We start from the raw sequence: 72,089 nt of genomic DNA on the forward strand, positions 1-72,089 counted from the left end.
TGCGTGACTGACTGTATAAGTGAGTGATTATACATGTCTCAGAGAATGTAAGGGTGAGTGACTAATTAGTGTGACTGTCTGTATCAGTCTGTTAGTTGGTGTGTAAGTGGCTGTGTGGGTTGGTGACCAGGTACATGAGTGGCTGTATGGGTTATTGAGTGGCTGTATGGGTTATTGAATGGTTGTCTGAGTACCTGTATGGGTGTATGAGTATCTGTGTGGGTAGGTAAGGGTATGAGTGACTCTCTGCATGGATGTGTGAGTGGGTGAATCAGTGGTTGTATGGGTTAATGAGTGTGTCTATGAGGGGCTTTATCGGTGAGTGAGTATGTGTATGACTGTGTCAGTGAGTAAATGGATGTTTGAGTGGTACATGGGTGAGTAACTACATATGTGAAAGGCAGTATAGGTGAGTGTTGGTGTATATAAGTAACTGTATGTATGAGTGAGTGATTGTTAGAGTGGCTGTATGGGTGAGTGTGTGCTTGTGCTCCCTCCCCTTAGCCCTCAGAGAAAATAATAACCGGCTGGCTTTTAGGAAAGCTTTGAAAACCCACCTGTTTGCAAAAACGTGCTAGTCTCACCCTGCGGCCCGCCACAGTGATCAATTAAAGCGCTGCGAGGCCTCCGGATAGTCTATGCGCTATATAAATATAATTTTTCATTTCATTTCATTTCATTTCTTGTGTCAGTGACTGTATAGGTGAGTAAGTATTTGTTAGTATCTATATGAATAAGTAGGTTGGTGTATGTGTAACTGTATAGGTGAGTAAGTGGATGTGTGATTGATTCTGTGGGTTAGTGAGTAGGTGTGTGATTAGCTGTGTGGTAGATATATCAGGAGCATTATCAGTGAGTGAGTTGGTGTACGAGTGGCTGTATGGGTGACTGAGGGGTTGCGTGTGTAGACCTATGAATCAGTGAGTGGGTATGTAAGTACTGGCATGGGTGTGCCAATGGTTTCGAGAATGGTAGTGTGGAAGTTGGAGTGAGTGTATGAAAGGTTACATTGGGGTGTGAGTGGGTACATCAGAGAATCTGTGGATGATGTCATCACTGATGTCATTTGAGATGTCATCAGGGATGGCATCAGTAATGTCACTGACCATGTCATGAGTGATGTAATATGTAAGTTCATAAGCAGTGCATTGCAGGGGCACAAGTTATAGTTAGCTCAGCTAACTATAACTGCTGAATTTATCTGGTTTTATACGATTGAAATGTCAGCGTAACTATAACGTCCCTGAAACCTTTGTTTTTTTCAGTGAATTTCTAAGGTGTTTTTTAATTATATTTTATAACTAGAACGTCTCTGTAACCTTTGTTTTTTTGTGTGAATTTCTAAGGGTTTTTAAATGCTATTTCTTAACTATAACAACCCTGTAACCTTTGATTTTTTCAGTTTCTAAGTTTAAAAAAAATTCTATTTCTTAATTGTAACGTCCATTTTTTTAAGTGAACCTCTAATATTTTCAAATTTTCTTTCTATAATTGGGTATTATGTATTATATTTATATTATATACCACTCATCTTTTGATTTTCATATGTGTTTATCAGAAAGTACATTAATGACTGGTTTTATTTTTAACAGTTTTGTGAGTCGGCACAACATTGTCGCATTTACTGTGGAGTATCTGTGACCAGAACATGTATTTCACATACTGAAAAATACACTTAAAGATATTTTTAAAATAAAGTTTAAGTATAAATATTTCATAAAATATTGTTTTAACTTTTCTTTCTGTGATCAATTTGGAAATAAGCCACCTTTACAAAAAAAATTATATTTGCTACTACCGAAGTCATCGTGGTGACATCAGTAGACACGAAGATCGCATGGTTTACAAAGGGTAAAATAGATAAATAGACACATTCTACAGTATATTTAGCAGTAGCAGTCTATTAGTGTACTTTTCAAACCCATATTTTTGTAGTGAGTTTCCATCATTTTCTGTTTCCACATAGAGAGCGGAAGTCGCGATGATGACAGTCATCAAGAATAGCGTGTGTTTTTCAACAACTCTGAAATATAAACATAGAGGTATTGTGAACAAGTTTAGTATAGCTGTTCACTTTTATAGTAGTGAAAGCTCTGCTTTTCGTTCCATTTTTTAAGAATACTTTAAACTTGTATTTTGAATTACTGCTTCACCACGGTAACCGCCAACATGCCAGTCACCACGAATGTCACATGACTGGGAAAGGATGCAATATCATTGGATAATAAACTTTTCAGCTAAATCAATAGGATGTACACACCCCCTCCTTCTTGAATCTTCTTATATTGAACTTTATTCTGAGCAGGTGAACCTATCTTGGTGTGGAAAGTTATGGCCTTTTTTGCTTTAAAATGGCAACACAAGAAGGAGATGGGGGTCAGCAGAAACAATAGGACCAGGATGTGGAGGAGGTGGAGACAGAAGATTTAGGAAGAGGAGCCTCTACAAAAGAGAGCCAGTGTGGCATGGGAGTTTTTCTAATGCCCATACGGGGTAAGCGTAAACTGCTGCCAAACTTGGACAATGCACAATCAGCGACAAGATCCTCTCTCGATGGATGAACAAGAAATATTCATGTGGGACAATGTCCATGTTATATCATCTAAAAACCTATCATAAAAAACTTCTCCAACTGGCGATCAAGCAGAGGGAAGCTGGAGGACCATCTATTTCAGTGGCAGCAGCAACAATTCCTGGCCAGAAAGTCCCTTCAGAGGTTCAGACTACTGTAACAGATATGGCTCCAGAGTTTTCAAGAATGGCCACTTACTATATGTAGTGTTATTATAAGTGATGTGAGCAGTGTCTTACAGCTTTTTGCAATGCTGGAAAACAGCATACATGCTAATTTATTTCCCCTTTTATATGTTTTACACATTTTTCTGTGCAAATGTTTTTAAATACTCCTGTCCCAGTTGCTATTTTTGTTATAATAAAAAAGAAGAAAAAAAATTACAACTTTACAAAAGCACATTGCAACCACCTTTTAAAGGTAAAAAAAATGAAGTATGTATATATTTTGGAATTAGTGCACAACTGGTGCATGGATGTTAGAAAGAGTGCAGCAGTGGTGCCTGAGTGAATATAAGAGTGCATAAGTAGTGCCTGAGTGATTGGATGAGTAAAAAGGTAGTGATTGGGTGATTTCATTTGTGCTTGGGCAGTGTCTGGGTGAATGGATGAGTGCATAGGTAGTATGTGAGTGAATGAAGGAGTGCATGGGTAGTGCCTTATTGAATAGATGAGTGCAATAGTAGTGCCTGAGTAAATGGATGACTGCATGGATAATGTCTGGGTGAATGAATGAGTGCATGGGCAGTGCCTGTGTGATTGGATGAGTGCATGGGTAGTGCCTGGGTGAATAGATGAGTGCATGGGTAGTGCCTGGGTGAATGGGGGGTATATAGGTACTGCCTGAGTGATTGATTGAGTGCAAGGGTAGTGCCTGGGTGATTAGATGAGTGCATGGGTAGTGCCTGAGTGAATAGATGAAAGCATGCATAGCGCCTGAGTAAATAAAAGTGTGCAGGGGTAGAAGCTGAGTGATTGGATATGTGCATGGTTAGTGTCAGGGTGATAGCATGGTGTGAGTAGTGGCTGAGTGAATGGATTAGTGCAAGAGTAGTGCCTCAGTGATTGGATGATTGCATGGGTAGTGCCTGATTGAATAGAGGAGTACATTTGTAGTGCCTCCATGAATGGATGAGTGAACCGGTAGTGCCTGAGTAAATGGATGAATGCATGGATAACGGATGTGTGAATGAATACATGCATGGGTAGTGCCTGGGTGAATAGATGAGTGCATGGGTAGTGCCTGGGTGAATGGATGAGAAGAAGGGTAGTCCCTTGGTGATTGGATGTGTGCATGAGTAGTGCCTGGGTGAATGGAAGAGTGCATGTGTAAAGCCTGAGGACATGGATGAAAGTATGGATAGTGCCTGAGTGAATGGAGGAGTGCATGGCTAAAGCCTGAGTGATTGGATGAGCGCATGCATAGTGCCTGAATGAATGATGCATGCATGGGTAGTGCCTGTGTGAATTGATGTGTGCCTAAGTAGTGCTTGAGTGAATGGATGAAAGTGTGTCTAGTGCCTGAGTGAATGGAGGAGTGCATGGGTAGCACCTGAGTGATTGGATATGTGCATGGTTAATGTTTGGGTGATATCATGGTGCATGAGTAGTGACTGAGTGAATGGATGAGTGCAAGAATGGTGTTTCAGTGATTAGATGAGTACATGGGTAGTACCTGAGTGAAGGGAAGAGTGCATGGGTAGGGCCTTAGTGAATGGATGAGTTTAACGGTAGTGCCTGAGTGAATGGATCAGTGCATGGATAATGGCTAGATGAATGAATGAGTGCATGGGTATTGATTGGGTGATTAGATGAGTGCATGGGTAATGCCTAGGTAATTTAATGAATGCATAGATAGTGCCTAAGTGAATGGAGGAGTGTATGGGTAGTACCTGAGTGATTGGATGAATGCATGGCTAGTGCCTGGGTGAGTGGATGAGTACATGGGTAGTGCCCAAGTGAATGGATACATGCATGTGTAGTTCCTGAGTGAATGGATGTGTGCATGGGTAGTGCCTGGGTGAATGGATGAAAGCATGGATAGTGCCTGAGTGAATGGAGGAGTGCATAGGTAGTGCCTGAGTGATTGGATATGTGCATGGTTAGTGTATGGGTGTTGCATAGTGCATGGGTAGTGACTGAGTGAATGGATGAGTGCAAGAGTAGTGCCTCTGTGATTGCATGAGTGCATGGGTAGTGCCTGAGTGAGTTGATATGTGCATGGTTACAGCCTGGGTGAATGGATGAGTGCAAGGGTAGTGTGTGAATGAATAGATGAGTGCAAATGCAGTTCCTGGGTCATTAGATGAGTGTATGGGTAGTGCATGAGTGAATGGGTGAACACATGCATAGTGCATGAGTGAATGGGTGAGTGCAAAGGTAGTACCTGGATGGTTGGATGTATGCATGGCTGTTGGACCCGGCCTCGTGGCGTGGTCCTTACCCCCGTGGATTGTGCCCGTTCCCCGCCCCGGCCTTCACGGGCCACCCTTCCGAACTGCACCGAGACCCCTCATCCCGAGCCGCACGAGGTCGCATACCCCTCGTGGCTCCGTCATCTTGTTGGCATCCACGTGACTCTGTGCACCAGCCTGGGCGACCCCGCTCAACCCGGCCTCGGCCCCAGCGAAGCCCCGACATCGAGGCACCAAGAACTGGCCAGGGGGTGCCGCAGGAACCATTCACCGCCCCCGGCGGAGGACGGTATCGATGAGACCCCCAACTGTCCTCCCATCCCTAGGTGTGATCGCCCTGCAACTCTCTTTGGCCTGGCGCCTCTCCTGCTGGGCGTCTGGCCACCTCCACCCGGCCTCTCCGCCCCCCCCGGGCGCCAGGGTCCGGACATCAAAGGGCTCCAGACCTATATCTGGGGCGACCCCGCCACAGATCGGCAGTTGTATCCCGGAGTCGAGAGCCCTGCTGATTGAATCGCGGTTGACCCTACGGAGAAGAACTCTTGTCGGAACTATCACGAGCCCTGCAGACTGCATCACGGCTCCTTCTTGTGAACACTTTGAAGCTCCCCCGGAACATCGGGGCCCTGCTGACGCTGTCGCGGCCCAACCTCGCTGAAGCCTCCCTCGGAGCCCTGCTGACGACGTCGCGGCTCGAGCTGAGCAGAAACCATCTTGAGAGCCCTGCTGATCTGATCGCGGCTCTCCACGAACTGTACGCCAGAGCCCTGCTGACGCCGTCGCGGCTCGACCCCTCCGAGATCCGGAGGTCCTCCAGCTTGAGGATAAGAACTGGGCCCCAGGTACCCCCGTACCGAGCTCCTGCCAAAGACTGTCCCGCTACCCCTACCCTTCCAAAGAGACACTGAGACTTTTGTGGATCCCTCGATCCCTTCGTGTAAATATTGATCTCGTAACCTTTTAATACTGATAAAGAATTGCTCGTCTTGAGACAACCTCCTTGAGTCCTGTGTGGTGGTGTTACTGTGCTAGTACGTGATAGGAGAAGGACCTCTCAGGGGGCTTCTCGGCAGCGCTCGGCTACTTCGTGCAGTGTGAGGGCCCCCCCCTTGGTGGTCTCGCCGACTCCTCGGGGTCCGCCTTCCAACATTTGGTGGCCAGCGACGGGATCCGAGCCGAACGCAGTACGTACCAGCCAGTACCCACTAGCTACCCATCCAGTCAAACAGTAATCATGAGCAGCCAGGAAAATAACGCGACCATGGAGTTCCAGCCCGAACGGTTGGAGGAATATACGCACAAAGAATTAAAACAGTTCTGCAAGGACAAAGGCATTGCAACCACCGGCCTAGGTACCAAAGAGGAGATGCAGAAAGCTCTGAGGACCTGGCTGGAGGCCGAGGCAGGCCACGCCCAAGAAGAAGGTCCCTTGCCCCTGACTGAGACCACATCAACCGCACTGACTCCGGCAACCGGAGGAAGAAAGAGCCTAGAAACCGGCCTCTCCGAAGAAGAAATACGAGAGCGGGAGAAGGTCCGAAACCACAAACTAGAGCTCGCACGACTGCGGCTGGACGGCGAACTCCAGCTGGCGGAAAAGAAACTGGCCCTAGAGCAGCTACGGCTTCAAGAGGAGATAGAAGAGAAGAGACGGCACCGAGAGTTGGAGGAAAAGAAACTGACCCTTGAGCATGAGCGCAGTCTCAAAGAGCTCAAAATCAAGGCCAAGAACGGGGGGACCGACACCCCCGGTACTAGAGACACCCTACCGCCTGCCGAGGCCAAGGTACATATCCCGAAAGAGGTCGTCAAGGAGTACTATAAGAATGACGACATCCAACAATGGTTCAAGGCCTACGAGGTGGCCATGACCTCTCATCGGGTGCCCCGAAAGGACTGGGGCGTCGGCCTGTGGGGGCGGTTCCTGAGTGAGGGTCGAGACACACTGCTCCAGCTGCCGGAGGAGGTGATGACCTCCTACGATCACATGAAGGAGGCCCTGCTCACCCGCTACGGGCTAACCGCGGAAATGTACCGCCAGCGGTTCAGAGACTGCAAAAATATCCCGGGTACCACCTGGGTGGAATATGTGGACTTCTTCAGCCGGGCCCTAGAAGGGTGGATCAAGGGTAGCAAGGTCACCACCTACGGGCAGCTGGTCGACCTCATCGTGTGGGAACATCTCTCCAACAATTGCTTTGTGGAACTGAGACAACACCTCCTCGACAGCAAGATGACCGACCCACGAAAACTCGCCGTCGAGGCCGATCGATGGGTCAACTCCCGGGTCCCCCGGAACTCAATGGGGGAGTACCAGAGGAACCCCACCGGACCCCCCCTCCAACGCGGTGGAGGGGGAGGGCCGAACAGGAACCGGGACCCCCCCGCCGGGGCCCCCAGGAGCCCCCCTCGAGGGCCACCGTAGCAACAACTCTCCCCGAGCCTAGCCCGAAAGGGGGCGACCCCGGCCAGACCCGGACCACGTCCACCAGTAACATGTTACGGCTGCCAACAAACCGGACACTATGCCAGCGACCCGGTTTGCCCCCTGAAACGAAGAAGCGGGGCCGGCGGGCCCCCGCCCCGACAGCTGGCGGCCGCCACCCTGGGAGAGGGAGAAGAGGAAGAAGAGACCCTCGACCGAGGGACCACCGAATGGGAGCCGGCAGCCATGTCCCTGGTCTGCCTGGGTAGCCGAGAAATGGTGCCCTGCACCCCCATACCAAGCAACACCCAGAAGTACAGGCAGCAGGTCACCGTCAATGGACAACGGGCCGAAGCCCTTCGTGACACCGGCGCCAGTGTCACCGCTGTCCGCTGCCACCTGGTGACCCCCGAACAGATCCTCCCCAATGTGCTGTGCCCCGTTTGGACGGCCGACAACAGCGAAAGCCTGTGCCAGATGGCCCTGGTCCCCTTCGAGTGGGGAGGGGTGACTGGCCTGCTAAAGGTGACGGTCCGCGACGACGCCCCCGTAGACTGCCTCCTGGGGAAAGACTTGGAGAGTTCCCCCTGGGCTCAAGTAGAGCGACGAGAGCACCTCCGCATGCTGGGACTATCCGACTGGGCCTGCGCCATCACCCGGTCCATGACCGCCCGGGCCCCCCACTCATCCTCGGCCTCCGGTGCCGCCCCGCCCGAGGGGCTCGCACCACCCCCCGCCAGCGGCGAGGGGGAGGCGGACACCGACCCTGGACCTAGTGAATCCTCCCCCGAGGAGATTGCTTCCCCGTGCGCCCTACCAGAACTGACACAATGGCGGCACGAAGGAGGCCCTACACGGGAGCAGTTCCAAGAAGAGCAGCAGTCCTACCCCACTCTCGAAGGGGTCCGACAACAAGCGTCCGCACAAACCAACGGGGACCAGACCGGCACCCACTGGGTCTACTGGGCCGAGGGCCTGTTATACAGTGAGCAAAAAGTGGCAGAACTCGGGGCCAGCCGAGTGTTGGTGGTCCCCCTCCGCTTCCGGGAGTTCCTGCTCAACCTGGCACATGACGTGCCCCTCGCCGGACACTTGGGGCAAGACGAAACTTACAGCCGTCTGGTGACCCACTTCTACTGGCCCCAGATGCGGAGAGACGTGGACAACCACTGCCGGTCCTGCCAGACCTGCCAAGCCAGCGGGAAGACGGGGGGTCGGGTCAAGGCCCCCCTCCAGCCCTTTCCAGCCGTCAGCACCCCGTTCGAACGGGTCGGAATCGATATCTTGGGGCCCCTGGACCCCCAGACCGCCCTGGGCCACCGCTTCATCCTGGTCCTCGTAGACCACGCCACCAGGTACCCGGAGGCGGTCCCGCTAAGAACTATAACGGCCCCCGTGGTAGGCCGGGCCTTGATGGGGATCTTCTCCCGAGTGGGGTTTCCCCGCGAAGTGGTGAGCGACAGGGGCACAAACTTTATTTCCAAATACATGCGGTCCCTGTGGCAGCAGTGCGGGGTCACGTACAAATTCACAACCCCCTCTCACCCTCAGGGGAACGGACTGGTTGAGCGGTTCAACAGAACATTAAAGGGAATGATTCAGGGCCGGTAAGAGCCCCTCAGGCGGAGATGGGATGTCCTGCTGCCGTGCCTCCTGTTTGCCTATCGGGAGGTCCCGCAGAAGTCCCTGGGGTTCAGCCCGTTTGAACTATTGTACGGACATCCGGTCCGCGGACCGCTCAGCCTGGTAAAGGAGGGCTGGGAGACGAAGCTCCATGGCGCTCCTCCTGACGTCTACAGATACCTCCTGACCCTCCGAAACCAGACCCACAAGTTCCGAGCCATGGCCGAAGCCAACCTCGAGGCCAGCCAGGAGGACATGAAGCAGTGGTACGATCGGAACTCCTCTACCATCGAATTCGAGCCAGGCCAGAGAGTCTGGGTCATGGCCCCGGTTGAACCCGGCGCCCTCCAGGACAAGTGGACCGGGCCCTTCAAGGTAGTGGAGAAGAAAAGCCCCCCGTGCGACACAGAGCCTACAGGGTACCCGACCGAGTGAGGGCATGCATCCAGGCCGAAGTAGCAAAGATGCTGGCCCTGGGGGTCATCGAGCCCTCCGACGGCCCGTGGGCCAGTCCTGTCGTCCTGGTACCAAAAGCCGCAGCCCCCGGCCACCCCCCGGAGTTACGATTCTGCGTAGACTGCCGAGCCCTGAATGCGGTGACCAAGACGGACGCCCATCCTATACCCTGGGCCGACGAACTCATCGACCGCTTAGGGGCCGCCCGCTACCTGAGCACGCTGGACCTCACCGCCGGGTACTGGCAGATCCAGCTCACCCCCGGCGCCCAAGAAAGATCCGCCTTTTCTACCCCGGATGGGCATTACCACTTTCGGGTGATGCCCTTCGGAATGAAGAACGCCCCGGCCACTTTCCAAAGACTCGTAAACAAGGTTTTGGCCGGGCTCGAGGCCTTCAGCGCGGCCTACCTAGATGACATTGCCGTGTACAGCAACCACTGGGCGGAGCACCTCCTGCACATCAAAGCCGTCCTGGCCGCCCTCCAGCGGGCCGGGCTCACGATCAAGGCCAGCAAATGCCAGATCGGCCACGGATCCGTGACCTACCTGGGCCATCAAGTGGGAAGCGGGCAGGTGGCCCCTCTCCAGCCAAAAATCGATGCCATCCAGGCCTGGGAACCCCCCACTACCCCGACAGCTGTCCGGGCCTTCCTGGGTCTCACCGGATACTACCGGCGGTTCATCCGGGACTATGGGAGCATTGTTGGCCCCCTCACAGAGCTCACGTCCAAGAAGCAGCCCAAGAAGGTGCACTGGACACCCCGCTGCCAAGCAGCCTTCGAAACCCTAAAGACAGCGATGTGTACTGCCCCTGTGCTGCAGGCCCCTGACTACAATAAGGAGTTCGTGGTGCAGACGGACGCCTCCGAGTATGGGATCGGGGCCGTCCTGTCCCAGGCCGATGAAAAGGGGCTCGACCGGCCAGTGGCCTTCATCAGCCGACGGCTACTGCCCCGGGAGCAACGATGGAGCACCATCGAGCATGAAGCCTTCGCTGTAGTGTGGGCCCTTAAGAAGCTCCGGCCCTATCTCTTCGGTACCCACTTCCGGGTCCAGACCGACCACCGGCCCCTGCGGTCGTTAATGCCAATGCGGGGCGAGAACCCCAAGCTGCTGCGGTGGTCCATCTCGCTGCAAGGGATGAACTTTGATGTTGAACACCGGCCCGGCAATGACCACGCCAACGCCGACGGCCTGTCCCGCTTCTTCCGCCTTGACGAGGAGAATCCCCAAGGAGATGGGTGACTCTCCATGCCTTCGGCTGGGGGGGACGCCTGTTGGACCCGGCCTCGTGGCGTGGTCCTTACCCCCGTGGATTGTGCCCGTTCCCCGCCACGGCCTTCACGGGCCACCCTTTCGAACTGCACCGAGACCCCTCATCCCGAGCCGCACGAGGTCGCATACCCCTCGTGGCTCCGCCATCTTGTTGGCATCCACGTGACTCTGTGCACCAGCCTGGGCGACCCCGCTCAACCCGGCCTCGGCCCCAGCGAAGCCCCGACATTGAGGCACCAAGAACTGGCCAGGGGGTGCCGCAGGAACCATTCACCGCCCCCGGCGGAGGACGGTATCGATGAGACCCCCAACTGTCCTCCCATTCCTAGGTGTGATCGCCCTGCAACTCTCTTTGGCCTGGCGCCTCTCCTGCTGGGCGTCTGGCCACCTCCACCCGGCCTCTCCGCCCACCCCCGGGCGCCAGGGTCCGTACATCAAAGGGCTCCAGACCTATATCTGGGGCGACCCCGCCACAGATCGGCAGTTGTATCCCGGAGTCGAGAGCCCTGCTGATTGAATCGCGGCTGACCCTACGGAGAAGAACTCTTGTCGGAACTATCACGAGCCCTGCAGACTGCGACGCGGCTCCTTCTTGTGAACACTTTGAAGCTCCCCCGGAACATCGGGGCCCTGCTGACGCTGTCACGGCCCAACCTCGCTGAAGCCTCCCTCGGAGCCCTGCTGACGACGTCGCGGCTCGAGCTGAGCAGAAACCATCTTGAGAGCCCTGCTGATCTGATCGCGGCTCTCCACGAACTGTACGCCACAGCCCTGCTGACGCCGTCGCGGCTCGACCCCTCCGAGATCCGGAGGTCCTCCAGCTTGAGGATAAGAACTGGGCCCCAGGTACCCCCGTACCGAGCTCCTGCCAAAGACTGTCCCGCTACCCCTACCCTTCCAAAGAGACACTGAGACTTTTGTGGATCCCTCGATCCCTTCGTGTAAATATTGATCTTGTAACCTTTTAATACTGATAAAGAATTGCTCGTCTTGAGACAACCTCCTTGAGTCCTGTGTGGTGGTGTTACTGTGCTAGTATGTGATAGGAGAAGGACCTCTCAGGAGGCTTCTCGGCAGCGCTCGGCTACTTCGTGCAGTGTGAGGGCCCCCCTTGGTGGTCTCGCCGACTCCTCGGGGTCCGCCTTCCAACAATGGCTAGCTAGTGCCTGGGTATGGATGAGTACATGGATAAAGACTGAGTGACTGAATGAGTGAATGGGTAGTGCCTGGGTCATTAGATGAGTCTCTGGGTAGTTCCTGAGTAGATGAATGAGTACACGCGTACTGTCCAAGTGAATGGAGGAGTGCAAGCGTAGTGCCTGGGTGATTGGATGTGTGCATGGGTATTGCCTGATTGATTGTATGTTTGAGCGTGTAGCAGACAGGTGACTGGATGAGTGCAAGAGTAGCACCTGGGTAATTGGATGAGTACAAGGGTGGTGCCTGGGTCATTGGATGAGTGCAGGGGTAGTGCCTGAGTGAATGTATGAGTGCATGTGTAATGCTGGAGTGAATGGATGAGTGGAAGGATAGTGTTTGGGTGATTGGATATGTGCATGGGTAGTGCCTGAGTAAATGGATGAGCACTTGCATAGTGCCTGAGTGAATTGATTAGTGCAAGGGTAGTGTCTTTGTGAATGGAGGAGTGCATGGGTAGAGCCTCAAGTGAATGGATGAGTGCACAGGAAATGCCTGAGTGAATGAATGACTGCATTGATAATGGCTTGGTGAATGAATGAGTGCATGGATAGTGACTGGGTGAATGGTTTAGTGCATGGGTAGTGCCTGTATGAATGCAGGAGTGCATGGGTAGAGCCTCAAGTGAATGGATGAGTGCAAGGGAAATGCCTGAGTGTATGGATGAGTGCATGGATAATGGCTGGGTGAATGGATGAGTGCATGGATAGTGCTTAGATGATTGGATGAGTACATGGGTAGTGCCAGGGTGAATGGATGAGTGCATGGGTAGTGGCTGGGTAAATGGGTGAGTGTTAAGGTAGTGCCTGAGTGATTGGATATGTGCATGGTTAGTGACTATGTGAATGGATGAGTGTGTGGGTAGGATGAATGCAAACGTACTACTTGGATCAATGAATGAGTGTATGGGTAGTGCCTGAGTGAATGGATGAGTGCAAGGGTAGTGTCTGGGTGATTGGATGTGGGGAAGGGTAGTGCCTGGGTGAATGGATGAGTGCAGGGATAATGCCTGAGTGAATGGATGAGTGCATGGTTAAAGCCTGATTCAGTGGATGAGTGCAAGGGTAATGTCTGGGAGATAGTGTGAGTGCATGGATAGTGCCTGGTGGTTGGATGAGTGCATGATTAGTGCTCGGGTAAGTAGATGAGAGCCTCAGTGAATAATTGTGTGTGAGGGTAGTATCTAGGTGATTGGATGAGTGCATAGATAGTGCCTAGGTGATTGGGAGACTGCATATGTTGCACCTGAGTGAATGGATGGGTGCAAGTGTAGCGCCTGGGTAATTGGATGAGTGCAAGGGTAGTGTGTAGGTCATTGGATGAGTGCAAGGGTAGTGACTTAGTGATTGTGAGAGTGCATGGATAGTGCCTGGTGATTGGTTGACTGCATGGGTAATGCCTGTGTGATTGTGTAAGTGCGCAGATAGTACCTGGGTGATTGGATGAGTGCATGGGTACTGCCTGTTTGAATGGGGGAGTACATAGGTACTGCCTGAGTGATTGAATGAGTGCAAGGGTAGTGCCTGGGAGATTAGATGAATGCATGGGTTGTGCCTGAGTGAATGGATGAAAGCATGCATAGTGCCTGAGTAAATCAAAGTGTACAGGGGTAGTGTCTGGGTGAATGGATGAGTGCATGGGTAGTGACTGAGTGAATGGATGAAAGCATGGATAGTGCCTGAGTAAATGGAGGAGTGCATGGGTAGTACCTGAGTAATTGGATATGTGCATGGTTAGTGTCAGGGTGATAGCATAGTGTTAGTAGTGGCTGAGTGAATGGATGAGTGCAAGAGTAGTGACTCAGTGATTGGATGATTGCATAGGTAGTACCTGCGTGAATGGAGGAGTACATGGGTACTGCCTCCATGAATGGATGAGTGAACCGGTAGTGGCTGAGTAAATGGATGAATACATGAATAATGGATGGGTGAATGAATAAGTGCATGGGTAGTGCCTGGGTGAATAGATGAGTGCGTGGGTAGTGCCTGGGTGAATGGATGAGAAGAAGGGTAGTCCCTAGGTGATTGGATGTGTGCATGAGTAGTGCCTGGGTGAATGGAAGAGTGCATGTATAAAGCCTGAGAAAATGGATGAAAGTATGGATAGTGCGTGAGTGAATGGAGGAGTGCATGGGTAAAGCCTGAGTGATTGGATGAGTGCAAGGGTAATGCCTGGGTGATTGTATGAGTGCATGGGTAGTGCCTGAGTGAATGGATGAGTGCATGCATAGTGCCTGAATGAATGGATGTGTGCATGGGTAGTGCCTGAGTGAATGGATGAGTGCTTGAGTAGTGCTTGAGTGAATGGATGAAAGTGTGTCTAGTGCCTGATTGGAAGAAAGAATGAGTAGTGTCTGGGTGTTTGAATGAGTGCATGGGTACTGCCTGGGTGATTGGATGAGTGCATGATAAGTGCTCGGGTAAGTAGATGAGTGCCTCAGTGAATAAATGTGTGTGAGGGTAGTGTCTAGGTGATTGGATGAGTGCATAGATACTGCCTAGGTGATTGGGAGACTGCATATGTTGCACCTGAGTGAATGGATGGGTGCAAGTGTAGCGCCTGGGTAATTGGATGAGTGCAAGGGTAGTGAGTGGGTCATTGGATGAGTGCAAGGGTAGTGCGTTGGTGATTGTGAGAATGCATGGATAGTGCCTGGGTGATTGGCTGAATGCATGGGTACTGCCTGTGTGATTGGATAAGTGCACAGATAGTGCCTGGGTGATTGGATGAGTGCATGGGTACTGCCTGGGTGATTGGATGTGTCCATGATTAGTGACTGGGTGAGTGGATGAGTAGATGGGTAATGCCTCAGCGCATTGAAGAGTGCATACATAGTGTCTGGGTGATTGCATAGTGCATGGATAGCCCCATGGTGATTGGATGTGTGCCTGAGTAGTGGTCAGGAGATTAGATGAATTCAAGTTCAGTACCTGAGTGATTGGATGACTGCTTAGGTAGTGGCTGGATGATTGCACAAGTGCAACCGGTGTGTCTGGGAGATGGGATGTGTACATGAGTAGAAGCACAATAAATCTATCACTAGATTAGTGATTTGACAGGTGTAATATATCTCGACCTCCAACCACTGTGAAAAAATACAAACAGACAAAAATGTATTAGAATTTCATTTTGAAGATTAGATAACCAAACAACATGCAATATTTTTTAACCAAAACTTTAATTCAAAATAGACAAATGTTTTACTGTTTCTTCCTGTTTTCAACATTCATACTTGTTCACTTTCAACAGTACTTTGTATAAAGTTCAGTCATTAAACAGTGGGAAAAAACAATCAAAGGATTGTAAAAAATAAATTATGCACAGTAGATCATTTCAACTATGTCATACTGTTCACTGCACTCTCTACAAGATTGTTAATACTGGCTAACTGATAGGTTACTACCTTAATGAAAGCAACTATATGATAAAACTGTTTCTGATATTTTTATGTCTGGTACAAAATGTCCAACAACATGAAGCAGTCTTCATTTTTGCATATCCTTTTGTAAATATCATCCCTGTTAAGCCAAATGGTGTCTAAAATCTGCTTAGTCCATGTATGAAAAACATAACACATAGTATGATGTAGAAGTTACTACAGCAGACACGAACTGGGACTTTTTTTGTGGTGAAGAGACTTTTCACATGCAACTTAACGCTACTGGTATTATAGTACCTTCATACTTTTTATTTGTAGTAACACAATGTATTCTTCAAATGTTTTATAAATTCCTTTCCCACAGTCAAAAAGAGTCCTTCATTTCTAACAACAGGCTGTCAACAATACCCCCAGTAGGCGGAAGCATGTCTCAGAAACACATAATCCATATATATGTCAACACAATACCACATTTTCTTTTCCTAGATTCTCCTTAGAACTTCGGTTCTAGAAATAGCAGATATGAGTTTGGTAACTTTCTGGGTAGTATTGATTTGAATGTCACGTATGAATCATTGCACTCAGTCCATCCTGTTTGACTTCTTAAACATATTGGTACATATTTACAAGCCCCTATCACCACCACAAGGTCACTTTTAGTGACTTTGTGATGGCGATAGCAGCTTTGCCTTATTTACAAGTCAACGTTAAGCCACTTAATGTGACTTAACGCTGCCTTGTAAATAAAGCCCCCTTTCATGCTACACTAAGCGTGAAAGGGGCAGGTAATGGGTGTTGTGGTGGGCCTTCCACCGCAACAGCCATTGATTTTGACGCAGCCCCCGATTTACAAGAGCACACATGGGCCTTGGGCAGCACACATAGAAACAGCAAAATGTCAATGATTGTTTGTGTGTACAAAGGTCCCCCTTCCTTCTCATAAACAGCCATTTGTAAAAATGCTGTTTAGCCACTTCTATGTGTGCTGCATTAAGTAGCTCACATAGAAGTTACAAAACGGCATTTAAATATTGTTTATGTGCAGAAAGGGGGACCTTACTGCACATAAACAATCTTCCCCTCAACACTCTATGGTGCATGGGTGCCTGTGTTGGCGCTAGACAGCTTAATGTAGCACTAGCGCAGTGGGAAATGCAGGGCTGCACTTTATTCTAGTAATTAAGATGCAGCCTTGTGTGTCTAAAGTTACGAAGCAAGTCTTTAGCCTTCTTGTCTTAATGACACACTTCATCACTTTCTTGTAAATATGAGCCATTGTGTAGTGTCCAGAGGTTAGATTAACTCCTTCATGAAATATGATTTCTACAGTTGTGAAAGTTCTTTTTGTGACGGAAATTTGTGCAGCTTTAAAGTTTGTAATTTTAGGTCCTGATGGAGTACCATTCAGTCTGCATAGTTGTAGCATAGCTCTGATATATGTTCCATACCTTTGTAGAAACAACATTGACCTAAGTTCTGATCTGCAGTTTGGACAGGTCATATCTTGATGGGTGTTTTTAGTCAACTCTTCAAACAACACAGCTTTACAATCTGGTATTGTCAGGTACTGGAATTGTATTGAATTGATTTTAGTGCTAGACGTAAATTCTCAATCTTCACAGTTATGGGTCCATTTATAAGTTAAACCAAGTAATTAATTGATGTTCACACCTTCTTCACCTAATAGTCCTAGCATTACCATTTGAAATTCTTGAGCATACAGCTGAAGATTTTGAGAGAACACTACTGATCCAGTACAGTCATCAGTAAGTTTTCGTATTCCAATAGAAGAATGTATAATACTTCTGTCACTTCTTAATTCTTCAAACAAACTACATAGTTGTGAAGAAATTCTTTTATCTACATTTCATTAATATAATTTGTAAAATGATATAGTCCTTTTAACACTACATTTGTATAACATTTCACTCCAGAATTATTGTCAAAGTGATAGCCTTGTATTTCCTCATTGTGCTCGAGTTTTCTTTTCCTTTCCTCCTTCTTGATTTTCTTCTTGTTCATCTTTCCGTTTACCTCTAATAGACTGTTTTGATATTTTCCACTTTCGACACAGTATTGCTTCTTGAGCCAAGGGATACTGGCCTGAATGAGGAGCACATTGAGCTCTTAACCAAATATACTCCGTCACACAGCTCATATCAGCACTTACTTTCTTCTCATCAAAATCAATCAATAAAAAAACAGACAATGTTCTAATTAACAACAAAGCAACTTCTGACATTCCTTCGTTGAATACAGTACAACCAATATTAACAAGACCTGTATATAAACTTAAAACTTGCGATTTGTGAATAGTTACTGCATATGCTAAAGACACTAGGAACTGTTTTTCATGGACACACAAGTCTTTCACAAGTAGGAAAAGTACAACGCATCTACCAATCTGCTTCACTTCAGCAATATCATCACATTTTATGTAGTCTACATTATGTTTTTGGGGATAATTAACACATTTCATAACTTTACCCATTTCACCATTCACTATCCCTTCTTCAACATTTAAATTCCGATGTAAGATTACACGACAATTTTTACAAACAAGTAACTGTTTTCTAATCCTGCAGTTTTCAACACAAACTTTTCTAAACTATCCAATTTTGATTGCAGTTTTTCTGTGAGTAGCACTGTAACTCCTTAATGTTCAATTTTATCATTTGCTCTAATTTTGGCGATCTCTTCTTTTTCCAGTTGCAATAATTGTTCATTGAATTTACTACACTCCTCAAGAGTTGGCATCAAACAAACAGTAGACTTGTCTTCAGTAGCTGACACATTACTTGGAAACAAATTTCTATAGAGACGGGTTTCAAATACTGTCTTTCCCTCTTTTATCAAGACTCACACTCTTATATCCTTTAGTATATCTGCATATATTGGATTAACTCTTTTTATTAAATGTTTACCAAATGTTTACTTCTTCTTCTTTAAGCTTTATTGCGGTTTGATTGACCATAAAAGCACATAAAAAACAATTCTATAAATGTGTTAAATAATCAATACAACTCATGCGTGTATCACAATTGTATAACTAGGTTGGTAAACATATCCTTTAAAACTATAAAATTTAAATAGTATCTAGAGCCCTAAAATTGATAAAAACAATGGTTATTATGCTGATAAAATGCTATCTGTTCTCTCCTGATCCATTAGACTTAGTGCAGATGTGTAGCAATATTGATTGTCAAATTCCTTCGAATTGTCCACATTGAAAACAAATATTTGGCCACTGCAGACACAATCACTGCATTGGTGTCAGTTTTTAAGATCCTAAAAAAAAACTAATATTGCTTTACACCCAGGTTTTTACACAACTGAATTATCCATTTCCTCCTGATGTTAACATATGCTGGACAGAAAAGGATAACATGTACGGGAGTTTCTTCCTCAGTTCGGCAACCTGGGCAAGGACGTGCCGGGCCCCCTGTCCACCTATCAATGTTGGAATAAAGAGGCAAAGTGCCATATCTGAATTGCAGGTAGAGCTTCTTTGCCAGAGTGGGTTGTATTGCGTCAATCACTGGCTCAAAACTATAAAAAGATTTAACATCCAGGAAGATGTCAGTTAGACTTAAGATTTTTACTGAGCGGAAGAGATTCCCTAAATTAAAATCTTTTACAACACATGTCATGTTTTATTTTTAAAATGGCTGGGCAAGAGACCTCAGGGTTTGACCAGAGATCCTCGAGCCCGATTGATGTGAGTGATCGTATTACAAATGATAGCCAAGGGATCCTACCAGATCCTGGTAAAGCCATGACCACTTTAAGTTCCTCATTATAATTCACCAGCTCAGGAGTGCTCCACAGCCGCCTCCAATAAAGTAGGGGCCGAACAGCAATAGCGTCTGCGATTGGGCGAATGTTCAAGTCCAATCTGAGCGGGCCCAAGGGAGTACTTCTTGGCAAATCCAGTAGTTGCCTTAAGAATTTTTTTTCTGCTATGGATAAGTCACTTGCTGGTATATGTCCCCAGAGTTCCGCCCCATAAAGGGATAATGCCCTGGCTTGAACTCTAAAAATTTCAAGGGGGGCGCTTATTATTTTGTGGGTACAATTCTTCTGCACTTTTAAGATACCCCCAGCTGTTTGAGTTACTCTTAGATTGGCCGTGGCCAATTGAGGACCCCACCCCATTTTATCGTTCAAGGTTAGACACAGGTAATCAAAAATTGGGACCCTTTCGAGGGGTCTGCCTTCCATCATAGGATGGGGGCAGTTGGTAGTACTAGCATTAAAAACCATGTACTTGGTCTTATTGATGTTGACCACCAGGTTCCTTTTATTACAATATTTGACAAATTGATTCAACACCCGCTGCATACCCATTGGAGACTTTGAAAGCAACAGAGTATCGTCCGCAAACATTAATGCGGGAAATCTTTGGGCAGCCAGTTTGGGGGAGTCAATGTCGTTTATGGGAAGAAGATCTTCTATAAGCCCGTTGAGGAAGAGGGAAAACAGGGACGGGGCAAGCACACAACCCTGTCTAACGCCTTTCTCTATCGGAAATGGTCCAGTTAACTGGCCTTGCTTGCCAAAACGAACTCTGGCAAAAGGGCCTTCGTGTAAGATCTTAAATTGGTGACATAGATATGGCGGAACCCCCATTGATAATAAAATGGTCCATAACTGGTTCCGATCCACCATGTCAAATGTGGACTTTAAGTCCACAAATGTAAGATATAGCCTACCCCCATCCAAGACCACATGCTTCCAGTGAAGGACCTGCAGCCGGAATAATTGGTCAATTGTTGCTGTTTTAGCCCTAAATCCCGCCTGGAGTGGAGTCAAAATATTATTGTCATTAGTCCAGGCCTGTAGACGTTGTAAAAGGAGCCTGGCATACATTTTTTGGGTCACATCGATAAGGCTAATAGGCCTATAATTAGAGGGTTGGAGCGGAGAACCCTTCTTGTAAATGGGAATTATCTCCACCCCCAGCCAAGTACTTGGAAGTGGTAAGCCCTGCAATATCGCATTAAATAGTACTAAAAGGTATGGGGCCCAAACTGTCGGTTCTTCTCTATATAGATCACCTGGGATCCTATCCAGTCCCGGTGCTTTATTCGGCTGAATACTTGAAATGGCCGATTGAACTTCAACCATCGTGAAAGGTTGTATTGACCACGTGGGGTTCAGGGCCAATAGGCTCGGTGGGGGCTCACTTATAGATATAGAGGGGAGAGAGTAAAGGTCTTTAAAATAAGAAGACCATGCTTCTTCAGAGATGTTTGGGTCAATTGTAGTCCTGCCCTCTGGTTTTCCAGTATGGACAAGATTCCAAAATGACCTTGGGTCCTTTGCCGCAAGTGTCGGATGTGATAGCAGACCAACGATCTGCTTCCCATTCTAATTTTGCGTTACTTAGCATCTTCTTGTATACCTGCCTGGCTTCTGTAACACAAAGTTTGTTACCTTGCCTTAGGGCCAGCAATAGTGCCTCTTTCGCGCCCCTACAGCACCTATTAAACCATGGATTGCCATCATCACGAAGTTTAGGCTTGGTGAGACCTGTCTTATAAAAGGTGTCCTTCAATGTTAAAACCATTTCCCTATGGATGCCTGTAAGGTCACCCATATCATTATCCAAGGGATTAATAATGCTGGAGTTTACCCTTTCAAGCAGGGGGATTACATCTCGATACAATTTCGCCATATTTTCAGTGGACAATTTCACAGCTGCCCATCGGATTCTTCTCCCACCTTGCACTATTCTCAAGTCACTACTTGGGGTAATCATCATTGCACTATCCCCACTGGTCAGTTGAAAGTCCATCTCAATTATCAGGGGATTATGATCACTTTCAATGCGCAGAGGGACAATAAAGTCTATAATTTGAGGCCACAGGACCAAGCTGGCCATAAAATAGTCTATTACAGATGCATGCCCCATGCCACTATAAGTTAGCTGAGCTGGAGTGTCACTCTGGAATCGGTCATTACAAGCTCTGATGGAAAACGTGTAAGTGAGGGAAGTCAACTGGAGGGCAAGAGCTGTCCAATTTCCCACAGGGTAGGCGTTGGGGTGCGGACCTGACCAGGTTTTGTCTTCTTCAGTTGTGATCGGAGGGACCCCTTGTAATGGTTTGAAATGAATGTTGAAGTCTCCTCCGATCAGCAAGGCAACGTCACCCCCAAGCGAATGCAATAGGGTGGTCAGTTTATCTAAGGTGTTAGACATTCCCCCCAATCGCACTGGCCGTGAGTATATATTAATGATTGCCAATTTTGGTGTTTCCTTGTTTGGCATCAGGATACACATCAGATAAGGACTATTTGTTTCTAGCCTTTTCAGCGTGAATCCAAGATGGACGCCCACCCATATGCACAGCCCCCCTGATGGTCTACCTCTCGGGCCTTTTACTGCAGGTTCCGCAAAGGTTACGTAACCCAATCTGTGAGTGGGGTCTACCGCCCACGTTTCCTGGAATAGGCAGGTCCCGTGTAAATCCACGAATGTGCACCAATCCGGGATGTCTAGGTTTGATGCGAGACCCGTATATCCAGGATAAAATTTTAAGGGTCCCCTTCGTCAATGTCTGCCTATTACCCAAAGTTCCCTCCTGACCAAGCCTGGCAAGACCACGCACTCCACGACCAGCTAAGTGCTGGTCCGAGTGTGGGCGGGCAATCTGATGTTGCGGCAAGGGTATAAGGTTATCAATCGCAGGAGGAAGTGGGCCATCCCCTGCCTCCCCTGTAGTTGCATAAGGTTTTCCCTCAGGGGACATTCTTGCTTCAATGGAGGGTGGAAGGTCGATTACGATGTTCGCCACCCCCAAATAAACCATCCTGGTAAACTTCAAACCTTCCTCCTTTTTATTAGCATCCATTGGATGGACCGTTAGGGGGCTGGGAGGCATGTGAAGTCAATCCACTTGATCCAGCAAATTATATCCATTGTTTACTGGAAAGCCCAGCTCCTCACCCCTAGCCTGTCCACCCCTACTTCTGTCTACATAGTGCCAGGAATCCTCTTGCTGAGGCCATAGATCATAAGGCCTATGATTAATGACACGGTGTACATAGGCCGTTTGGTAAAAGTGGTCTAGCCTCAGTGTTTTGATAGTTGTATCAGGGCTTGTATGGTGCCTACTACATACATGGTCAACTGCCATATGATCATCAAAGTTAATAATTACACAGTCCCCGTCCACATTTTTGGGTTTCCAAACCACCCACCTCACCCTTCTTACAAACAAAATTTTTCTGTGGATGGTTCTAGGCAAGGGTCTATGGGTGTTCAACCAATGCATCGTCTTATTCTTAAGTTCCTCGTACGATTCGTGTCTGTCATTCGTCAGCTTTGGGACCCCTATAAGGACGACCACGTATGGAGCACAATCCGGGGGTAAGTTGATGCATGGTAGATCTGAAGAGGAGTCGTTTCCCCATTGTCGGTTTGTGGGCTCTTGTCCTGGGGTTTTAATTTTTACAGGATTAGCCGATAGCAGGGGCTGTGCCTTTTTCACAGCTGTGGGACCAATTTTAGGGCCAGTTTTGCCGAAGCTTGGGTTAGACCCCTGGTTAGTGGTCGCAATGGGTCGACCATTAGGAGTAGTAGGTATAGGCTTGTGCTGGGTCTGCGGGACATTCGCTGTGATGGCCAGGGCTTTAGCTTGAGCTTGGATGACCAATGGATCCTTTGATAGACCCATGTTTTTCACAAGTAATTCCTCCATATTCCCCAGCCTTTTTTCTATAGATTTCAATCTTTGCTCCATGGGCTGGATAGCAGTAGATAAAACCTTACTTAGTTTTCCCACCAGTAGGTCTAAGTCAAGGGGGCATATAGGTGTAAACTCGGTGCCAACCCACACAAAGCTATCTAAGGAAACCACAGGAGCACTGTGCTCATGTTGTTCTACAATTGAGAGATCCAGTTGGCTGTTATGTTTAGACTGTTTGGGTTTTCTACCCCGAAGTGGGCCACCGGCCCTCTTCCTTTTAGGAATAGCACCCTCTTTGCATCTTATCATGTCCGGCGGGTTTTTACTCAGTTCTGAGTGGGCAGATGTCATGTTTGTAGTCTGGCCACATAATATTTGAGTTGGCCCATCCGCCAGGTCTAGTATGTTGGTTTTGGTGGGGTTTAAATTGGTGGAAATCCCTTCAGTAACTATATTTTGCTGGGAGGAACCTGGTGAGCATGCTTGTGCGGCAGGGCCCAAGGAAGATCTCTTTAAGAAGACCGGATCCTGGGACAGAGGGCGTTCCGTTATTGCAATTTCACGTTCCAATACTGATGATGCTCTCAGGATAAATTGATCTAGGGTCCCAGCTACATGCCCTGTTGGTGTCGGTTTCATACCCCTTCTGGCTGCCATGATGTGGAGAAGTGTGGCTCACTGGTTAGAGTATTACAACAAACAAATGATGGACGGAAAGCTGACAATGCAGACATTCTCCCCCAGTCAAGAGATCTGGGTTAAATCCATCGTTCTTTTGCCCACTACACCACCCCAGTTTAGACATGGCCATATGCAAATCAGTCTTGACTCTGTGCCCCATGGGAACAGTCCAGCCCGAACCGCCAAGCCATGTCTTCCCTGGACCGGAATCAAGCATCCTAGGACCGGTTTCTGGCTATCAGCCGTCATCAGCCAGGATAGCTTGACTCCAGTGGCGTAGTGAGCACGGGTCCCACGTCTGGGAATACCCATCCCACTTAGGGCGAAAAGCGTTACAACTAACAAATGATGGACGGAAAGCTGACAATGCAGACATTCTCCCCCAGTCAAGAGATCTGGGTTAAATCCATCGTTCTTTTGCCCACTACACCACCCCAGTTTAGACATGGCCATATGCAAATCAGTCTTGACTCTGTGCCCCATGGGAACAGTCCAGCCCGAACCGCCAAGCCATGTCTTCCCTGGACCGGAATCAAGCATCCTAGGACCGGTTTCTGGCTATCAGCCGTCATCAGCCAGGATAGCTTGACTCCAGTGGCGTAGTGAGCACGGGTCCCACGTCTGGGAATACCCATCCCACTTAGGGCGAAAAGCGTTACAACAAACAAATGATGGACGGAAAGCTGACAATGCAGACATTCTCCCCCAGTCAAGAGATCTGGGTTAAATCCATCGTTCTTTTGCCCACTACACCACCCCAGTTTAGACATGGCCATATGCAAATCAGTCTTGACTCTGTGCCCCATGGGAACAGTCCAGCCCGAACCGCCAAGCCATGTCTTCCCTGGACCGGAATCAAGCATCCTAGGACCGGTTTCTGGCTATCAGCCGTCATCAGCCAGGATAGCTTGACTCCAGTGGCGTAGTGAGCACGGGTCCCACGTCTGGGAATACCCATCCCACTTAGGGCGAAAAGCGTTACAACAAACAAATGATGGACGGAAAGCTGACAATGCAGACATTCTCCCCCAGTCAAGAGATCTGGGTTAAATCCATCGTTCTTTTGCCCACTACACCACCCCAGTTTAGACATGGCCATATGCAAATCAGTCTTGACTCTGTGCCCCATGGGAACAGTCCAGCCCGAACCGCCAAGCCATGTCTTCCCTGGACCGGAATCAAGCATCCTAGGACCGGTTTCTGGCTATCAGCCGTCATCAGCCAGGATAGCTTGACTCCAGTGGCGTAGTGAGCACGGGTCCCACGTCTGGGAATACCCATCCCACTTAGGGCGAAAAGCGTTACAACAAACAAATGATGGACGGAAAGCTGACAATGCAGATATTCTCCCCCAGTCAAGAGATCTGGGTTAAATCCATCGTTCTTTTGCCCACTACACCACCCCAGTTTAGACATGGCCATATGCAAATCAGTCTTGACTCTGTGCCCCATGGGAACAGTCCAGCCCGAACCGCCAAGCCATGTCTTCCCTGGACAGGAATCAAGCATCCTAGGACCGGTTTCTGGCTATCAGCCGTCATCAGCCAGGATAGCTTGACTCCAGTGGCGTAGTGAGCACGGGTCCCACGTCTGGGAATACCCATCCCACTTAGGGCAAAAAGCGTTACAACAAACAAATGATGGACGGAAAGCTGACAATGCAGACATTCTCCCCCAGTCAAGAGATCTGGGTTAAATCCATCGTTCTTTTGCCCACTACACCACCCCAGTTTAGACATAGCCATATGCAAATCAGTCTTGACTCTGTGCCTCATGGGAACAGTCCAGCCCGAACTGCCAAGCCATGTCTTCCCTGGACCGGAATCAAGCATCCTAGGACCGGTTTCTGGCTATCAGCCGTCATCAGCCAGGATAGCTTGACTCCAGTGGCGTAGTGAGCACGGGTCCCACGTCTGGGAATACCCATCCCACTTGACTGGGGGAGAATGTATGCATTGTCAGCATTCCGTCCATCATTTGTTTGTTTTATCACTGGTTAGAGTAGGCAGACCTGGAAGCAGAGGTCAGCCTGGGACCAGGGTTCAATTCCTGGCTCGGCTGGGTCCATAAATTGTCCATGGACTCGATAATTCTCGCTCCAGTGCATACTCGATTCATGGGTTCACACTCTGCGACTCTGGGCAATAGCTTGCTTAATCTCCACAATGGCCCCTCGCGACGGGATGCCTGGCTTTCACCTTGTGGATGCCCTGCTGGGTTATCTCACAGGGGAATACCAGGACGGGTTCCCTAAGCAAGCGCTTAGAGACCGGTTGGTGATTTGCGATATATAAATATCTGTACATTTACATTTACATAGTCAGAAATAAAAGTTAGGAACAGGTTATAGATGGTACTCACAGTTCCCACTAGAGGTCAGAGGGCTGGCCCGGTCCGGTCTCCTTCGGTCTGTGACGGGGTTGGACGGGCCCGCCCTTGGCCCGGGCTTCGCCCGCGTGTGTCCCGCGTGCGTCCCGTGCGCGTCCCGTGCTGCGGGGCACCAGTAGCGGCTTTATGCTCCCCCGGCGCTGCCTGCTGTCATCAAAGTCAAGCACATGGGGTGAGCGCAGGGCCGCTGGGAGGTGTAGTTCGCGTTAGCCGTTCCCCTCATGGCAGGATGCAAAGCGCGGAAGGATGGCTGTTGCGTCTCTTGCTGGCCGTTTCCCTCACGGTAATGGACAGGTGAGTATGTTAGCGAGGTTCTCAAAAGTCAAATGTTTACATTTCCAATAATTTCCTAGTGAATTCCATGTTTCAGTATATAGTAGTTTCATGAATACAAGGCCCCCTCCAGTTCTGAAGATATGTGGAATATATTGAGCCCGAACAAGCACACAGCACTTTCCTGCCTGCCTGCACGCCGCACCTTGCAGCCACGACGCAGCCCAGGGGGACTACACCTCCCAGCCGTCCTTGTGCCAGGAGGCGCCCACGTGATCCTTTGGCTCCAGCATGTGCTTAAAACTGGCCAAAAGCCCGAACAAGCACACAACACCATCCTGCCTCAAATAGGAGGGGGGTGGGCGCACACTGCCTCACACTTCAGCACTCAGTTTGCCCCGATGCATCATAGTAAATGCAGTGCATGATAACACTTTCTTAGGTGTCAGGCTTTAGTTTTTCACCCTTGTTGGTGCAGCCAGTGCTGTGTATCTCTAGACACGTGTTTCAGGATAATTGTCCTTCTTCAGTAGAGAGCAACACTTTTATTGGGGGTGCTGGAGATGCTGCCCAAAGTCTTCTCAGGTCTCAGTACCACTCGCTGGGCGCAGGTGCATCAACCAGAGCTCGTCAGCTCGTTAGTTCAAGGAACCCTTTTCAAATTGGAGGGGGGTGGGCGCACACTGCCTCACACTCCAGCACTCAGTTTGTCCCGATGCATCATAATAAATGCAGTAACACCTTCTTCGGTGTCAGCCTTTAGTTTTTCACCCTTGTTGGTGCAGCCAGTGCTGTGTATCTCTAGACATGTGTTTCAGGATAATTGTCCTTCTTCAGTAGAGAGCAACACTTTTTGGGGGGCTGCCTGCCTGCCTGCAAGCCGCACCTTGCAGCCGTGCGGCAGCCCAGGGGGACTACACCTTACAGCGGTCCTCGCTCCAGGAGGCGCCCACGTGATGTTTTAGCACCAGGAAGTGCTTAAAACTGGCAAAGGGCTCCCGTAGCGGCAGACGGAGGCGAGGGCCACATCCCTTGGCCTTCCAGTAGGATGACCTTTCCTGGTTTAAAGTACCAAACTAGATTCTGGTACTGTACCCCTTTTCTTCATGTTTAATCTCCTGCTCTGAAGCTGCATGGTTATCTTCAGCTCCAATCTGGTACCAAGACTCCAACGTTTTCCTTTTCCCCGGTGGGAGTGATGGTCGAGATAGAGCCTTCGAGTTCTGTTTTCTTTATCCAACCAAGCTACTAGGGGAATTCGAGGAAGATGGGCAAGAGGAAAATCCATGTTAAGGTTCAGGGCATGGACAACTCTAAAGGGAAGAAGAAGTCTCTTGGCGCTATTTGCCATGAGACTATGGACCGTATAGAGACAATACTAACTGAGTGCCAAGAAATAGCAGGGGCGGACCCATTCAGCTCCCCTACTCAGGTGGTTAGCACATCTAAGCCAGACATAACCATAGAAAATGATTCTGTTGCCCCTCTACACACATCACCCAACTCAGTACAAGGAATAAAATCTGGCAAGTTAATTTCACACATGTTCAAACAATGTACAAAAAGGTCAAGTAGGGGTCTCAAAAATCGATTTTCCAACCTGGATCCTGACCCGATCAAATCTGTGCAATGTGTCGAGTCAAGTGGGCCCCCTAGTTTAGCTCAAGTTACCCAAATAGAATGTCGAAATAGATTTGATGTCCTTGTCCACGAGGAGGCTGGGTGCCCGGGAGCTGGTCCAAAGATTCCTGAAGTGTCCTGGAGTGCCCATGCACCTGACATGCTTGAACTAAAGTTGCTGATTGGGTCACTGAGAGATGAGGTGGCTGCCCTCAGAAGGGAGGTCGCTACTCTAACTGAGGGGGCAGCATGTAGGAAGGAGGTGTACCATGGCTATTTTCAGAATCCCCTTCAGTAGTATAATTCACAGCAGAGGATAAGGGCACAGGGCCCTACCCTCAGGGTATAGTAGAGCCACCGAATAAAGATACCCCTCATAGCATCTCATACCAACGCCCAGACAACCCCAGGAATCACCATCTAAATCTTAAAAAACCATTGGCAACTAGAAACACACAGTTAGGATCTTTCCATGTTAGGGCCCGTCCCAGAGCCATAGATAGAGGTGAGGTGACCCTAGATGAAGGCCATACTTCTAGCTTACGGTGCAGGGAGACACAGGAAATGGGGTCAGTCAGGGATGGTAGCTATACGAGGCAGCATGTCCAGGACACCCAAGATGTGGTTTACCTCACTGAAGTGCCCAAACTGTCTCGGGTGGGGTCTGAAGATCATGATTCACTGAAAAATAAAGTCATCTTTTGGCTGAGATCCACCCGTCACTGCTACTCGATAATTAGAGATGATATCAAATATGTATGAAGACTCACGTTACCTGGGGCTGATAGGGACAATATTGAAGTCAGGTTCTTTGATAAGAACATGGTCACTGGATTATTGGTGATGGATTCACGTACTTTTTCCCCAGCCAATACCTCCATTTCCATTAGGTATAGATGCCCTTCAAGGTTGGAGCTAGTGCCCCATAGACATACTGGGGAAGGACCATGCATCTGCCCTTGTGGAACAGGGATCAACCAAAGGGGACTACAACCCGGTGAAAGAAATCTAGGTAAACCAAGGGCCTCAGTTTGATTTGCATCCATCTGAACTTTTGGCACCTAGAACTCCAGCATATTACACTAATTATGATACCGGGCCCCTGACTGTAAACGGAATTACCAGTACAGTCCCCACTAGTGGCATATCAGCAGAAGGTAGGGCCCTTGTTTCTCCCTCTAAAGTTGAGCCCCTGATCACCTACAAAATATGTGGTTCAATCCCTAAACTCGTAATAGTAGGTGGGGTATCTACCTCCTATGACCTAAGGGTTTTAGTTTGGAATGTGGCTGGGATCCTAAAGCTGCAGTCAGATCCAGATTGGTGTAGCTTTATGGACACCTTTGATGTAACCCTGTTTCAGGAAACCTGGAGTCTGACCACCCCTTTTAGAAGCGGGATCTCTGCCTATGCCATCGAAGCTAACGGGAAAGAGCAGGGTAGTCCTTCGGGGGCCCTAGCAGCTTGGTTAAAAAACGCTCTTGGGTCCAACGTTAGGCTCGTTTATGTTGACTCACAAGTTATCTTGGCCCTTGAGCTGACTGTGTTCAGTGGCTGGAAGGTCAGAATTTGTAATGTCTACAATAGAGTGGACCATGCCGCGGAGGAAACAAATCCGATTTATATATTAGACCATGCTCTGAGCAAGTACTCCGATAGTGTCCCTGTATTGGTGGCAGGTGATTTTAACTGTACCTTCGAACCCCTCGCTTCTGCCCCTCCAGACCTAACTGAGGGGCAGAGAGGTAGACAGATAGACAGGTGTTTCCCCTCACCCTACAGCATGATCTAAGAGCAACTCATGGTAGAACCAGGTCGACACAAATGGGGAACACACTTTTAATAGACCCGGTCACACCAGTAGAATCGATTATTGTTTTATTACCCCTAAACTTTGGCACTTAGTGAAAGATATGGTAGTGGTGAAAAGATCAGAGAGTGACCACAATGCCCTTGCTCTTGTCCTTACAAATCTTGGCCCCCCACAGACAGTTGTAACGGGGTACCCTGACTAGGGAGTGCTCTTGGTCACGAATAACCAAAGAGCTGTTAAGTAGGGCTGGATGGAGGACCATCCGGCAGCATTAGAAGCGGTGACGATAAAAGCAAGGCAATTGAATAAGGAGCTGGTCAAACTGCCTCCCAAGGATTCAGTAGAAAGCTTGGGGCCCCACCACAAGCTGTTCTTTAGCGAGATGAGGGACACACTTAGTCAGCCTCCAACGGTGCGAGGGAAGTTGGGACAACACAAAGACCCGTTGCAAGACACCAAGAGTCCCTGGTACAACCAGAAGTGCAGGAAGGCTAAGGGGGCACTTATTGTTGCATTAAAATGCAGGGCACAGGCAGAGATTGTATCCTGTAGAGCTGAGTACAAAATGGCCATCGGCAGAGCTAAAAAGGTGTGGTAGGGTTCTCGTTGGGATTCCTTACATACTGCACTGATAGATAAAGACCTCAAGGCCTTCTGGAGACAGGCAGCATATTGGCTAAATGGGACAAGGCAAACCCTGAAATATCCCGTCCAGCTTGAAGAGTGGGTTGCCCATTTTGGTTCTCTCTATGGTAATGGTATAAATGAAGGTAGTGAGACTAGTGAGATGAGGGAAGAATCTCTGGGAGGGAAGGGGAAACTTTGGTTATCATGATAGAGGAAACTCAACTAGCAATCTCATCTTGTGTGCCAGCGCGAGCCCCTGGTCCAGACAGAATACCTAATGACCTGTACAGAGAGGGTAAAATGCTCTGGGGCTCGTATATAAACCTGGTATCAAACTTGATTCTGTCTGGTGCCCCTATTCCACCATCATGGCAGATTGCTGAAATAGTGCCCAGTTTCAAAAAAGGGGACAGATCCAAGCCAATGAGTTATAGGCCGATAAGCCTTATAGATTCCCTCCCAAAATATTTCTGTAAAAAGGTTTAAGGAAGGGTACAGGACTGGATGATGGAGTCCCAAATCCTGAGTAACTTCCAGGCAGGGTTTCGCTCGAAAGTCAGTACCCTGGATCAGGCCTTTTCCGTCTTATCTGCAATTTACTGGAAGGAAGTAGTTGTTAAGGGGGGCAAACTATATGTGGCCTTTGTCGATTTGCATACTGCATTCAATTTAGTCCCCCAGGCCAGGGTTTGGAGGATTATAAAAGAGATGGGCCTCCCTGCCAATCTTTTAAACATTTTAATTAGACTCCATTCATCCAACACAGCACAAGTCAGGTGGGGCGCGAACAACCAAGTAACAGAAACCTTCCCTGTCCAACGTGGAGTGGGGCAGGGCTGTGTGTTGGCGCTGTCCCTTTTTACTCTTTTTATCAATCGAGTTGTTGATTACGTAGACATGGACAGCTGTGATGCCCCTGAAGTTCGTGCAAGAAGAGTGCCTGCTTTGTTGTTCGTAGACGACACACTTCTAATATCTAAATCGCCGCAGGGCCTACAACAACCACTGAATGATTTTATAAGGTTTTTTGGTGACAGGGGCCTGATTTATAATGAGAGAAAAACCAAGTTCATGATTTTTAATAAAGGAAAAAATTAACCAACAACTAGATCTGTGTGGGCTGGTAGCGCAAATTTGGAGTAAGTAGAAATTTTTGATTACTTGGGCATTCGCCTGACTCCATCGATTGACTGGGGGACACATATGGAAAAAGCAAACTTACAACTATTCTACCAATGTGCCCACTTCGGCAAAACACATAGGAAGACGGTATCCTATCAAATTGCCCCAGCCCTCAAAATCTATAACACCAAGGTTTTGGGGGGAGTACTTTGTGGTGCTGAGCTATGGAGCACGGGCAATCAATCAACCCTTACAATTGTTGAAAACTGCTTCCTAAATTCGCTGGTCGACTTTCCTGCTAGCTCCCCTCTGAAACCGCTGTACCTGGATCTTGCCCATAGGCAGCTGTAACATAGGTTGAATTGTAAATTGCTAATGTTCGGGTTTAGGCTATGGACAGTGGAAGAGCTGGAAACTTACCAAGAGACTTTGAAGGATCTCCTGAAATTCCCCAAGGCATCATCTTTTAGGTGGTTCATCTCCTTAGGTGAATTATTGGGGTGGTTGGGGTTGGAGATCTTCTGGGCTAATCCGGAAAGTATGGTGCAAATCTCGAGAGTGAAGCTGAAAGAAATGTATTGGGAAAAGACATTGGCAATGGCTTTGGCAGAACCAGCGAACAGTTTAACAAAAGACTTTCTGCTTTTTAAATCTGTCCCATTGTTCGAGTCAACCATAGAAGAAATCATCCCAACGGTGGCACGCAAACTTTTCTTACAGTTCTGCTATAAGACAATTTTGCTTTAAGTGGAGCTCTAGTGCTTCCTCTTCTGATGTCTTGTGCCTTGCATGTAAAGCCTGCCCAGAAACAATTGTCCATTTACTTTTCTTCTGCCCCCATTATTTATCGCTGGGAAACAAATTGATTTTTCAATTGTGTAGACTTGTTGGTCCGGGACACTATTTTGAGGTACTGAGAATATTGTGTATCGATACCTGTAGATCAATGGTCTTTGGCCTTTCAAGATTCTGTTGTGCACTGTGGGTTAGGCGTGGGAAGCTATTTACATGATGCACTTTATTTTTTCAGGAACCGCTGCATTTTGCTCTTTGTACATTTACTTAATAAAAATGTTTCTTAATATACTTATTTATAAATGTTTTTATCCCTGTGTTTTTCCTTCTGCTGTGTACTTTTTCGGATCCTGGTGATCGCAATAAGGTTTTTGATGATGATGATGATGATGATGAATACAGGTTGTCCTTTTACACAAGTTAGTTGTAGCAGGTCTCCAAAGACTATTAACTTTTTTTCCTCCAAATAGTATATCGAAGTCAGTTGTTAATATTTGCTGCATTCTTAAATCCATAAAAGTTAGCATTAGATTAGAAACCACACTGACTTCCTCAATAATTAGTAGCTCTAATGTCTTTAATACTCAATGAAGGTTAATTCATTTAACATTATGAGCAGCTGAGCCTGTTGGTGCAGTAATTACACACACCAAACTGGAATATATTGTCTTCTATGGTTTACTTGTCAGTACTTTATTTAAGAAGCTTTTTCCAGTTTCAGCTTGACCACTTATGTACAATAAAACTGGTTTATATGTAGAACATGCAAACTTTTTATGCTCATGGAGAAATCCATGTTCTACTTTACCTCTTACCTCTTCAAAAATGTCTTTTTGATCGGCATTCAATTGCTGTATGAGTTGTTCTAGATCCACAGAGTCCTGTCTTACTTGCTACATTGCATTCTCTAATTCATTCATTGCTATTGCAACTTCATTTTCAATGAGTGGGTGTCTAAGAGGATCTTGACATCCAGGTGCTGAACTGGGAGTGCTCTGAGAACTCTCTCTTGCGATCTCAGCAGCAATTGTTTCTTCCTATTCAATCTCTCCTTCCAAAAATTGAAGATACACTGGAAACACTCAGCACTCAATGCTGTCTTTCACAGCATTGAATGAGTTTTCATAACAGTCACATTTTCCAAGAAGCTCACTTTCAGTTCACCATGACTTAAACAACTCTAAAAGGCTAAAATAGAAAAACTCTCTTTTGCCTGGAGTTTGGCAACTTAGCTTTCAATGGTTGATTAGATTTCCTTTGTTATGTCTCACCAAACATCCTTTACATCCAACCACATCAAATGTACCCTCATCTATGTTTTCACTGACACTACTTCTGAAAGTATAATGTTGAAGTATTTCATAAAGACACATTCTTTCCAGAGGACGACTTATTCTTGGATAGTATGTATCCAGCATGTTACTCTTCAGAATATCGGTACTGTGTGGCTCAAATTCGGTAAGATATTGAATATCAGGAAAATGCTTCAGTACTCTGTTATGAGTATTTGCAAACCCTGAAATCATACATAGAACTCCTCTAGATTTAGAAACTAGGTGAGCTTCAACAGTCTAAACATTCATAGGAACCTATCTCTCTGTGAGAATCATTTTCCAACTACAACTGTACAATTTCTTTATAAAACACATTCCTGCTGAAATCTCCTCTCACGACTCTTTCATCTCAGTTTTTCTCTCACTTTGTAATATAAGATGTAACGTATCGAGCAATAGCAATTGAGTTGACTGCAACAAACTGTACATCCATGTTTGCATTCCACATCTTCAGAATTGCAAGATTGTAGTCATTAATGTACTGGAGACCTCTGTTCTTCTTAGTTTGTATGTATTTTTTGGTGCTTTCCTTGTAAGTGTATATCTGAATGCAGACAAAAAGCCGTTGTGAGATGACAGGTCATGGGAATCCACAATTACATCTTGTATAAATATTCCATTTTGCTCTGTATTTTTGCTGACAGTATTTTCAACATGCAACTATGATTTTGGAATCGTAAAACTTGTTCTCTTAATATGTTATCTCTATTTTCCTTTGGGATGGAGCAAGTAACAACCTGCTCATTAAAAGACAGTACAGATTCATCACTGTCTGTTTCAAAATGTGGGTAATCTTTTACCCCCAACAGCATATTAATATGGGATGCACCTCTGGCTTCGTACTCTGTGCCAAAAGAAATCACTCACTTCACCAAGAGGAGTTTTTTTTTTCTCTTCAAGATGAAAGCCATCATTGCTTGAAATCGGTGATTAAAATATCTGCAAACATTTGCACGGTCTAGTGAGCACAGATCTCCTGGCCTCTTCATATCAATGTCTTTTATATTTGAATGTGCCTCCTGCAAGAATTCTAGCAGGTCTGAAACAAGCAGCAAGAGGCAGAATAAAGGTCAGAAATTAGCAAATGAGGCAGAATAAAGGTCAGAAACAAGCAGAAAGAGGCAAAATAAAGGTCAGAAAGGGGCATAAAAAAGGTCCAAAACAAGCAGAAACAGGCACAATAAAGGTCTGCAACAAACAGAAAGAGGAAACAAAAAGGTGAGAAATGAGAAGAAGAAGGCAGAATATAGGTCAGAAACAAGCAGAAAGAGGCAAAATAGAGGTCAGAAATTAACAGAAAGATTCAAAATAACGGTGAGAAATGAGCAGAAATAGGAAGATTAAAGGTCAGCAACGAGCAAAAAGAGGCAGAATAAAGGTCAGCAATGAGCGGAAAGAGGCAAACTAAAGGTCAGCAATAAGCAGAAAGAGGCAAGAGAAAGGTGAGGCATAATAGAAGTCAGGCATAATAGAGGTTGAAAGAGACAAAATAGAGGTTTGAAATGAAAGAAAGAGGCAGAATGAAGGTCAGAAAAAAGCAGAAAGGCAGAAAGAAGGTCAGCTAAGAGCAGAAAGAGGCATGATAAAGGTGCAAAATGAGCAGAAACAGGCAGAATAGAAGTCAGAAACTAGCAGAAAGATGCACAATACCAGTCAGAAACAAGGAGAAAGAAGCAAAACAAAGGTATGAAACAAGTACCAATAGGCAGAATGAAGGTCAAAAGAAGCAAACTAAAGTAGAGAAATGAGCAGAAAGAGGCAGAATAAAGGTCATTGATGAGCAGAAAAAGGCCAGATAAAGGTGAGGAAGGAGCAAAAAGAGGCAGAACAGAGGTCAGAAACTAACGGAAAGAGGCAAAAAAGAGGCCAGAGACAAAATGAAGGTGAGACACTCAACAAGAATAGTCAGAATATAGGTCAGGAACGAGCAGAAAGAGGCAAGGTAAAGGTGAGAAATGAGAGGTAATAAGCAAAATAAAGGTGAGAAATGAACTGAAAGAGGATAATAGAGGTCAGAAACGAGCAGGAACAGGAAGAATAAAGTTCTGAAACAAGCAGAAAGAGGCAGAATAAAGGTCAGAAACCAGCAGAAAGAGGTAGAATAAAGGTCAGAAAAAAGCAGAAAGAGTCAAAATAAAGTTCAGGAAGAAGCAGAAAGAGGCAAAACAAAGTTCAGAAATGAGCGGAAAGAGGCAAAATAAAGGTCAGAAAGAGGAAAAATAAAGGTAAAAAACTAGCAGAAAGAGACAAAATAAAGGTCAGAAACGAGCAGCAAGAGGCAGAATAAAAGTCAGAAACAAGCAGAAAGAGAAAGAAGAAAAGTCGGAAACAAGCAGAAAGAGGCATAATAAAGGTCAGAAAAAGGCAGAATAGCGGTCAAAAACAAAAAAGTGAAAACAGAATTCAGAAACGAGCAGAAAGAGGCATAATAGAGCTCAGAAATGAGCAGAAAGAGTCAATCTAAAAGTCAGAAATGTATAGAAAAAGGCAAAATAAAGATTAGAAAGGAGCAGAAAGAGCCAAATTAAGACCAGCATTAAGTAGAAAGAGGCAAAATAGAGGTCAGCAATGATCAGAAAGATTCAAAATAAAGGTGAGAAACAAACAGAAAGAGGTAGAATAAAGGCCCGAAACAAACAAAAAGAGACAGACTAAAGGTCAGGCATGAGCAGAAGAGGCAAAATAAAGGTGAAAAACAAACAGAAGGAGGGAGAATGAAGTTCAGCAACAAGCAGAAAGAGGCAAGATAAAGTGGAGAAACAAGGAGAAACAGGCAGAATAAAGGGCAGAAAGAGTCCAAATAAACGTCAGCCATGCCCTGGAAGAGGCAAGATAAAGGTGAGAAGTGAGCAGAAAGAGGCATAATAGTGGTCAGAAACAGGAAGAAAGAGTGAAAATAAAGGTCAGAAACATGCAGAAAGTGTCAAAATACAGGTCAGAAGCATGCAGAAAGAGGCAAAATAATGGTAAGAAACTAGCAGAACGAGGCATAATAGAGCTCAGAAACTAGCAGAATGAGTCAAACTAAAGGTCAGAAATTAGCAGAAATAGGCAAAATAAAGATCCGAAATTAGCAGAAAGAGGCAAGATAAAGATCAGAAAGGAGCAGCAAGTTTTAAAATAAAGGTGAGAAATGAGCAGAAAAAGGTAGAATAAAAGTCAGAAATGAGCAAAAAGCCGAAGACTAAAGGTCAGCAACGAAGAGAAAGAGGCTAAATAAAGGTGAGAAGCAAGATGAAAGAGGGAGAAAGAAGGTGAGCAACGATCAGAAAGAGACAATGTAAACATGAGAAACTAGTAGAAAGAGGCAGAATAGTGATAAGAAACAAGAAGAAAGAGTGAAAATAAAGGTGAGAAACGAGCAGAAAGAGGCAAAATAGAGATCAGAAATGAGCAGAATGAAGAACAAGCATTTGCAATGCAATAGGTCTCGCATTTACTTGAGTTTGAGCTATTGGCATTGTAAATGACAATGCCTTTTATTTATGTTTTGGTTTTTAAAACAGATAAATAAAAGGCATTGTCATTTACAATGCCAATAGCTTAAACTAGCGTAAATGCGAGACCTATTGCATTGCAAATGCTTGTTCTCTTCTGCACACACAAAACATCAATCCTCATAGTGATGGCCAGGGACAGCTTTAGCGCTGGTGAGGCACAATTGGGTTGCACCTGAAGGTAGTGTGAGTTTCTCTCAGTGTGGCAGTATGGTGTTCAGTGGGGTAGAGGATGTGGCACTCTGCAGATGACAGAAACTGCAAGGTTCTGAGACAAATGGCTTGTGATAGCACTTTTAAGCATATTTGGGACATTCTGCAAATGGCAAAGTTTTCAGATGAATGTATAGTGTTGACCAATAACAACCGAGCGCATGTGTGCATTGTCAAAATTTTATTTTGCTTGTGGCAAAAATAAATGTGGATAAATACAGAAAAAATGCCCAAAAAATAAATATGGATAAATACAGACGGAAATGGCAAAAAAATAAATACCATAAAACCGGGAGCCCTAATCTTAATTAGGAGTCTGATCTGAATAAACTACTCGTGCATGGACCTTGGAACACTGCCCGGGTCGTTGTGAGGAGCGAGGCACAAAACCAGGGCTCTCAAGTTTCCCAGGTCCATACTCTAGTAACTCATCCAGTCCAGGTTCTTTCTTTGCGCAGAGAGATAAGTATTCGATGTTTTACAATGGGCTGAAAAAGACTACACGTTCCAGAATGCAAAGACAAATCTTGGTATGAACAAGTGACTCATTGGAAATGTAAGGAGTCTGTCGCATATCAATTCACCAAACGGGAATATATCAACTGATGGTGCAGTGGCCAAGGGGCCCTTTGAACCAGGATTATTGCTGACTGTTGTTACACAACTAGAGGCCAAGGAACACATTTTCCTAGCCTACTCTAGGACCTATGGCACCATTCCTATGCAACTGAACCCGTGTCACAAAGGTTGGGGACGAAAGAGTCCACCAGTCAATGTCAAAGCGTGATCTGCTCCTCAAGTCCAGGGATTTTCTTTGCATTATGGGATTTGAAGTGATTTTTAAAATCCCAATATTAAATCAGAACTACAAGTTGTAGAATTTAAGAAAAAAGTTGAACTTGAGCTACTGTCGCTTGTGAACATAGAAATCTCTGCTAGTGAGGTAGAAAAATGTGTGCAGTGTGGGGTGTATTGTGGCGCGGGCCAAGAGGAGAATAGTTTCAGGAGTCTGCAGTCCTGCTGGCAGAGGCTTTAGGCGCTAGGACAAAGTGTTACAGGACAAAAGTGGTGCCAGCAAAGAGTACAAATTTTTCCCGCCTCACGTTGGCCACACACCCAGGCCCATCACAGGGCCCAGACAGGTCAGATGAAGATCATTTGCTGGCTGCAGAGTGGCAGGTCTCCATTTGAATAACTCTATGCACAGTACCAGGGCAGCGGCCATCACCTGTGACCTGAAGGATGCAGACGAGACTGAAGACTTGCCAGCCAGACCCCAGGGCCAATAGGAGACCAATGATCTACAGAGCAAGCCACAAACCCTCTGCCAGTTTGCAAATCCCCACCTTGCCCAGGAGGAACGCATGGTTAGGAACGAAAAACTAAAATTTCAGTGACCCGTCCACCGAACCGACTAGCACCTCTGATGTCCAAAGCCTCGATTTACTCCCCAGTCCAGAGTCAGGCGACCAGATGCATAAGCACCCCTAAAGGCTGGTGGGCTTCTAGGAAGGCACAGGTAAGAACTAATGTGTTGATCAACGTTATTGGTCTGGAAAGATTTAAAACGTTTAATTCGCAACACATTTCTCCAAAACGTACACCCCCCCCCCACCCCGCCCCACCCATACCAACCAAGCAATGCGAGAGGTCGCGATTCGCATACTTGTGTGAGCCTAGGCCTATTTTTGGTCCAATCTGAGCCTAATTTGAGAAATCAAACATACATCGATAATATATATGGCTATTTATGGGAGTTTAAATGCAGTCCTAAAGCTGAGGCGAGGCGTGGAGAAAGCTATTGCATACAGAATTTACAGGCTACAGAGTTCAGGTAGGAAAAAACTGTGTGACAGAGTATGAAAGGGCAGACGACATCACTGTAGGCGCCTTAAAATACAGAATTTACACCAAGCTTCAGGGAGACAACGGCAAGGAAGTGTTTTCGCTCATTTTTCAACGCTATATATTTTACTCTTAATAGGTTACCTTCTTGACGAGAATAATATTTACGAAGACGATTACAAATATTTCAGATAAACATTACAGAGTGTCACGTTTATATTAATTTCATGGAGGCATTGACGTCTAAATGCACATAAAAAAAAAAATCAGAGAGACACTGACAGGCCAGGTGTAAAGAAACCGAGGACACGCCCTCAAATTCGATAAGACTTGGGCGGCTATTTGTAAAATTGCTTGTGGTGTTGTGCTACCTCTCACCATGCAAACTGGCCCCTTTGGGGCTGAAAGAAGTCACACTCACAGATTGGCAAGCCCAGCCTTCCGGACAGCAGAGGAGATGGCTTTCACAGCCGTGCAGAGAGAATTGAGCAGCTGGGTCAGCTCCCCTGTCCACTTGGCTTTCCTGCCCTCCTCCATCACAAACCCGGTCAGGGTGATGACATTGGTGTCGAAGGGAGCCTGGTCCAACATGGCTGTCCCGGAGTAGGAAGCGAGAGTCAGGGGACGGGTGAGGAGTAGGGTTTACAAACTGCCTCCGACTCGCACAATAGTGAATTGAAGTAGAAGAACACACCCCTTTGACATAAGGAAGCTTAACCACGCCCCCATCCGTAAATCACACATAATACATCCTGGTCGAGAACTTCAGCAGCGGAGGGAGTGTCGGTGGGCCATGGCGTGGGAAGTCTCCCGTTTACGTGCAAAGAAACACGAGAAGATGAGCTGGAAGTCGGGGAGAGGCAAAATGTTGTACTCCTCTTCTGATTGGCTGCAGTGTACTAAACGTAATTTCTTCCGGTCCCGTCTCTTAAGCCACGAGGAAAGAGCTTTAACAAGCCCGGTGGAGCGTGGCGTGCGCGCGCACGCTTGGGGGCGGGGGGAGCAGACCCTTTGAAGTGCTCCCAAAAGGCGGAGTGCATGGCGGCACCAAGTGCGTGATTGTGCGCGTGCTAGCAATGCAATCCGCTTTTTGGGAGCACTTTTAAAAGCCCCTATAGTCTCGCTTCGCGATCGCTTACGCGATAGCAAGGCGAGACCTAAAAATGAAGGTCAGAAAGAGGCAGGATAGAGGTAAGAAAAGTGGAGAAAGAGGCAAAATAAAGGTCAGAAAAAAGAAGAATCGAACAAGTTATCAGAAACGAACAAAAAGAGGCAAGATAATGGGCAGAAATGAGCAGAAGGAGGCAAACTAAAGGTCAGAGATTAGCAGAAAGAGACAAGATAAAGGTGAGAAATGAGGAGCAAGAGGCAGAATAAAATTTAGAAACAAGCAGAAAGAGGTAAAATAAAGGTCAGTGTGAGATGTTGGCCTGGTATAAGCTGTTCACTAGTTAAAGTGGACACCTTGCTCCAGTACAATTCGACTCTTATGGTAGTAGGTTTAAGACAACCTTTAAAGTAAGCTATCCTAGTGGTAGCCGTGGAGAGCATCAACACAAAAAGTACTGGCACACTGTAGCAAAAAATGTAATTATGTTCTGGAATAGGTGGAGGGAGTGTGCTTTATCACAAACTACCAAACTCTCATTTATATTGTATTATATGGAGACACCTCATCCAGAATGCTACAAAATTAAAAATTGTGTAAGTCAGAAAAGTCAGAATGAAAGAAATGTGAAGTCAGTCCACAGAAAGATACACTCTACACAAACCCTCGATGACAAAGAGGTGAAAAAATGTGTAGAGAGAGAGAGAGTACCTCACGTGCGCACCACCAGAGGAGCTACTGGTTGGTTCTCACCAGCTTGCCCACATTTATTTCATCATTGGTAACTCTCTCTCAAGAAAAAAGTGTGCAGTGTCCAGTGAAAAAAACACATAACACAAGACGATGTAGTGTAAAAACAGAGAGACACACAAACTGTGCGGACAAAGACAGTAAAAAATGGTGAGGGGTTATAGACTCTCAAATAATTGTTTTATTCTGGTTAGGAGTCTATCCCACTGCTTAAAAACACAGCATGTTGCATACCTTAGTAATGACGGCCAACATGTTTCATTGCCAGTTGATTTGTGGCAAATTCATCAGGGCAAGAAGGGGTCAAGGATCACCTTCTCTGAACACACACCTTTAAAACGGACTGACAAACACAAGAAGACAAACATACAGCTTAATCAGTTCAGCGGGAGAAGTATTTACTGTGCATCCCAGAAATGGTTAGGATTATGAGCTCAAATCCATTACCTAGTTGGGGCTATGGGCCCACATACCAGCCACCAACCAGTCGCAGGGGCGTTCTAACCTCTTTACTATCGCCTTCCTGCTCTGCAAAGCACGACCGTAGTTGGTGCCTGCACCTGTAGAAAAAGTATATCGATCATATATACCTAACCTAACAAGGCACAATCCCTGAGCATTTATTGCTCCTAGATCTCTCATAGATGCTTCACCTAACGGGTTGAGAGTTCTGCTCAACCATGTACACTGGCGGCGATTCACCCATTTGTATCCTGTGCCTCAAGGCAGCACAACTCGTTTCTAGATATGACCAAATTGAGTGGAATAAAGTGAGCAGATAGGTGGTCATTTATAAGCTGAGTATAACACCATGCAATTATGACCGCACTACCTGCACCAATCCTTGATGTTCTATCTGTGGCATATTAAGTGTAGTCTCACACATAAAAAGTCTAGACGTATGATCTGAATTGATTAATTTGGGGTCTATTCTCTCTCCGATGTGGTCTTTTGTGGGCCTGCGGGACGAGTCTCTTTTTATTGTTGAGGTTGCCTTTTGTAATATGTTACGGCGCACACATTCATGTCCTCTAACCCGTGAGTGAGCTCTGTCTTGCAGTCTGAAGTATACTTGATTTTAAGAAACTCGAGCTGGTTACTTCTTCCTATACCCATCATACTGGTAAGATGGCTGCCCCGTTTTTCACCCTTTGGTAGAGATCCGTTTTTTCACTCGATTGTCGATGTTGGTATGTAGAAGGAATATGTCCTTTGCATGTGAGTTGTTAACCCGCTGGATGCGGGCTTGCTGGAAAGTCATATGGCGCGCACTCAATGACCGTTGTGTGGCTGGGAATTACCTTTCTAACAAGGTCTGCACTATCTGTAAATAGGACCCAAGACAACTCTAAGATGGCCGCCGCATTTCCTATGAGCATACTGATACTAGCCTAGAAACCGTGGAGTCTCGCGAGACGGGGCTAGAGCCGTTTTGAAAACAGTCACAGTCGTGCTGTAATCTGTTCCAGTGTTGAGTTACCGCCTGGGTGTAAAGTTACAGGGTAAGCTGGGGGTACACGAGCCACTGAGAGAAGGCTGTCCGTACCCTCGGGTGTTGCGTGGATGTCGTGGTATGTAGAACCCGAGTTTATTCTTAAGCATGGCACGAATAGGAGGGTTGTCGTTTTCTAAGCCAGCTCAGTTGTGTAGGAATATCTAGAAACGAGTTGTGCTGCCTTGAGGCACAGGATACAAATGGGTGAATCGTCGCCAGTGTACATGGTTGAGCAGAACTCTCAACCCGTTAGGTGAAGCATCTATGAGAGATCTAGGAGCAATAAATGCTCAGGGATTGTGCCTTGTTAGGTTAGGTATATATGATCGATATACTTTTTCTACAGGTGCAGGCACCAACTACGGTCGTGCTTTGCAGAGCAGGAAGGCGATAGTAAAGAGGTTAGAACGCCCCTGCGACTGGTTGGTGGCTGGTATGTGGGCCCATAGCCCCAACTAGGTAATGGATTTGAGCTCATAATCCTAACCATTTCTGGGATGCACAGTAAATACATCTCCCGCCGAACTGATTAAGCTGTATGTTTGTCTTCTTGTGTTTGTCAGTCCGTTTTAAAGGTGTGTGTCCAGAGAAGGTGATCCTTGACCCCTTCTTGTCCTGATGAATTTGCCACAAATCAACTGGCAATGAAACATGTTGGCCGTCATTACTAAGGTATGCAACATGCTGTGTTTTTAAGCAGTGGGATAGACTCCTAACCAGAATAAAACAATTATTTGAGAGTCTATAACCCCTCACCATTTTTTACTGTCTTTGTCCGCACAGTTTGTGTGTCTCTCTGTTTTTACACTACACCGTCTTGTGTTATGTGTTTTTTTCACTGGACACTGCACACTTTTTTCTTGAGAGAGAGTTACCAATGATGAAATAAACGTGGGCAAGTGGGCAAGCTGGTGAGAACCAACCAGTAGCTCCTCTGGTGGTGCGCACGTGAGGTACTCTCTCTCTCTCTACACATTGTTTCACCTCTTTATCATCGAGGGTTTGTGTAGAGTGTATCTTTCTGTGGACTGACTTCACATTTCTTTCATTCTGACTTTTCTGACTTACACAATTTTTAATTTTGTAGCATTCTGGATGGGGTGTCTCCATATAATACAATATAAATGAGCGTTGGTGGTTTGTGATAAAGCACACTCCCTCCACCTATTCCAGAACATAATTAAATTTTTTGCTACAGTGTGCCAGTACTTTTTGTGTTGAAACTATTGTTGATTGGAGGGCGTTCTGGCACGTTTCCCCTCTCTAGCTCCTTTGTGATTGAAGCCGTGGAGAGCAGCCTGTAGGCTAAGTCTTTAGATGAATGTAAAGCAACTTTTTTTTACCATATACTCTCTTGAATTACCAAATGAAAGGACACCACAGAGGTATATATATCAAATATATATGTATTTATTACTAAACAACTCTCTACTAATCTCTTTATGAGATTAGAAGGCAGGAACATATGCACAATCAACGTTTCACAATAAATTAAGCACAAATATGGCTGGGGCCCTAGGGGCGTACCAGATCATATACTAAAAAAGAGACTTAGAGATAACGACTTGCAAAGGGACAAGGCCTAGGGCCTTCAGAAGCGTTGGGGCCTCATGAAACCACCCAAAGCAGGTAAGTAAAGGATCCACGAGGGACGTGTGCAGTGTGTTAACATAGCCACGAATCCCTATTGACTTCAATGGAGCAAGTCACGATTGGAAATTAAGAGTTTAAGGATACTTCGGGAGAGTCTACAAGCAAGTCACTTACAGGATAAATAGTTCTAGAGCCAACACCCACAGGAGCACTGTAGTGCTGGAGTTACCTCACCCAGTGAAGCCGGGTGCATAGGTGTCTTTTGGTGTCGGGTCGCGGCGTCGTTTTCAATGGGAGCCAATGAAGACTTGCTGCTTGTGAAGACAGGAGAAGTGTCCGGTGGAATCCAAGCCTGGATTCAGAAGAAGGAAGACCTGAAAGCAGAGGGGACAGTGTTCAAAGTCACTTGGCTGTGACCCAGGGCAAGGAAGATGGATGCCCACAGTCGTCGGGGGATTTCAGGTAGTCCACAGGTGTCTTGACTCCTCAGCCACGAGGTTCAGGAGGCATCGACGATGACCAGGAGCTGGATTCAGTGTGTCTTATAAAGTGTGCAGCTTACTGCGATGTCGGTGACCAGATTGAAGCCAACAATCCTTGGTAACAGCAAGTCTCGTAGAAAGGACAAAAAGTCAGCGGTGCAGACCAGCAAGGTCTGAGGGACTCACCCAGCAAGGGTAAGTCAGGGCAGGCCTGGAGCAACCAGGGGAGCCCTTTGGAACTGTAGAAAAGTCTTCAGGGGACCCACGAGCCAACTGGCAAGGGATCGTGAAGATGCATCAGGAGGATCCACTCAACAGGGGCCCATGGTCACTCGGCACAGGGTAGGCCTCTGATCTTTGGAAGGACCCCTGCTAGAGGCATGGACCACAAGGGGTCCAATGCACAGGTGCGTAGAATGTCGTGAAGGGGTTGCACTCAAAAATAGTGCATGGTACCCAGGGATTGCGGTTCCTCGTCACTCGTGGGGTCCACTTGCCTCAGTGTCGCTTGGGACTCACGATGGCCTTGGAGAAGTCAGGAAATCCTCTTCCTGGGCTGCAAGGACTTCGGGCTCCGGCAGGAGCGATGGAGTTTGCGACCGCAGTTTGTAGTTTTTGGTGCCTGCCAAGCAGAGGAGTCATTCCTTGACTCCAAGGGAGATTCTTCTGTCTTCCAGAGGTAGTGGAACATCAAAGGTCTGGGATTCGTCTTCCGAGCATTGTCCAGGGGTATCTAGTTTGCAATGGCAAGGGTTCCCTAACTTATACTGGAAGGAAGGGAGGGACTAGCTCTATGACCCCACCTATGGGAGGATCAGGGGAGTGGGTGGCTACACCCACTTCCCTTTGTCCAGTTTCACACCAGAGCAGGGGCAGGTAGCCCCTGAGCTGGTTTGAACTGGGGTATGCACAAAGGAGCCTACTGCTCTCCCAGTGCAGGACTTCAAAGCACTCTAGGAGTGCACCCACCCAGCCCCAATACACTAAACCCTGTCTGGGAGGTGGTCACACCTCCGTGTGACAAGATACCCATTGTTGGGATTCCTCCACTGCGAGTTTCGGTCATCAGCAGGAGGGCAGCCCAGTGTCTGTGACTGGTGGCATCCATTTTTTGATGCCAGGGCTCTTTAGGATTCTACTGTGTTTCCTCAGTAGGTACATGTCTATCCCTCTAGAAGGGTGGGATCATACTCCCACACCAGTTACTGGTGTGGGGGTATGATTCCAAAGCGTTTGACACCAAACACAACATGTTTTGATGCAGCCTTTCCAAAGTTAGCATTTACAGCGAGGTTATAATGCACTTAAGAGTATATGGTTTGACTGCATTCACAAACAGCCCCAGAGAATGGACTCTGAGAGCTGCAGAGGGGCCCTGCTCAGGCAGAGGCACCACCTCACATGGAAACCAAGCACCCTGCCGTCAGGATTGATAGGGCCTGCCTTTGGGGTGACAGATAGGTTTAAATGTGTGTGCAGGAGAGATATAGTGAACCTATATCTCAGTGAGGAGTGATAGCACCACCTCACCCAGGCTGCAGTAGGCCTGTGGTGTCAGATTTAGTCTGCTTCCCAGGGGTGGCATAATACATGCTTTAGCCCCTGGTAGGCCTGTGAATTACCTATGCCCTTGGTACCTAAGGTACCATATTCTAGGGACTCATAAGGCGCCACAGCATCCAATCACTAGTGCACCTAATATGCACTCCATGTTGTTTAGAGAGAACAGAGAGGTTGGGGCCCTGATTAGCAGGGTCCCAGCCAGACTATAGCCAGAAACCAGTGTAAACACCAGAAAAAAAGTGGGGGCAACATAAGAGGCAGATCCTACTCTCCTACAGTCACAAACTAGCAGAAAGAGACTAAATTAAGGCCAGACATGAACCAAAAAGATGGAGAATATAGGTCAGGAGCCAGCAGAAAGAGGCAAGGTAAAGGTGAGAAACAAGAGAAAATAGGCTAAATAAAGTTGGGAAACGAACAGAAAGAGGCACAATAAAGGTCAGAAAAGAGCAGGAAGAGGCAGAATGAAGTTCCCAAAAAATCAGAAAGAGGCAGAAAAAAGTTCAGAAACAAGCGAAGGAGGCAAAATAAAGGTCAGAAAGAGGCAAAATAGAGGTCAGAAACGAGCAGAAGAAGGCATATTAGATAGGCCTGGGCTAAATTTCCGTTCCGCTCGTGGAAATTGCGAAAATGTAAAAATGTCCGCATTCCGCAGTTTAGCGATAATTTGGTTCTTGCTCGCGCTGTAAAATAATACATTCTCGCGCGCACGATCGCCTTACCTGAATCCCCGCGTTCGCCGACAAGTTTTCCCGATCCGGTCGCGTTCTCCACAAGATGTTGGATTGTTGGTAGCCATTTGCGATGTCTCGCGACAGTTCGCGCCCGCAGTAACGTCATGCGTCGCGCGATCACGTCTTTCTTCTCGTGATCATGCACTGCGAGAAGAGTGAAAACAAGATGGCCGCGCCCGCAAGCAACCGCATGGGTAAGTTGGCGAGCCGCGAACAGGCAGAAAATACCGCGAACGGGCGGGAAAAAAACTTCCGCATCTTCGCGATATTTCCGCGTGTTTGCGGAGATTTTAAACATTTTTGCGATAATTTGCGAAAGTCGCTTTCGCAAATTCCGCCCTCCCCTAATATTAGAGCTCCGAAATGAGCAGAAAGAGTCAAACTAAAGGTCAGAAATGTGAAGAATGAGGCCAAATGAAGAGTAGAAACAGTCAAATTAAGACCAGCAATTATCAGAAAGAGGCAAAAATAGGTCAGAAATGAGCAGAAAATTCAAAATAAAGTTCTGAAACTATTAAAAAGAGGCAGAATACAAGTCAGCCATTAGCATAAAGAAGCAAAAAAAATGTGAAACAAGCAGAAGGAGGGAGAATGAAGGTCAGCAACGAGCACAAAGAGGCAAGATAAAGTTGAGAAACTAGGTGAAAAAGGCAGAATAAGGTCAGAAATGAGCAGAAAGAGTCAGAATAAACATCAGCTACAAGCTGCAAGAGGCAAGATAAAGTTGAGAAATGAGCAGAAGGGGCATAATAGAGCTCAGAAACGAGCAGAAAGAGGCGAACTAAAGTAAAAAATGTGCAGAAATAGGCAAAATAACAAGCATAAAGAGTGAAACTAAAGGTAGGAAATTAGCAGAAATTGGCAAAACAGAGATCAGAAATTAGCAGAAAGAGGCAAGATAAAGGTCAGAAAGTAGCAGAAAGTGTAAAACTAAAGGTGAAAAACAAGCAGCATGAAGTTGAATAGAGGTCCAAAATGAGCAAAAGAGGCAGAATAAAGGTCAGCAATGAGCAGAAAGAGGCTAAATAAAGGAGAGAAACAAGATGAAAGAGGGAGAATGAAGGTCAGCAATGAGCAGAAACAGGCAAGATAAAGGTGAGAAACAAGGATAAAGTGGCAGGTCAGAAATGAGCAGAAAGAGTCAGGAAAAACATCAGCCACAAGCAGAAAGAGGCAAGATAAAGGTGAGAAATAAGCAGATAGAGGCAGAATAGTGGTCAGAAACAAAAAGAAAGAATGAAAATAAAGGTAAAAACAAGCAGAAAGGGGCAACATAGAGGTTAGAAACATGCAGAAAGAAGCACAATAAAGGTCAGAAAGAAGAAGAATCAAACTAGTGATCAGAAAGAAGCAGAAAGAGGCAAGCTAATTTACAGAAATGAGCAGAAGAAGGCAAAATAGTGTTCAGGAACGAGCAGAAAGAGTCAAACTAAAAGTTTGAAGAAAGTATAAAGAAGCAAAATAACGATCAGAAACAAGCATAAAGAGGACAAATAAATGTTAGCAATGATCATAAAGAGGCAAAATATAGGTCACATGTGAGCAGAAAAAAAGCAGAAAACTAGCAGAAAACAAGTAGAACCCATTCAGGTACTCATGTACCTACTCACAGAATAACTCAGGCACTCTCAGCCACTCACAGACCCATTCAGACACTCATGCACGCACTCACAGACACACTCTGACACACACCCACTCACAGACCTCATGAGATACTCGTGTACCCACTTACAGAATCACTCTCTCTCACCCACTCACAGATCTACTCAGAGACTCATGCACTGACTCACAGACCCACTCAGATACTCACACACCCACTCACAGAACCACTCAGAAATTCATGCATCCACTTACAGACTCACTCAGAAACTCATACACCCACTCGCAGACCTACTGAGACACTCATGCACTCACTCACACACTCACTCTAAAAGGTTACTGGTTACAGTTAGGAAATAACGTTAACAATATAGAAATTCAAAGAAGCAAACAAAGCTAACATGGATGTTATAGTTTGGAAATAGATTTTAAAAAAAGCACAGAAATTCACTGAAATAAACAAAGGTTACAGGGGCAATATAGTTAGACTAAGGTTTCACTCATACAAAACCAGTAAAATTCAGCAGTTATAGTAAGCTGATCTAACTATAACTCATGGCACTGCAATGCACTGCTTTTGACCTCACATATTACGTCACTCATGACATGGTCATTGTCATCACTGATTACATCACTGATAACATATCAAATGGCATCACTGATGATATCATTCAGAAAATGATTAACACACCCACTCACACCCCATAGAACCTTTCAAACGCAAACTCCCACACTACCATTCCCATTCCCATTCAGAGACCCATACCAGTACTTGCACATCCACTGACTCGTTTGGAGATATACACACACTCCTACTTTTTCACCTATACAGCCAGTTGTATACCCACATACTAACTAATACAGCCACTGACATATCTACTCATACACCCATACACCCACTCACACACTGTGTCAGTCACTCCTATACCATTCACACAACTACTCACTTACCCATTTAGTCAATCACACAGTCACTTACTCACTCATACCGTTACACACATCCACTCACTTACTCATACAGATACTAACATGTGCTCATTCGCCTATACAGTTACTGAAACAAGCACAAATTCACCCATATAGCCACTCTCACATTCATTCACTCACTCAGACCGTCATTTATTTACCCCATCACTCACCTGTACTGCCTTTCATATACCCAGTTACTCACCCATATATCACTGACACATCCATCACTCACTCATACAGCCATACACACATTCACCCATACAACCCCTCACAAATGCAATCACTAACCCATACAGCCACAACTTACTCACTCCCTCACCCATAGAGGCAGTCACACCCACCCTCACCCACCCATATAGACACTTAGACACCCATACAGGTACTCAGACAACTGATCCCTCACCAATACAGTCACTCAGGTACCCATTCACACACCCATACAACCACTTTGACAACAGTTGACTGCCTGAAACAGACATTCACACAACCAGGCACTCACCTATACATTCAGTGCAACACCTAATCCTGAGCCTCAATATAACGTCTTTTTAACCTTTCTTTTTTTTGTGTGAAAATAGATATATATATACATATGTATATATAATCCTGGATACGATCTTAGACCATGAATTAGCGGGAACTTAAGGTAGCAAGTTTAATTCAGTTTTATTCACAAATTCCAAGTATCTATCTATCTATCTATCTATCTATCTATCTATCTATCTATCTATCTATCTATCTATCTATCTATCTATCTATCTATCTATCTATCTATCTATCTATCTATCTATCTATCTATCTATCTATCTATCTATCTATCTATCTATCTATCTATCTATCTATCTATCTATCTATCTATCTATCTATCTATCTATCTATCTATCTATCTATCTATCTATCTATCTATCTATCTATGTCTTTATCTCTCTCTTTCTCTCTCTCTCTCTCTCTCTCTCTCTCTCTATATATATATATATATATATATATATATATATATATATATTATCTATTGGCGGTCGCCAGTGGATAGTTATAGTTAGGACCGAGTTCCCATAGGGAATCTGAAAATTCTATTTTTAATAACTTTGGCGCCGGTTGACTTATCTTTGTGAAATTTTCAAAACTAATGGGGCGCTCCGCTCAGCTCCTACCCTGAAAGTCTCGGGGTGATTCGTCAAGCGGGGGCTGAGAAAAAGGGGGGTCCCAAAACACGTTTTCCCCATGCATTTTCCCATAGGACCTTTAGTCGAAGGTACAGCCCGAACGGCTGAACAGAATTACTTGAAATTTGGCAAAGAGGTAGTCCTCAGGTCTGGCATGTGCCTTTTGCTTAAATGGTGTAAATCCGTTCAGTAGTTCCTGAGAAAATCAAAAGTAAAATCACATATATATCTGGGCGGAGCCTAACCACACATCTCATCGTGAGATCTGATTGGCTGTCAGCATTTCATCCAAGAAGTGTTGGCAGCCATCTTGGGGCCAATATACATGATAGCACCTCATTAAAAAGCATTGCAGTTAATAAAAGGTTTTAAGACTTTAGTTACATTATAAATCATTTGTTGATGGTACCATACTCATTTTAGGAACTGTGGTGTGTTTTAAGGTGATTTTACCATGTGAAAAAGCCTTCTGTTGTGATATCATGAATCATGTTTGAGAGAAAACTATTTTCTCATGCTTTTCCCACAGAGGTTTGGAAGGTGATCTATAAGCTAACTGAGAGCATATTTTCTGTAAATTCACATTATCTTTCTCAGTCATGTGAGAATGAAGTCTGACATTCTCAGTAAAACGTGTATATCCAACAAGGGCAGAGACTGTCAGTTGATTCTTTTGTGTTCTACTGCAGCTTCCCAGAGTGTTCTAAAGAACAACTAGAGCGCTAACAGTCCTACTTATGACAAACGTATGGTACACCTGAATTCATCTTGGTTTGAATAAAGTGGTAATTCTTAAAACATTTAATTTAAAAAGGAACAAAATGAGGGGTTCATTTTGCCATAGAAAGTATGATTAGTGCTGCAGAAAGAAAAATTAGGGCACATTTGGAGTGACTTCTCAAATCCTCTTCTATTTCATTAAAAAATTCTGACATGCAGACTGAAACATGCACTTTCAATACCAGCAGCGGACTTCCCTGGTGAGCAGTAGCTTTACTACAGTGATCTAAAAAGCAACTAGAGTGCTAACATTCTGAATTTATGGCAAATTTGTGACACATCTGAATGCCTTCTTGATGGAATCAAAGTAAAAAACTGAAAGTATTTCCTACTGAGGAGACTGCAGTAAATGAGGAAATTAGGAAACTTCATAACAAATAAATCTCCCAAGATGGCCACCAGAGACAAAAGAGCCCAAATGTAGCCCAAATATCACCCAGATGTAGCCCAAGTATAGCCCAGTGACAGAATGTCCCACAGTGTCCTAACGAACAACTAGAGCGCTAACAGTCTTACTTATTACAAAAGTATGGCACACCTGAAGCCATCTTGATTGGAATAAACTGGTAACACTTAAAACATTTAATTTAAAAAGGAACACAATGAGGGGGTTCATTTTGCCATAGAAATTATGATTAGTGCCGAAGAAAGAAAAATTAGGGCACATTTTGAGAGACTTCTCAAATCCTCTTCTATTTCATGAAAAAATTCTGATATGTATACTGAAACATGCACTTTTAATACCAGCAGCAGACTTCCGTGGTGAGCAGTAGCTTTACTACAGTGATCTAATGAGCAACTAGAGTGCTAACATTCAGAATTTATGGCAGATGGGTGACATATCTGAATACCTTCTTGATGGAATCAAAGTAAAAAACTGAAAGCATTTCCTACTGAAGAGACTGCAGTAAATGAGGAAATTAGGAAACTTCATAACAAATAAATCTCCCAAGATGGCCACCAGACACAAAAGAGCCTAAATGCAGCACAAATATCACCCAGATGTAGCCCTCATGTAGCCCAATGACAGAAGTGTGCAAAACACTTATTTTTTGTGTATTTGCAGTTTTATATAGTGCAGACTTGTCAGGTATTGGAATGCTGTACAGGAGCATTGGTTACATCACACAAGATCAAATTCATTTTGGTTGTAGACATGGGGAGATTAAGTGATTTGACCACAATCACAGAATGTTGAGCTGAAGCAGAAACTCCAACCTGGTTCCCCAGTTGCAAAGTCTGCAGCTCTGGAAGTAACACCACATCCTCTCGCCAAGGTGCAACATTTAATCAAGTGGTCAACTGGATAAAAAACATAAAGATTACAAATAATTTAAAAGTTCTTTGTCGCTATTTGAAAACTCAGAAAATATGTCCTCATTTTAGTTTTTTAGAGCACTAACCATAATTTTGATGCAAATAAGACCCTCTCATATATGTAATTTCTAAAGGAAATACTCTAGGTTTTACAGTTTTGATTACATCAAGATGACGTCAGGCGTTCCACACTTTTGTAATAAATATAGAATTTTAGCAATCTAGTTGTTCATTGGGATACTGTTGAGAGGCAGAGGCCGGGGCACGGACTCTGAAAATTGAAGGCAGGTAGGAGAGTGCAGAGGCAACAATTTGACCACACTGGGCAGGTTGGAAGGACAGTGGCAGCACAACAGACTATGGAGGGCAGTGGAAAGGGGGGCAGGGGCAACAAACCAACAATAGAGGACTGGCAAGAGAGGCTGTGGCAATATAATAGACCATTGTGGGCAGATGGAAGAGGCATTGGTAGTACAACCATACATGCCAACAGACCCGTTTCAGCCAGGAAACGTCCAATGTTTTTAAGCTCAAATGGGCTTTATTTGATCTGTCTCCTGTCTATAATCTCCTCTTTTTCAATGTAACTCAAAGGGGAAAATCAATACCCCAGTTTTTTTTCAAAATCTCCCTCTTACCAAGTTCAAAATGTTCGCAAGTATGGTACATTGAATCATGGTAGGCAGGAGGAATTGGGGTAGGGACATGGACTCGGATAACAGAGGACAGGAGGGACATGGAGAGGTGCACCAAACTGACCCTACAGGGCAGGCATCAGGGTTTGCAGCAGCACAATACACCACACAGCGCATGCGGGACGGGAGTGCAGCACAACAATCCATAGAAAGCAATAGGGAGGGGACAGGGCCATGCACATGGACAACAGAGAAACAGATGGGAAAGAGGCAATGGTAGCTAGCTGACCATAATGGACAGACAGGAGAGAAAGCTGCAGCATAACAGACCATAAAGGGCAGGAGGGACGGATCAGGGGCATTACAATGGAACAGACAAGCCTGGAGGGAGGGAATCGGGGGTCTGCACATGGAAACAGAGGGCTGGGGGCAAGGTGGCAGGGCAGGAGCAGCAAGATGATCATGGAGGTCAGGCAGGATGGGCACTAGAAACAAGACACACCATGGAGAGCAACAATGAGACTATGGTGGCATACACACAGACCATGGAGGGAAGGTGGGAGGGGGTCAGGGGCAGCTAGCTGACCACACAGGGAAGGTGGGAGTGGCCATGGCAGCACAGAAGACCATGCATGGTAAGTGGGAGGGTTAGTGGCAGCACAATGACTATGATGGGCAAGAAGGAGGGTGCAGGGACATGCACAAAGGTCCATGGAGGATAGAAGGGAGGGTCAGGACCTGGGCACAGACAAGAGAGTTCAGGGGAAGGGGCCTCACAACAGACCGCGCGGGGCAGGCAGGAGGAGCAGTTGCAGCACAACAGATCAGGGAGGGCAGAAGGATGTGGCAGTAAAATGGCCCATGGAGGACAGGGGGAAGGGTGTTAGGGGCATGGCATGTGGACAGGCAGGGTGGAGGTGGCAGGGACTGGTTACAGTCATCTGACAATGCTAGGCAGGTCAGAGGGGAGTGGCAGCTCAACAGAACACTCAGAGTAGATAGGAGTGGCAGGTCCATGGAACATAGTGGGCAAAAAGGATGGAGCAGGGGCATGCACAAAGACATCGGAGGGCAGGGGGAAGGAGAATAGGGGCAGCAATCTAAGCACAGAGGCTAAGCAGGAGGTCAATGATGGGCCATAGAATTGGGACATGGAGGGCAGGAGGAGTGGACTGGTACATCATGCTAAATGGAGGGCAGTGGCAGCCCATCAGACCATGCATGGCAGGAGGGAGGAGGCTAGTCCATGAATTCAGACAACAGAGGATAGGGAGGAGGTGGATGGGGCAGCAAGCTAACTGTTCAGAGAAGGTGGGTATTAGGAACTTTATTGTTTTTAAAATGTGTGTCTGTGCGAACTACTTAAAATATGAACAAGTATGCAGCATAATCTCACTTTTATTCAGGAAGAAGAGGACGCTTGTGACTGTGACTCCGTGCTCGCTTGGCAGAAACACCCCCTGACCCTCCACCCCCATCGCAAAATGTAATGCCCGTGAAAAGGGTAGGTGGACGCAGTGTTATATAGAACATAGTCCTGAGAGCACTATTTAAAATGAAAACTAGATGTAGTATATGGTATAAACTATGCACCAAAAAGTGTGATATAAGATGAACCAGGGCGTGAAATATAATATGCAATACATTGTGCGCAATGACAGATTAATTGGACAGCGCGAGATAGCACAGGCACTAGCGCGTGCTATGCGATATGCGCCTTGGAGTGTAATATGCACAGGGCAGTGTTGTGTAACATAACTAGTCTCTAAAGTTGTAATATAAAATATGTGCTGGGGAGTGTAACGTTGTATATGCACTGTGACAATGATATGGATCCCAGATTGTAATATGTATGGCATAGCGCTGTGCGTTATAACATACAAATCGAGGAAGGCACGTTTGAAGGGGGCAATATAACCTGTGCAAAGGCAAGTGTGGCATGACATATTCACTGGGTGGTGTTACAGTGCACATGGGCTAGAGAGTGTCATAGCATATGCACTAGCTGGTGGAATACAACACAGAGGTGTGAGGCAATCGGCGGGCACTGGTGGGTGTAACACAGCAAAGGGCTCAGCCAGGAGCACGCTGTGACTCTCAAGTGAGGTTTGTCTCCTTTCCAGAGAGTAAAATAAAAAGTATTACACATCCGGCGGTGGATGTGTTTTTTATTAACCGTGAGGGGGGTTTCTTACATAGTTTGGTCGAATTTTTGTTGAATCCCCTTTGAATGGCTTGGTGTGCGTGTATATTAAATGTGCCCGTCAATAGCTACCCATGTTTGTATAAATAAACAACAAGGGTGTCTACTTGGAGAGTTCCCACCGGCGGGGGCGCTGGGATTAGGCACGGTAGGGCGTCAGACACGTCAGAGCTTCACTAGCGGTCTAAATACATTCCATGTCGATTCATTCTATGCATAGTCGCCTTTTAATGAATATCACGCAAATCGTCATGGTGATAGGTACATACGGTTTATCCAGTATGTCCTAGGTGTTTCTATAAATATATATATTTTTAAAATAATAAAAAACAAAGCCCGGCCCCGGGGGATGGGGTCCCCGGAGCCATAAGTGACCTGAGTAGGGGGGCAACGCAGCCCCCTCCTAAAGAATTTAAATTAATAAAAGGCCATGACCCGGGGGTTGGGGTCCCCGGGGCCGATTAAGGCTTCGGGAGGGCCAAATTAATTTTTTTCAACAAAAAAAATTAGGGTCCAGGCCCTGGGGGACGGGGTCCCAAGGCCAGTAAATTAGAAAAAGAAGGGGGGCCACACAGCCCTACTTCTTAAAAAAATAAAATAAATAAAAGACGGCATCGCGCTGGAGGCCACGTCCCTCCTTGCAGCACTCTGCAAACGCGCCCCCTGGCCAGTTGTAAGTTGGGGAATTAATTCCCCTTCAATACTGAGGGTCCCTGAGGGCCAACTAGCCCAACAGGTATCTCCAGTGTGCACCAGGGAGCTGCGTTGCAGACAGGTGTTCTATTGCCACGCCCCTTTTTACACCTCTATGCAACACAGCTCTGTGGCGCTTACTGGAGGTACCTTGTGGGCTAGTTTGACCCTAGGGACCCTTAGGATTCAAGGGGACTTAATCTCTCAACTTATAACGGCCACAGGGCTCGTTTACACAGTGGTGAAGGGAGGGGACGGGGCCTGAGTTGACGTGTGCAAACACGCCCTGTGGCGCGTTTTAAGTTGGGGAAATAATTCCCTTTCAATCCTGAGGGACCCTGGGTTCCAACTGGCCCACCAGGTGCTTCCAGTAAGTGCCACTGCTCTGCGTTGCAGAGAGGTGGTGCAGGCCGTGCCCCTTTTTACACCTCTCTGCAATGGCGCTTACTGGACGTACCTAGTGGGCTATTTTGCCCCTAGGGATCCTCAGGATTCAAGGGGACTCAATCTCCCAACTTAAAAAACGGCCACAGGGCATGTTTACACAGTGGGGAAGGAAGGGGACGGGGCCTGAGGTGACGTGTGCAAACACGCCCTATGGCGCATTTTAAGTTGGGGAAATAATTCCCCTTCAATTCTGAGGGCCCCTGGGGGCTAACTAGCCCACCAGGTGCTTCCAGTAAGCGCCACTGAGCTGCGTTGCAGAGAGGTGGTCCATGCCGTGCCACTTTTTACACCTCTCTCTTTACACATCAGTGATGTCATGAGTGATGTCACTGACCATGTCATGAGTGATGTAATATGTGACGTCATCAGCAGTGCATTGCAGGCGCGCGAGTTATAGTTAGCTGAACTAACTATAACGGGGGAATTTCAATGGTTTTGTACGAGTGAAAAGTCCAGCTAACTATAACGGCCCTGAAACCTATGGTTTTTTCAGTGAATTTCTAATGTTTTTTAAATGCTAATTCCTAACTATAACGTGCCTGAAACCTATGGTTTTTTCAGTGAATATATATATATATACACAAACATATGTATATAAACTCTTTGTATTCTATTGTATTGTAATTGCATTTATATATAATATATATACATCCATACATATATATTACTCTACAGCAACCATTGTTTTGTGATGATCCAGCCGCACTCTCACCACAACTCCAACAAAGGTGCTACATGATATCCGAATGCTCATTAGATGTTTATTTTTTATTTTTCATTAAACAGCAATACCCAACACAGGACGCCAATGCGTTTCGGCTTACGCCTTCAACCGGGCAACCCCATGACCCACAACCATTGTCACATGCTCTTTGCTCATTTCCTGTCAACAGCATCTAGAATGTCTACTTCCCCATTGTGTCTCACAGCTTCAACCACATTGGAGTTACTTTTGATTACATGCAGTAACAAGTTCCACAAATCTGAACCAGATTTTCAAATGTAATATTTCAGGTATGATTATCACTTTATGTATGAATCATATTTGAAACTCTTCAGCCAAAAATCCATCATCTAGTATTAATGCACAACCAATCCAATACCTGCCATACCTGCACAGGTCAGCAACTGTTATACATTGCACATCTCATGGAACATCATTTTTCTTCAAAACTACACTATAGCATATATTGTTGTTGAAGCACATTATTAAATCTGCAAATGTCTATGTTTTTTCCCCTATTTTTCTATTGTAGCTATACAGTGCACTTGTTGTTATTTCATAATAAAGTGGAACTGCAGCCAATATATATTGATTTCGACATGGGATCACCTGATACATAATATCCATTGTAATTGTGCCCCAATAATATTCTTATCAATTTTCCATGGGGATCAGCCATCCCCCAACTTAGGTGCAAGTGCTTATTAAGTTCTATTATTTATAAGCTTCCATTTCTCCCACCTAAAGTGCAAATGCATGTTCACAAGCACCAACTCAAAAGCATCAAGTATATCCAGTATAAGGTGCAAGTGGTATTCATAAAAAGTCACTCTATCTATTCTGCCTGAATGCTCGTGCGGTGCAAGTGCATGTTTGTAAACATTCTTTTCAAATCTTAAAGTGCAATTTTACTTATAGGCACACGCAGATGTGATCTTATCACTTTCCATATGCATATAAAGTGCAAATGCATAAACATGAACAATTTTCCAAACAATTCTTACTATGTGCAAATTAGAGTACTGTATGTAAACAATTGCCACTGGGGTCCAACTTCCTTTACAGAAATGTCCCTGCTGTTCAACATGCATTCTATAATAATCATGTGTGGACCGCCTAACCATAATTTTCAATATGGTCCCATTTCCAATACTTCTCACATATCACTCTGCATGCAACCTGGCACTGTAGCTCGACCCCTTGTGCCCGGTATATTTTGTCAAGATGCTGTGACAAAGGATAATATGTGTCCCTTTCAACATTCTCTAAAGTGCAAGTGCAAGTGCTGTGCAGTATATCATATCATAATATGCAGATAAAAACTAGGCCAGGGGGGTGAACTTTGCTCCGTTTGCGTAGTTTGCAGAGTTTTCTGCACTACGCGCTGTGAGGAGCTCGCGAAGTGCAGAAAGCTACACTCCATGTAGTGCAGTGGAGTTTTTTTCCACGCTCATGCTCACAAATTGTACGTTGGTGAGCGTGAGCTGCCACTCGGGTAGAACTCTGCAGAGTTTTTTGTCCGTGAACTACGCCCAGCCCTGAAAAAAACCCATTTCCTGTTCAGCATATATCTCAGTTCTCAGTTTCTAGATGGTCTGGCAATATTTTATCAATAAAACTCAGGCTCTAAAAGATAGAGGTTCTAAAATGCAAGTGCAGACTGTTCATAAATGGACATGCAGTTCTCAATCAAGATTATACCCCCCCTCCCCGATTTCAGTGCCCAAGAGAAGGATCATCCTCGATGCACTGACGTAATTCCAGTTCCCTATTGCCTCTGACTGGGTGGACCTTATTGTGCTTTATGCCATAATAGTGCAAGGGTGTTAGATTGCCTTGCACTTCCTAAAAATGGTTCGCCATGGGATATCCTCAATCTTGATGCTTTATTGCAGTGATGTGCTGCAGAATCCTTAGTCTCAGCCTGTTAATGGTACTGCCAACATAATGCATTCCACAACCACATTCCAAAACATAGACCACAAACTACATCTCACCTGTAGCTTTTTCCCTTTTCTCGCATAGCCTTTCAATGTCTTGTTGCCTGCACAGTTAGTGCCAAATTTGCAAGCCTAGCAGGTAGCAGATTTCTTAAAACCATAGTTCCTAATTGTCAGCCAGTCCGGCTCCTGACAGAACATGGATCTTGTCAACATATCACCTAATGGTGGTGCATTGCGATATGTGAACCTGGGAAGCTGACCTATGATAGCTTTCAGATGTTCATCATGTTGTAAGATGTGCCAGTTGTGCTTGATCAGGGAGCTAATGGACCCATATTCCATGTTGTAACCCATAAAAAAAAAATATTACCTGGTCCTGCTTACATTTATCCCCTGGTGTGGTTGTGGATTTGGCCTGAGTGTTTGAGAAAAACAATTGCTCCCTATTTTTGGTCCGAACCCTCTGTTTGGCTTCTCTGAGAACTTGTGCGGGATATACCCTCTGAGAGAGCCGTACAATCATCAATCTGACATCTGTTTCAAATAATTCATCAGTCGAACAGATCCTGTATGCCCTTAATGGCTTATTGTAGAGTATACTCCATTTCAGGGAGCGCGAATGACCACTATTGCCACGCAGAATGAAATTGCAGGCAGCCTTCCAAAAGATGAAATCCCCTGCTACTTGTAACTTTACATCCAAGAGATCGATTTCACTCGCGCTCCATTTTACACTCAGCTATATATTGTACGGATTGATGTTTAAACTTGCAACATAGTCACTTGGTGATGCCTCATCTCCATCCCATAGGATGAACAGATCATCAATGAAGCACACCCACATTACGATCTTACTGGTGTTGTGTGCATTACTGTCAGCCTATGCAACTTCCAACCCATATAGATGTTGGCATACGTGGGGGCAAATGCTTCCCCATCCCCATGTCTTGCTTCTGGAGTATATTTTTTTGTTAAAGATAAAGATGTTGTGCATTAGGCAAAAGGAGAGCATCGTGAGGAGCATCATCGTATGTTGTGCAAGTTCCAGGTGTCTTGATATTAAAAAATAGCGGTAAGCCTCTATACCATGATCATCTGAGATTGATGTATACAACGAGCAAACATCCATTGTTACCATAATGTAGCCTGGGGATATTGTTAATCTTGCATAAAAAGTCATTTTTATCCTGTATATATGATGTGAGACTCATGACGTAGTGATATAAAAACAGATCTAAAAACCTGAAGCTGTTGTCCAGTAGAGACCCCATTATAGTAACATTTAGCTCTGTGGAGGGTTTTGAAGATCCTTGTGCACATTCAGGAGACTATAAATGATCGGTCTCTTGGGGTGATCAATATTTAAATACAGGTGTTCCTCAATTGACAGCAGCCCCTAATCGGCCCATCCCTTGAGCATAGCATGATACTTCCGTTGATGGTCACAAATAGGGTTGCTTTTCAATTCCAGGTTGTGTTCATGACAACGATATTGCCGGCTTTATCTGAGGATTTCAGAATAATATATCTATTATTCCTCAATGCATTTAACTCACGCCAATCCTTTGCCATGAAGATGTTATGGCTTTTTTGACGTGCAGCCACCCTCAGTTTAATGATGTTGTTTGTTAATAATTCATAAAACACATTAACCAAGTTACCTGTTGGCAATTGTGGTATAAATCTGCTCACTGGTTACAGTCCACTGTCAATAGTGTGATCTGTTGAGAATCCTATTTGGTTAAGTAAAGGGATGTCGATTTCATTTATGGACATATATATATATACTTTTTTTTTCACTAAAAAACAAAGGTTACAGGGAAGTTACAGTTCGGAAATATAATTTAAAAAAACCTAAGAAATTCACTGAAAAAAACAAAGGTTGCAGGAGGGACATAAAAGTCAGAGTGACATTTCACTTGTACAAAACCAAAGAAATCCAGCAGTTCTAGTTAGCAGAGCTAACTATACCTCGCATCCCTGCAATACACTGCTTATGACCTCACATATTACATCACTCATTACATGGTCAGTGGCATCACTGATGACATCACTCATGACATCTCAAATGACTTCACTGATGGCAACACTGATTGCATAATCCAGTGACTGTGAGTGTTTCTAAAACGTTTATGATTATTAAATATATATACTATGAGATGTATCAATGAATCAGTGGGTGTATGAGTGCCTGTATGGATGATTTAGTGGGTGCGTGACTGACTGTATAAGTGAGTGATTATACATGTCTCAGAGAATGTATGGGTGAGTGACTAATTAGTGTGACTGTCTGTATCAGTCTGTTAGTTGGTGTGTAAGTGGCTGTGTGGGTTGGTGACCAGGTACATGAGTGGCTGTATGGGTTATTGAGTGGCTGTATGGGTTATTGAATGATTGTCTGAGTACCTGTATGGGTGTATGAGTATCTGTGTGGGTAGGTAAGAGTATGAGTGACTCCCTGCATGGATGCGTGAGTGGGTGAATCAGTGGTTGTATGGGTTAATGAGTGTGTCTGTGAGGGGGTTTATGGGTGAGTGAGTATGTGTATGACTGTGTCAGTGAGTAAATAGATGTGTGAGTGGTACATGGGGGAGTAACTACATATGTGAAAGGCAGTATAGGTGAGTGTTGGTGTATATAAGTAACTGTATGTGTGAGTGAGTGATTGTTGGAGTGGCTGTATGGGTGAGTGTGTGCTTGTGTCAGTGACTATATAGGTAAGTAAGTATTTGTCAGTACCTGTATGAATAAGTAGGTTGATGTGTGTGTAACTGTATAGGTGAGTAAGTGGCTGTGTGATTGATTCTGTGGGTTAGTGAGTAGGTGTGTGATTAGCTGTGTGGCTGTAAGAGTAGATATATCAGGAGCATTATCAGTGAGTGAGTTGGTGTACGAGTGGCTGTATGGGTGACTGAGGGTTTGCGTGTGTAGACCTATGAATCAGTGAGTGGGTATGTAAGTACTGGCATCGGTGTGCCAATGGTTTTGAGAATGGTAGTGTAGAAGTTGGAGTGAGTGTATGCAAGGTTACATTGGGGTGTTAGTGGGTACATCAGAGATCCTGTGGATGATGTCATCACTGATGTCATTTGAGATGTCATCAGTGCTGGCATCAGTAATGTCACTGACCATGTCATGAGAGATGTAATATGTAAGGTCATAAGCAGTGCATTGCAGGGGCACAAGTTATAGTTAGCTCAGCTAACTATAACTGCTGAATTTCTCTGGTTTTGTACGATTGAAATGTCAGCGTAACTATAACGTCCCTGAAACCTTTGTTTTTTTCAGTGAATTTCTAAGGTGTTTTTTAATTATATTTTATAACTATAACGTCTCTGTAACCTTTGTTTTTTTGTGTGAATTTCTAAGGTTTTTTAAATGCTATTTCTTAACTATAACAACCCTGTAACCTTTGTTTTTTTCAGTTTCTAAGTTTAAAAAAAAATCTATTTCTTAATTGTAACGTTCATATTTTTAAGTGAACCTCTAATATTTTCACATTTTCTTTCTATAATTGGGTATGATGTATTATATTTATATGATATTCCACTCATCTTTTGATTTTCATATGTGTTTATCAGAAAGTACATTAATGACTGGTTTTATTTTTAACAGTTTTGTGAGTCGGCTCAACATTGTCGCATTTACTGTGGAGTGTCTATGATCAGAAAATGTATTTCACATACTGAAAAATACACTTAAAGATATTTTTAAAATACAGTTTAAGTATAAATATTTCGTAAAATATTGTTTTAACTTTTTTTTTCTGTGATCAATTTGGAAATAAGCTACCTTTACAAAAAAATGTATATTTGCGACTACCGAAGTCATCGTGGTGACATCAGTAGACACGAAGATCGCGTGGTTTGTACAAAGGGTAAAATAGATAGACACATTCTACAGTATATTTAGCAGTAGCAGTTTATTAGTGTACTTTTCAAACTCATATTTTTGTAGTGAGTTTCCATCATTTTCTGTTTCCACATGGACAGCGGAAGTCGTGATGATGACAGTCATCGAGAATAGCTTGTGTTTTTCAACAACTCTGAAATATAAACGTAGAAGTATTGTGAACAAGTTTAGTATAGCTGTTCACTTTTATAGTAGTGAAAGTTCTGCTTTTTTTCCATTTTTAAAGAATACTTTAAACTTGTATTTTGAATTACTGCTTCACCACAGTAACCACCAACATGTCAGTCACCACGAATGTCACATGACTGGGAAAGCAAGCAATATCATTGGATAATATACTTTTCAGCTAAATCAATAGGATGTACACACCCCTTCCTTCTTGAATCTTCTTATATAGAACTTTATTCTGAGCAGGTGAACCTATCTTGGTGTGGAGAGTTATGGCCTTTTTTGCTTTAAAATGGCAACACAAGAAGGAGATGGGGGTCAGCAGAAACAATAGGACCAGGATATGGAGGAGGTGGAGACAGAAGATTTAGAAGAGGAGCCGCCACAAAAGAGAGCCAGTGTGGCATGGGAGTTTTTCTAATGCCCATATGGGGTAATCGTAAACTGCTGCCGAACTTGGACAATGCACAATCAGCGACAAGACCCTCTCTCAATGGATGAACAAGAAATATTCATGTGGGACAATGTCCATGTTATATCATCTAAAAACCTATCATAAAAAACTTCTCCAACTGGCGATCAAGCAGAGGGAAGCTGGAGGATTATCTATTTCAGTGGCAGCAGCAACAATTCCTGGCCAGAAAGTCCCTTCAGAGGTTCAGACTACTGAAACAGATATGGCTCCAGAGTTTTCAAGAATGGCCACTTACTATATGGACTGTAGTGTTATTATAAGTGATGTGAGCGGTGTCTTACAGCTTTTTGCAATGCTGGAAAACAGCATACATGCTAATTTATTTCCCCTTTTGTTTTACACATTTTTCTGTGCAAATGTTTTTAAATACTCCTTTCCCAGTTGCTATTTTTGTTATAATAAAAAAGAAGAAAAAAATGTACAACTTTACAAAAGCACATTGCAACCACCTTTTAAAGGTAAAAAAAATCAAGAATGTATATATTTTGGAATGAGTGCATAACTGGTGCATGAATGTTACAATGAGTGCAGCAGTGGTGCCTGAGTGATTGGATGAGTAAAAAGGTAGTGATTGGGTGATTTAATTTGTGCTTGGGTAGTGTCTGTTTGAATGGATGAGTGCATGGGTAGTACGTGAGTGAATGAAGGAGTGCATGGGTATTGCCTTATTGAATAGATGAGTGCAATAGTAGTGCCTGAGTAAATGGATGAGTGCATGTATAATGTCTGGGTGAATGAATGAGTGCATGGGCAGTGTCTGTGTGATTGGATGAGTGCATGGGTACTGCCTGGGTGAATAGATGAGTGCATGGGTAGTGCCTGGGTGAATGGGGGAGTACATAGGTACTGCCTGAGTGATTGAATGAGTGCAAGGGTAATGCCTGGGTGATTAGATGAGTGCATGGATAGTGCCTGAGTGAATGGATGAAAGCATGCATAGCACCTGAGTAAATCAAAGTGTGCCGGGGTAGTAGCTGAGTGATTGGATATGTACATGGTTAGTGTCAGGGTGATAGCATGGTGTGAGTAGTGGCTGAGTGAATGGATGAGTGCAAGAGTAGTGCCTCAGTGATTGGATGATTGCATGGGTAGTGCCTGATTGAATGGAGGAGTATATGGGTAGTGCCTCCATGAATGGATGATTGAACCGGTACTGCCTGAGTAAATGGATGAATGCATGGATAATGGATGTGTGAATGAATACATACATGGGTAGTGCCTGGGTGGATAAATGAGTGCATGGGTTGTGCCTGGGTGAATATATGAGAAGAAGGGTAGTGCCTTGGTGATTGGATGTGTGCATGAGTAGTGCCTGGGTGAATGGAAGAGTGCATGTGTAAAGCATGAGAAAATGGATGAACGTATGGATAGTGCCTGAGTGAATGGAGGAGTGCATGGCTAAAGCCTGAGTGATTGGATGAGTGCATGGGTAGTGCCTGAGTGAATGGATGTGTGCCTGAGTAGTGCTTGAGTGAATGGATGAAAGAGTGTCTAGTGCCTGAGTGAATGGAGGAGTGCATGGGTAGTGCCTGAGTGATTGGATATGTGCATGCTTAATGTCTGGGTGATATCATGGTGCATGAGTAGTGACTGAGTGAATGGATGAGTACAAGAATAGTGCTTCAGTGATTAGATGAGTACATGGGTAGTACCTGAGTGAATGGAAGAGTGCATGGGTAGGGCCTTAGTGAATGGATGAGTTTAACGGTAGTGCCTGAGTGAATGGATGAGTGCATGGATAATGGCTAGATGAATGAATGAGTGCATGGGTAGTGACTGGGTGATTATATGAGTGCATGGGTAATGCCTGAGTAATTGGATGAAAGCATAGATAGTGCCTAAGTGAATGGAGGAGTGTATGGGTAGTACCTGAGTGATTGGCTAAATGCATGGCTAGTGTCTGGGTGAGTGGATGAGTACATGGGTAGTGCCCGAGTGAATGGATACATGCATGTGTAGTTCCTGAGTGAATGGATGTGTGCATGGGTAGTACCTGGGTGAATGGATGAAAGCATGGATAGTGCCTGAGTTAATGGAGGAGTGCATAGGTAGTGCCTGAGTGATTGATATGTGCATGGTTAGTGTATGGGTGATTGCATAGTGCATGAGTAGTGACTGAGTGAATGGATGAGTGCAAGAGTAGTGCCTCTGTGATTGGATGAGTGCATGGGGTAGTGCCTGAGTGAGTTGATATGTGCATGGTTACAGCCTGGGTGAATGGATGAGTGCAAGGGTAGTGCATGAGTGAATAGATGAGTGCAAGTGCAGTTCCTGGGTCATTGGATGAGTGTATGGTTAGTGCATGAGTGAATGGGTGAACACATGCATAGTGCCTGAGTGAATAGGTGAGTGCAAAGGTAGTACCTGGATGGTTGGATATATGCATGGCTAGCTAGTGCCTGGGTGTATGGATGAGTACATGGATAAAGACTGAGTGACTGAATGAGTGAATGAGTAGTGCCTGGGTCATTGGATGAGTCTCTGGGTAGTTCCTGAGTAAATGGATGAGTACATGCGTACTGCCCAAGTGAATGGAGGAGTGCAAGTGTAGTGCCTGGGTGATTGGATGTGTGCATGGGTATTGCCTGATTGATTGTATATGTGAGTGTGTAGCACACAGGTGACCGGATGAGTGCAAGAGTAGCACCTGGGTGATTGGATGAGTATAAGGGTGGTGCCTGGGTCATTGGATTAGTGCAGGGGTAGTGCCTGAGTGAATGTATGAGTGCATGTGTAATGCTGGAGTGAATGGATGAGTGGAAGGGTAGTGTTTGGGTGATTGGATATGTGCATGGGTAGTGCCTGAGTAAATGGATGAGCACATGCATAGTGCTTGAGTGAATTGATTAGTGCAAGGGTAGTGTCTTTGTGAATGGAGGAGTGCATGGGTAGAGCCTCAAGTGAATGGATGACTGCACAGGAAATGCCTGAGTGAATGAATGACTGCATTGATAATGGCTAGGTGACTGAATAAGTGCATTGATAGTGACTTGGTGAATGGATTAGTGCATGGTTAGTGCCTGTATAAATGCACGAGTGCATGGGAAGAGCCTCAAGTGAATGGATGAGTGCAAGGGAAATGCCTGAGTGCATGGATGAGTGCATGGATAATGGCTGGGTGAATGGATGAGTGCATGGATAGTGCTTAGATGATTGGATGAGTACATGTGTATTGCCAGGGTGAATGGATGAGTGCATGGGTAGTGGCTGGGTGAATGGGTGAGTGTAAAGGTAGTACCTGAGTGATTGGATATGTGCATGCTTAGTGACTATGTAAATGGATGAGTGTGTGGGTAGGGTGTGAGTGAATGGATGAACGCAAGCGTACTACCTGGATCATTGGTTGAGTGTATGGGTAGTACCTGAGTGAATGGATGAGTGCAAGGTTAGTGCCTGGGTGATTTAGTTGCGCTATACAAATTCGCTTCATTCATTCTAGGAAAGCACTTAAAACCTGGTATTTTGTGAAGGCCTACCAGTAAGTTCTGAGTATTTTCTGAGTCAGTACTGTTTGGTTAGGCGCCTTGACGCCCATTGGGCTTAGTTGCGCTATACAAATTTGCTTCATTCATTCATTGGATATGGGCAGGGGTAGTACCGGGGTGAATGGATGAGTGCAGGGATAATGCCTGAGTGAATGGATGAGTGCATGGTTAATGCCTGATTTAATGGATGAGTGCAAGGGTAGTGTCTGGGAGATTGTGTGAGTGCATGGATAGTGCCTGGGTGATTGGAAGAATGTATGAGTAGTGTCTGGGTGTTTGAATGAGTGCATGGGTACTACCTGGGTGATTGGATGAGTGCATGATAAGTGCTCGGGTAAGTAGATGAGTGCCTCAGTGAATAAATGTGTGTGAGGGTAGTGTCTAGGTGATTGGATGAGTACATAGATAGTGCCTAGGTGATTGGGAGACTGCATATGTTGCACCTGAGTGAATGGATGGGTGCAAGTGTAGCACCTGGGTAATTGGATGAGTGCAAGGGTAGTGTGTGGGTCATTGGATGAGTGCAAGGGTAGTGCGTTGGTGATTGTGAGAATGCATGCATAGTGCCTGGGTGATTGGCTGAATGCATGGGTACTGCCTGTGTGATTGGATAAGTGCACAGATAGTGCCTGGATGATTGGATGAGTACATGGGTACTGCCTGGGTGATTGGATGTGTCCATGATTAGTGACTGGGTGAGTGGATGAGTTGATGGGTAATGCCTCAGCGCATTGAAGAGTGCATACATAGTGTCTGGGTGATTGCATAGTGCATGGATAGCCCCTTGGTGATTGAATGAGTGCCTGAGTAGTGGTCAGGAGATTAGATGAATTCAAGTTCAGTACCTGAGTGATTGGATGACTGCTTAGGTAGTGGCTGGATGATTGCACAAGTGCAACCGGTGTGTCTGGGAGATGGGATGAGTACATGAGTAGAAGCCCAATAAATCTATCACTAGATTAGTGATTTGACACGTGCAATATATTTCAACCTCCAACCACTGTGAAAAAATACAAACAGACAAAAATGTATTAGAATTTCATTTTGAAGATTAGACAACCAAACAACATGCAATATTTTTTAACCAAAACTTTAATTCAAAATAGACAAATGTTTTACTGTTTCTTCCTGTTTTCAGCATTCATACTTGTTCACTTTCAACAGTACTTTGTATAACGTTCAGTCATTAAACAGTGGGAAAAAACAATCAAAGGATTGTAATAAATAAATTATGCACAGTAGATCATTTCAACTATGTCATACTGTTCACTGCACTCTCTACATGATTGTTAATACTGACTTACTGATAGGTTACTACCTCAATGAAAGCAACTATATGATAAAACTGTTTCTGATATTTTTATGTCTGGTACAAAATGTTCAACAACATGAAGCAGTCTTCATTTTTGCATATCCTTTTGTAAATATCATCCCTGTTAAGCCAAATGATGTCTAAAATCTTCTTAGTCCATGTATGAAAAACATAACACATAGTATGATGTAGAGGTTACTATAGCCGACACAAACTGGGACTTTTTTTGTGGTGTAGAGACTTTTCACATGCAACTTAACGCTACTGGTATTATAGTACCTTAATTTACTTTTAATTTGTAGTAACACAATGTAGTCCTCAAATGTTTTATAAATTCCTTTGCCACAGTCAAAAAGAGTCCTTCATTTCTAACAACAGGCTGTCAACAATACCCCCAGTAGGTGGAAGCATGTCTCAGAAACACATAATCCATATATATGTCAACACAATACCACATTTTCTTTTCCTAGATTCTCCTTAGAACTTTGGTTCTAGAAATAGCAGATATGAGTTTGGTAACTTCCTGGGTAGTCTTGATTTGAATGTCACTTGTGAATCATTGCACTCAGTCCATCCTGTTTGACTTCTTAAACATATTGGGGCATATTTACAAGCCCCTATCACCACCACAAGGTCACTTTTAGTGACGTTGTGATGGCGATAGCAGCTTTGCCTTATTTACAAGTCAACGTTAAGCTACTTAATGTGACTTAACGCTGCCTTGTAAATAAGGCCCCCTTTGATGCTACACTAAGCGTGAAAGGGGCAGGTAATGGGTGTTGTGGTGGGCCTTCCACCGCAACACCCATTGATTTTGACGCAGCCCCCGATTTACAAGAGCACACATGGGCCTTGGGCAGCACACATAGAAACAGCAAAATGTCAATGATTGTTTGTGTGTACAAAGGTCCCCCTTCCTTCTCATAAACAGCCATTTGTAAAAATGCTGTTTAGCCACTTCTATGAGCGCTGCATTAAGCAGCACACATAGAAGTTACAAAACGGCATTTAAATATTGTTTATGTGCAGAAAGGAGGACCTTACTGCACATAAACAATCTTCCCCTCAACACTCTATGGTGCAAGGGTGCCTGTGTTGGCGCCAGACAGATTAATGTAGCACTAGCGCATTGGGAAACGCAGGGCTGCACTTTATTCTAGTAATTATGATGCAGCCTTGTGTTTCTAAAGTTACGAAGCAAGTCTTTAGCCTTCTTGGCTTAATGCCATACTTCATCACTTTCTTGTAAATATGAGCCATTGTGTAGTGTCCAGAGGTTAGATTAACTCCTTCATAAAATATGATTTCTACAGTTGTGAAAGTTCTTTTTGTGTCGGAAATTTGTGCAGCTTTAAAGTTTGTAATTTTAGTTCCTGATGTAGTACCATTCAGTATGCATAGTTGTAGCATAGCTATGATATATTTTACATACCTTTGTAGAAACAACATTGACCTAAGTTCTGATCTGCAGTTTGGACAGGTCATATTTTGATGGGTGTTTTTAGTCAACTCTTCAAACAACACAGCTTTACAATCTGGTATTGCCAAGTGCTGGAATTGTATTGAATTGATTTTAGTGCTAGACGTAAATTCTCAATCTTCCCAGTTATGGGTCCATTTATAAGTTAAAACAAGTAATTAATTGATGTTCACACCTTCTTCACCTAATAGTCCTAGCATTACCATTTGCAATTCTTGAGCATACAGCTGAAGAGTTTGAGAGAACACTACTGATCCAGTACAGTCATCAGTAAGTTTTCGTATTCCAATAGAAGAATGTATAATACTTCTGTCACTTCTTAATTCTTCAAACAAACTACATAGTTGTGAAGAAATTCTTTTATCTACCCTTTCATTAAAATAATTTGTAAAATAATATAGTCCTTTTAACACTACATTTGTATAACAGTTAACTCCAGATTTATTGTCAAAGTGATAGCCTTGCATTTCCTCATTGTGCTCGAGTTTTCTTTTCCTTTCCTCCTTCTTGATTTTCTTCTTGTTCATCTTTCTGTTCACCTCTAATAGACTGTTTTGATATTTTCCACTTTCGACACAGTTTTGCTTCTTTAGCCAAGGGATACTGGCCTGAATGAGGAGCACATTGAGCTCTTAACCAATTATACTCACGTCACACAGCTCATATCAGCACTTACTTTCTTCTCATCAAAATCAATCAGTAAGAAAACAGACAATGTTCTAATTCACGACAAAGCAACTTTTGACATTCCTTCTTTGAATACACTACAACCAATATTAACAAGACCTGTATATAAACTTAAACCTTGCGATTTGTGAATAGTTACTGCATATGCTAAAGACACTAGGAACTGTTTTTTCATGGACACACAAGTCTTTCACAAGTAGGAAAAGTACAACGCATCTACCAATCTGCTTCACTTCAGCAATATCATCACATTTTATGTGGTCTACATTATGTTTTTGGGGATAATTAACAAATTTCATAACTTTACCCATTTCACCATTCACTATCCCTTCTTCAACATTTAAATTCCGATGTAAGATTACACGACAATTTTTACAAACAAGTAACTGTTTTCTAATCCTGCAGTTTTCAACACAAACTTTTCTAAACTATCCAATTTTGATTGCAGTTTTTCTGTGAGTAGCACTGTAACTCCTTAATGTTCAATTTTATCATTTGCTCTAATTTTGATGATCTCTTCTTTTTCCAATTGCAATAATTGTTCATTGAATTTACTACACTCCTCAAGAGTTGGCATCAAACAAACAGTAGACTTGTCTTCAGTAGCTGACACATTACTTGGAAACAAATTTCTATAGAGACGGGTTTCAAATACTGTCTTTCCCTCTTTTATCAGGACTCACACTCTTATATCCTTTAGTATATCTGCATATTTTGGGTTAACTCTTTGTATTGAATGTTTACCAAATGTTTACATTTCCAATAACTTCCTAGTGAATTCCATGTTTCAGTATGTAGTAGTTTCTTGAATACAAGGCCCCCTCCAGTTCTGAAGATATGCGGAATATATTGAGCCCGAACAAGCACACAGCACTTTCCTGCCTGCCTGCCTGCCTGCACGCCGCACCTTGCAGCCACGACGCAGCCCAGGGGGACTACACCTCCCAGCGGTTCTTGTGCCAGGAGGCGCCCACGTGATCCTTTGGCGCATCATGTGCTTAAAACTGGCCAAAAGCCCTAACAAGCACACAACACCTTCCTGCCTCAAATAGGAGGGGGGTGGGCGCACACTGCCTCACACTCCAGCACTCAGTTTGCCCTGATGCATCATAATAAATGCAGTGCATGATA

Source organism: Triturus cristatus, chromosome 6 (assembly GCF_964204655.1).
Source record: "Triturus cristatus chromosome 6, aTriCri1.1, whole genome shotgun sequence".
NCBI lineage: Eukaryota > Metazoa > Chordata > Amphibia > Caudata > Salamandridae > Triturus > Triturus cristatus.